This window comes from Pinus tabuliformis, chromosome 6 (genome assembly GCF_031772625.1).
Source record: "Pinus tabuliformis cultivar Carrire ecotype Pingquan chromosome 6, CPIR1, whole genome shotgun sequence".
Taxonomy (NCBI): domain Eukaryota; kingdom Viridiplantae; phylum Streptophyta; class Pinopsida; order Pinales; family Pinaceae; genus Pinus; species Pinus tabuliformis.
Genome location: NC_142292.1, coordinates 2,091,720,659 through 2,091,792,747, shown reverse-complemented (window position 1 = coordinate 2,091,792,747; position 72,089 = coordinate 2,091,720,659).

Genomic DNA, 72,089 nt, shown 5'->3' with positions numbered 1-72,089 from the left:
CTATGGAGGGGCGAGAAAAGTTGAAACTGCTAATGAGGAAGCTTGATCCACTAGTCATCTCAAAGAAGAAAGCTTAAAGCAAGTCTAAAAATATAGCTACAAACAAGAGTACATCCATGAGCAGTAAAATTTAGAACACTCCGTCGAGCAGTACAAACATGAGTCTAACCTCGAACATCTCAGTTATTTTAGTCGCCCTTGATTACAATATTATGGAAGATATGAAGAAAACTTGTTCAAACATCTCTTTGTTCGAGTGAGCTAAGATCCAGGTTCATCGAGACATTCTGATACATGCATTGGGGAAAACATCTGTAGGCAACATAGCCTCTACAAGAAAGTGAGAAATAACGTCTCTCGGTTCATTCAAAACTATGCTCAACACACTCCAGATGGAAGAAGAAAACTTTGTTTGCCCTCCATTCTTGCTTTCATTTGAAATTTGTAACTACAATGTTGATAATTGTTTGGTTGATTCTGGTACATTAGCCAATGTCATGCCACTCTCCATTTCCAAGTAGATCAATGCACAATGAAGCAAGACATCTATGTAGATCATCTAGCTAGATCGAACGTGCATACCAGCAATTGGTGAACTTCGGGACGTGATCGTCTGATTATCTCATGATGGTTGAGTTCACCAATGCATCAACATTATCATTTTGGACATATCGAAAGTGTATGGCTTACTTCTTAGCAGATACTAGTCCAACAAGTTGAATGGGTACTTTTCTATAGACTAGTCACACTTTCGGCTTCCGTACTAGGGAAAAATAAATCAGATCTGGGTGTTATCTGAGAGATACATGAAACACAATGTCACTCCCATTAATGGTGAGAATGAACCATTGGATTTCACGGAACTCATGTTTAGCAACTACCTCTTGGAAACACAGCTGGGTTGTTATCTCGCACAGCGAGCTCTAACCCCACCAGATACACAGTTGGGTCTCCTTCGTTTCCCAACTGATGGATGAAACTTGTACAGTACATTGTAACACTAGTAGTAGTAACAATAGTAGCAATACTAACACGTCAAACGGTTCGTGTATAGATGAGTTGTGGACCATGTATTTTGACAAATCATAGACACAGGATGGCTCTAGAGTTGGGTGTGTCTTGATAGACCCAAAGCACAGGAAAAAATTGATCTCAAGTCACTTGGAGTTTGAGTGCACGAACAACACTGCTGAATATAAAGCACTCATATTGTGCTTGCACAAAGAGATTAGCCTCAATGTTGTTGCGCTCAAAGTGGTAGGTGACTTAGAAATTGTGGTACGATAGGTACGTAACACCATACACTATTTTACAACTCATCTTGAAAGTTATCAGCAAGAGGTATGGAGATTAATCTCAAACTTCCAAGCTTTCAATATCATTTTTGTGCCAAGAATGCGTAATGCAGCTATCAATGCCTTAGCAAACGCAAATGCTAGGATGTCACCTCTTAGGGATAGGTTTACTATTGAAATTTTGTACAAGCCTTCTATCCCTGATAACATAACTAATATACATGTTTTGGATGATGATAAATAGGTATTACACTTCATGGCCAATGTTGATGTCTTTAAGGATGCAACGATTGATGAAGATGAGTACGAGAAGTCTCTGCAAGTTGCAACTAATGACAAGAAACGCAACCTCATCCCCAAGGGTCTAGTATCTCTCAATAAGATTTATGAGTTGCAGAATCACTTCTAAAGTTCAAGGAACAGTAAAACCCACAGATCCACAATGATGTATGAACTGATCAACCTAGGAATAGAGCACAATATGAAGTTAATCAATCTCAATACGTATTGCACACCGCAGGAGAGGCAAGTTTTTGTCCGCTTGTTCAAGCAGTACCAGGATGTGTTCGTGTGGACATATCATGATTAGAAAACATACAAAATGTGAATAATTTAACACGTAATTCCAATAAAAGAAGGGTTCAAGCCATTGTAGCAGAAATTTAGGAAAGTACATCCGTCACTTGAACCCCTTATACAGAAATAACTAACTAAGTTGTTGGATGCTCTGATCACTTATAGAGTTTGGCATTTTACTTCAGTTTCTAATTTAGTTCATGTATGTAAAAAATCGAGGAAATCAACTTATGGATTGGTTTTCAAAGCTTGAACTGTGCCCTAGAAAAAAACAACTACCCTGTGTTGTCAATGGAACCTATGTACACATAGTATCTAGAGCAGGAATGTTGTCTCTGCTCAATGATCTTTCAGGATATAACTAGGTTCCGGTAATGGAACTTGATATTTTGAAATTTTTTCAGGAGAATCTTGGCCTACACATGTGTTTGAAAGCACTTGATGGGAGGATTGACAACCTTCCTGTCAATAGCCAAGACTTAAAGCACTAGTTTTAGTAAGTCCAATGTCCTCCCTGCTGCCCGCACTGCCTCCCTAAAACAATTGCAAAATTCTGCTTCCAACCTAAGCCAGATCCCACAAAATCTCAATGTTGCTCTGGACTACTCATCTCAACTTCCCAGTGACCTCTGTGCAATTTTCTTTGAAAGTGCACCGAAGCCCACATCCCAGCCTGAAACGTGCTCTGCGCAGTTTCAGAGCCTTCTCCTCTCTCCCAGTCTCATGCACCCAAAAACAAAAGATGATGCATCATGGTAGACTAGGAGATTTCTAGATTTAATGTTGTTTGTCATCGGCGATTAATATACAGGTACATGGATGAGATATGGTGCGAAAACAAATGGGATGAACAAGGAGTGCGTGCTAGGAGGCTTGTTCGCAAACAAATGAACATGTGAAGCATGCCATGTACCAATGAAGGGATACATACACATGCAACATCAACTAAAAAACAAAACCATCGAAGACTCCACACATCTTTCCATGTGGAGGTGAAGCTATGATACACCAAGAGCACACTCATCACTCAGCAGCACTGTAGCTCAACATTGATCCAGGAGGATCTTTTTCAGTCCAACATGAGCAGAGTATTCAGTGGTTCAACATTGAAGTGATCATCAAATGATCATTGGTTGATGAGGCCTTGAACTTTTTCAGCTTTGCCAGTTTCGACTCAGAATTCAGTGTTGGTATCGTTAGCTTCGATAGTAATGTTATGGTTGTCCAAGGTTGGTTTTCATGATGATATGGTTTTGTACTTAGTCATTGACATGGATTTGTCATCCATTGTGTAGGGTTTGGTGTCGACATGGGTTTGTTGTCATGTGATGTTTGTCACAAATGTCGCATTGTGGTGAAGATATGTTGTAAAAGGGTTTTTATAACACAGAGTGTAAAATTCTAAGTCCTAAAAACTAATACATCATGTATTAAAATTTCATAACCTTAACCTATACCTAAAACCTTATGCAAATATTGAAACCTAAACCTAAGTCTAAACCTTATCGGAACATTGTATAAACAATAAAATACAAACCTACACCTAAAACCCTAAACACTAAACCCTCTCGGGTCATGAAAAACATTGCAAAACACATAAAACACAGTCCTAAACGTCAGCCTAAACTGAAATGGAGTCTAACTGCAGTGGACAATGTGATTAGATGCAAGGATAAACTGTCGAGGCTTTGGAATCATGGAGTTAACGCACACCATAACCACTACGACTGTAGGATGTAAATATATGTGGTTAACCATCATGGCATGGAGTTGGAGTAGGGAAGCCACACCGTCGGCCGAGATTGTTGGGAAGCAAGTCTTATACAACATCAACAAACAGTTCTAAAACCACAAGATAAAACTACATCTGTGTCCCTTTGTAACTTGACTGCAGCCTATTGATCCAAAATGGATCATGAAACTCTCTAAGTCTTCATGAACTCTCTATAATTTATGCCAAAGATTAAAAATCTTGTGAAGATCAAGCTTATTAGAGGAATCCTCATGACAGTTTCTAACTGCGATCAGTCGCAAATTATCAAATTCAGTGATGGTTTGAGTCAACGGGGGAGGAATCTGATATGCAAACCCCTAGAACAAGGAGAACCACATGCGCCCAGACCCAAGAAATCATGAAATGCAGTAGAAAGTGTTTTGGTTCCATTTGAGTCGAGATTCCACAGAAACCGGCAGGATATCGGAAGGGCTTCGAGTGGTGAGTGGTTTATACCGAGTCATGCCCGATGCCACACAACAAGTGACATGCATCCGACGGAAGAGAGAGAAAACCGCTCACATTGGATGGGTAAAAGTCGAGCAAGTTATTCACCCAATATGTACGATGACCATAGGATCTAGAGGGTCCAGATCAATGGCAGATATGTGACCCCATGAATGACCAGATTTGATGAACTTATAAAGCAGATTGTGCGGTATTTTGAAGTCTGACGTGGACAATGAGTTGGTAGAGATTCGTGTTTCGCAGGCATTCTTCAAGTAAACGAAAATAACAGTCATTTCAAATGATCGAGAGTTTCCATTGAACCTGACACGCTCATCCATTAAAGGAATAGGTGGATACCTCCTTATAAGGTGTTATGTAGTTACTGTAACCACCAAAAGAAGGGATTTGAATGGACAGAAGTAGGGAACCAAAAATCCAAGAAGCGGACACGAACAGTCAAGAAGCAGATTGGCTTTAAAGCCATAGACTGATAGAGAGGAGAGAGAGAGCAGCCCAGGAAGCAATAAGCAGACCTGGAAGTAGAGAAACTAGAGCCAAGCTCATGGTAATAGGTAGAGCCACCAGAGGTTGGAGGCAGAGCCGCAGAGCCAGAGAGCTCTAATAGACTTCTAAACAACCACGAGGCTGCAATGAAGTTACAACATAGCAAGAGATCGAATGATCGAGTTGTGGCTAGTTGTCTGAGGTGTGTCGAAGATAGGAGAAGGAGTTCTAGAGACAAATATAGAATTCTGACATAGTTAGAGAAACCAGAAGCTCGAGAAGCTCAGAGCACTGACTGAAGGAGTCAAGTCCAGAGAAGCCTAGACCTGTCTACAGAACAAGGATAGCCAAGGGTAACATGGCATTCTAAGCCCATTGGTTCAGTTGTAGACCAATGGAGTTAAGTGTAGCACTTGTAAAAGAATTGAAGCCATAATCCCAGAGAGCCTAATCAAGTTGATTAGAGCTCAAGGATACGTAGCCCAAGATATTAGGGTGAACTCCATATTATATTGTTGTCTTATGGATTTTTTGAATTTCTACTTTATTTACTATTATTTGTGTTTCACATCGGCATAAGAAAATGAACATAAGCACTCAACAGTAAAAATAAATACAAGCATCCACCTATATTTTCGAGCATTTCTTAATTCTGCATTAGTTAATCATTAAGACTTGGGAAAATTTAAAGCTTTGGAAGTAGGAGAGGTTCTTGTAAGTTAGACAAGAAGTCTAAGAGCCCCATTTTCATATCACCTATTCACATGGGCGGTCAACTAGGTCCGCACAGTCAACCTGAACTCTAGCAGGTTGTTATAACCTAAAGAAATTGTAAATACACTAGTTTGCTCATGTAGAAGACATTGGTGGTTTTGAAGCTTTATGTGCAGATTCTGGAGGTTATAGGTAGTTTTTGTTTTCAGTGTAACAGGAGCATCCGGAGTTATAGGCATTGGAAATATATTTCAGAGAGATTTCTTGTGACAATGACCATAATTGCCTATGTGCACAATTAGTCTGGTTAATTTGTTGTGTACTCAACCTCCTTGGATTCAATCCTAATAAATTCGATGCCCATCTTGAAAGCAAACCCGGAGATGTAGCCCATCAGGGATGAACTCTGTAATCAATCTTGCTATTTATTATCACTGTGTTTTTCCTGCTTTTCACTTTTGTTTGCATCTTGCTTATGTTTAAATTCTATCGTCAATTCATTCCTTTTCAAGCAATTCTCAAAATTAAAGAACTTTAAGTTAACATTCAATTCATTGTCAGCTTTAATCAATTCTACTTCAGTTAACATATGATCATTTTAGATCAGACATGAACACCACCATTAGCATGAACATACCAGCACTTTCATGTCGATTCATGTCATGAGTCATCTCGACCACATCACTACTCTAGTCCATACTGTTGTAATCAATGTAATGTAATGTGGAAGTCTAAGAGACCCACATGTAAAGCTGACAAGTCATGTCAGTTGAAGAGGGATGTAAGTAAAACAGTCATGATGGAAGTTGAGGAGTCACAAGGATCAAGTTCACCCTTAGCTATATATACCCCTCATTTGTGCATGCAAAGGAATTTTTCACCTTGGCTCCTCCCACATAGCCTTTAGAGTATATAGTCTTTTCTTTGAGGAGCGAGCAGTGGCTCCAATGCCCCACTATCGAGGTTAGTGATGTAATGGTGTATGGATGTGTCTTGGAGCTTTCACTTAATTCAGAAACCTATTAACAGGCGAATGCATTTTCATACATGTTTTTTTTTTGTTTGTAAGACTATTCTTTGGACGCTTGTAATGCATGTTTCTTTAACCTATACTAAGAAAGTTTAACTATTTTGGTTGTTTTAGTACATATGTTGTTGGAAATGTGTTGTATCAATTGTTAACATTGTCTCGCCTGTGTGGACTCTTCCACCGGACATTGGACAGATTCATCCTCGTAAACTTGTTATAATGACCATCACACTTTTGTGGATTATTCCACTGGGTGTTGTACGTGTTATCTGCTCACCTTGTGTTTGTGACTGCTGCATTTGTGTGGACTACTCTATCGAAAGTTGTGCATGTCCTGTTGTGTTGTATTTATCTAACAGAGTTAGGACTATTCCCTTTTGACTTGAGACTTGCTTTCACCCTCTTCGTATGTAGTGAAAGAACCTTGACACAAGCAACACTAAACACTCATCACAAATGTGAACCTCATTGTTTGAAGACTAAGAAAACCAATCTCATGTGCTAAAAAGCAAGATCTAATGAATATATTAATATAATGGAAATTGGGCAATCGTACCAGATGGGACTCCTACACCAAATAGTGTGAGGTCTAGTTGGGACTTCATATCCGAGAGATTCCATAAATGTTGGCGAGTCCAACAACGTCAATAATTGGGTACTTTTTCTTGCTTATCATGGACACATTTGAGCATGGATTAGTGGGGGGATTTGGTGGAAATAATGTGCTTGGTTTGTACTCTTGTCCCCTTATCCAACTTGGTGATTAACCTTGTATCCTAGTCCCATGGGATCTCCTTTATTTCCTACTAGCTTTAGACTTTTCACTACAAGGAAAATCCCAATTTTAGTTGCATGTTTTTTCTTCGTGACACCACATATATCACTCCCTAGCCTCCCCATCGCTTTTTTCAAAGTTTGATTCCATCTTGCAATGATTCCCCAAAGGTGAATGCATGTAAAAATAAATTAAAAAGCATAATTTAGTTATGCTAAATAGGAAAAGTACCATAAAATGAAAAATATGTCTAGGACATAAAAAAGTAGCACATGGGCAAGATCCAATGTGATTTCTACCCGTATAATTATGGCTATCACCCTAGTTCCTAGGGCCCCTCATAATGCCCCCCCTGCCCAATCATTAAGGAACCCATGATTGTATGAACCCCTAGTGGGTGATGAAATTCCCTACCTTAAGGGGGTATTCATCATTGTATCATTCACATCATACTCTCATCCCCTGGAGCCCCAAGAAATCATAAAATAAAAATAAATAAAACTCAAAAGGCATATTAAGAAGCGTGGAAAAGCAAAGGTCAAGGTAACTCATGTACCATGATTTATTCCTCCTACATATATACACCTAAGTGTAAGGTTCCCTCTTCATATCTTCCCTTGTACCATGGCATGTGGCTTGGATCCTTCCCTTGATACCACACTTTGTTTCATCATTATATCACATGACAACTGCCTCCTGACAGGTTTACCATGGACCTACCCCTCCCTTAGAGGTTTAAAACACCTAATAAGGTTCGTGATTAACCTCCTTCTTGAACTTGGAGACACATGTACACTCTAAAGCCCATTATGGAAGTGAATGCCACTATGAAGTGTGTTGGCTTGTTGGGGCCTTACCCAAGTTTGGAGGTGATTTAGCCAAGAAAATCCCAAAGCTACGAGCCCTTTTGGAAATAATCTATGGTGCGCAGACTGAGGTCTCACCTAAGGTAGTATGGAAGGGTGCTGGAACTAGGTTTCTGCACGCTAGGGATGTCTTGATGAGGTCTAGGAAGTTCGCAGTTCGAACCTACATGCACATTGCTTCGCACAACTGACTATCCCTTGCAACCTGTGAAGCTGCCTTCATGCAGCTCTGTAAGGAGCGTGAAGAAAGTACTACCCTGATCCTTTATAGTTACTTCATTATTATTATAATACTTAACTTAACTACATGATCTCAGTATTCTTATTTACCATTCACCATCCATATAAGTGTGCGCAATCATAAATAGTATAAATGCATAAAGGTAAAAGGAAACACAGATACAAAGTATTTAGAATCAAACATATCTTTATTAATTCTCTCTTCAATTACAATCCCAACTCCGCCCTGTGCACTCAGCTGCAAGGGTCCACGCACATAGTTGCGGACTCTACTAGGCCTTTGTGTGCTCAGCTACAAAGCCTCTCCTACTACTACGACCCAAGACTCGGACTTACAAACTCAGATCTATTATTCCATCTCTCACATGACTCTACTTAGCTATTTTACAATTTAGAGCCTCACTCTATTTATACGATCCCATGGTCTGCGAACCTTGTGTAGGCCAAAATTACATCATACTATTTTACATACTTATGGTAGACAACCTTATGACTCAATCATATGTTTCACACTTCGTGCCCATACTTTGTGGAGTATTTACAATATACTTGACGAAAACTCGGGCTTTGAACCCCAAAAACATGTTGCGGGGGATCTGATGCCCAACAAAGTGCCCACTTGGTTCCATGATTTGTAAGCTTATTTTCTCTATTACACAAATGAATTGTTGTACAAGAAGGTGAGGATACACATTGGATATTATACAGGATTGCAAGTGGGTATTAATCATGGGGTTTGGTCTCCCTATACGGGGTCCAAGCCCTCCAAAGGGTCATATTATCATTTGTAGGTTGTGCGTTGAGAGCCATGGGCATTCACTATAACAGAGAGAAGAGTTCCATGCCATGATATCCTTTAGAATCATTCATTGTTCACTCATGTGCCACTTATTTGTTGATGATGATTCACTTGGACCACCTTGCCTACTTGCCTACACAATTGCATCACACACTTGATAGTTGATCTAGGACCTATATGGGGTTGTGTCGAACCATCAGAGACAAATGGAGGGCTTGCACCATTGTTCCAACCCTTGTAAGTGGGATACATGCTTGTTTGATTTAGTTGGAAACCCATGAGGATGTTTTTATGCTCCCACAACTACATAGGAGTTCCATAGGTCATTTGCTTGGAGATTAAGGGGCCACCCCCTTCATCACTATTTTTAGATCCCTTCCACTCATTTTGGCACATGAGTGACTTCACTAGACATTTCAAATGGCCCTCCTATCTATTGTATTAGCTTTTTGGCCCTCTTGAGATGCTTATTGTTCATATTATGGAGCTATTTGGTGGGCTTCTCACCAAAAGGATGTTATTTTGCACATTATTTTATTATAGGGGCATCATTAGGATTAGGAAATCTGTATCACTTAGAGGATCATATATATTGATCAAACACTACAAGGAAAAGACCCTCTAGCGGAGGTTTTTGTGGAAGCCCTTATAAAAATAGTCCAAAAATTCGTTTGTAGCAGAGGTCACTAGTAGAAGTGGGTGGGAAAATTTTTAGCAGATGTTTTTTTTAATGGTGCATCTATAATATAAAAATGCATCTTTTCCTAATAGAACAAGGTGCATTGTGGAAAAAATATTTTTTTAAATAAAAAAAATGATGTGCTAGGTATAGAAGAGCACTAGTGCGTAGACTACTCAATAACACTGGAAAAGGGCATAAAATTATTTTTTCCTAGTCTAGTGCTAGACTATGACAATGACCTAGTGCTAAAGAAGTACACTATCACTCGAGTGTGTGCACAGTATAGCGCATTGTTCGAAGCGTTAGTTAAAACAACGGTGCGCCACCTATATATTAGAAACTAGTGGTTACACTACCTGATGGCACTACACAGAAGTAAAATTTAGAAAAATGTCATTTCTAAAATAATTTTCACTATATCAGTGCTATATCCCCTTAAAGCATTGGTGTTGTTCCTATACTAAAACTCCCCATTGCGTACTTAACAAGAGAACCACTATAGGGTTTTTAATTAAAACAAATGGTGTTATATTTCCACAAAGCATCGGTGTTGCTCATGTATTAAAACGACTCAGTACAACGTATAAAGATTACTGATAACGGGTTTTTAATTTAAAAAAAAATGTGTTATATTCACATGATGCGTCAGTGCATTTTATGTATTAAAATTCCTCTAATGTGTCTTAACAAGAGCATTTCTATACAGTTTTTAATTTTAAAAAAATGCAGTGCTCTTGGAAATAGTACACACCAATGTTGTTATAAAAACACACCAAAATAGGGTTAAATAAAAAAAACCTACCAGTCGTAAATTTTATTTTTACCATTTTCAATGTTGTAGAGATCTGAAGCATCAGTTCCACTATTGCCTCACATAAGTTCCCTACCATCAGTGCTTTTCTTGCTCACCATCCTTCTGTACCATGCTTAGTGTGTGGCTTTAAAATTTTCTCAGTGAGTGGTGAAATTTGTTTTACTCATTTACATGTAAACTATGCCTCCCTGACAACCAAATGTCTAGATAATGTTTATGTTTCTATCTAATTTAATATTTTTGTGGAGTATAATTGCATCAATAGCGGTGCACACTATAAAGTTATAGGTTGCACTGCAATTCAGTGCTTGAACCTAACACATCGTTGTGTTGTTGGTGCATTTCATAAATTACAATGCACTGGGAAAAGATAGAAATTGTATGTCGGTGCATATGTTTTTAGTTTTCTCCTGATGTGTGTATATTAACCAAACACACTGCAAACATAATATTAAAAAATATATCTTGGTTCGTTTCATAACTTGAACATTCCATACCGATGCGAAAAGGTTAAACATGTCTATCTATGCGTATCATTTTCTCAACGCACCGCGTTGAAAATTTATGTATGCAATCCAATAGCGGTGTGTCATATGTATGTACACACTATTGATGGTGCTTTTCTATATCATAGCGCATCAGATCTAGTGCATTACTATTTTTTAGGTGCATCAGATATGATTTTTTTTAATTGAAATTTATATGTCCATATTTATAAATACATTTTTCATTTAATAAAAAAATTATGTTTTATGTATGATCGTGGTGTATTTTATATGTTAATCATGAAGCAAAGACGTCAACAAAGGGAGAAACAATAGGAGAAAGAGAAAATGGCTTACCAATAAAATGTGGCTTGACCATGGGAGTGTTGATGGTGGTGGAAATCCGTCAACCAAGGGGATCTCCCCAATATGAAGTCCCAACTAGACCTCACACCATTTGCTGTTGGAGTCCCATCTGGTATAAAGGCTTGGTTTCCATATAATTTGAGATTTTCCTTGTCTCTAGATGTCAGCACATGAGAGTTTTATGTTGGTATCTTCAAATAGCAAGGTAAGTGTGTCTGGTGAGTGCGTAACATAATTGTTTCAAGGTTATCTTACTACAAAAGGGGGGAGAAAAGTGAGCCTCCAAGTGAGAGGTAATAGTACCACCCAGGAAGAGATGCACGCGTGCCAAGAAGGTTTTCCAGCATCCAGCAGGATAGTCCATATTGGATGTGTCATTCATTAAAACCAAAGTACAAGGGAAGACCCATCCATCATCTAGCAAAGTAGTCCACAACGGATGTGACGGTCATTATAACTAGTAAGTGAGGAAGGTTTGTCTAGTATCCTGTAGAGTAGTCCACAAGGATGAGACAACAGTGATAACCAATACAACACATTCCTAACAAGGTAAGTACTAAAACAACCCAAATAGTTAAAATATCTTAGGACATGTGAAAAAAACATGAATTATAAATGCAAAAAGAATAGTATTACAAACATCCACAAGACATGCATGTAAACATGATGGCCTGAACAAGCTTCTGTATTAAGAAAAAGTCCCAAGACACATATGTATATCATACATCACTTTCCCTAGTAGTGGGACATTGGAGCCACTCCTCACTCCTTAAAGAGCTGATTGAAAAACTCTCTATGCTTTGTGGGAGGAGCCAAGGTGAAAATTCCTTTGCTCATACAATGAGTAGGTTTATATAACCAAGGTTGATGTTGGACCCTTCTTACTCTTCGACTACCCTCATGAATGTTCAACTTCCTATGACTTTTCAACTGACATAATTGTTCATATTCATTTGTTTCCATTGGACTTCCACTTTAAATTACATTCAATTTACAATAGAAATGGATCATAGTATTGATGTGGCCTCATGACATGACTTGACATGATACTGCTGACCTGACTAGCTTGTTGAGGTGGCAATGTCAAGATGTTGTTATTGTTGAGTGATAGATGTGTTCTTTGATGTGATTTCTCTTCTCCTTCGCATAGCTTGATGATGTGGGGTATTCAATGATATTTGTTCTTGAGAGGTGGTTGCATGCATATTTTCCCTTTGATTGTACTCGATAAGCTTCCTTTTTTGTCCCGCTACAAGTGAGTCTTCTAGCATGTTCACTCCTTATTTATCTTCTTCATTGTCTCACCATGATATATCAGTGTACCCGTTCCTCCAACTCACTCATGAAAGGATGACATCAAATCCAAAAACTCCCTAGTCTAAGATGATGCATTGTTATCCATGGATTGATCCTAAGACAGGTGATAGTCTAGGAAAGAGGGCTTATTAACTACACATTGCGCAGTTCCTGATGACAAAGATGTAGACTGGTCACTGAGACTACACAGAGCGAAACTCAGGATTGGCTGAGGAATTCCTGAGCTATCAGGCCAGGGTAACTCCAGAATCAATGAGCGCAAGAAAGAACTGATAATTTTATTCATTAGCCAACTATTATTTATACATACATAAAACGGATCAGTTCATCTTCTAGATGACTGTCCAGTTCACCCATCCGTTTCGGATTAGGTGTCAACATTCCCCCCCTTAATCTGAAGGGATGTTGGTGAGTCCAAGCATCGTTCTGAATCTTTCAAGCTTTTCTCTTCCAAGCGCTTTGGTGAAGATGTCTGCAATTTGCTCGTTTGTGGAACAATGATGGAGATGGATTGTTTTGGCCTCAACATGATGTCGGATCAGATGATATTTAGTATTGATGTGCTTAGTACGATCATGGAACTTTGGGTTCTTGGCCAACTTTATTGCAGAGGTGTTATCAATCATGAGTGGAGTTGATTGTATTTGTTTTACTTGCAAATCTTCAAGAATTTTCTTGAGCCACACAATTTCTTTCGTTGCTTCAGCTGCTGCCACATATTCTGCTTCTGTTGTGGAATCTGCTGGTACTGATTGTTTGCGTGATCTCCAGGAGACAACTCCTGATCCAAGACTCATAGCATATCCTGAAGTAGATACCTCGGTTTCTTTGTCTCCATCGAAGTCTGAATCAGAGTATCCAATCAAGTTGAAGTCGTCCACCTGTGTATACTTGATTCCAAGGTCTTGAGTTCCCTTCAAGTACCTTAGAACTCTTTTTGCAGCAGACCAATGTCCCTCACAAGGCTTTTGCATAAACCTGGAGAGGATTCCAACAGCAAATGAAATGTCTGGTCTGGTAGTAGTGAGGTAGATGAGACTTCCTACAAGTTGTCTATACTTTGTTGCATCCTCAAATTCCTTTCCTTCAATAGATGTGAGCTTCAAGTTTTGTTCCATTGGAGTACAAAGGGGATTGCACTCTTTCATGCCAAATCTGTTTAACAAATCTCCAATGTATTTCTTTTGAGAAAGAAACATGGACTTTGGATGTTGGGTTACTTCAATGCCAAGATAGTAATGAACATAGCCCAAATCAGTCATTTCAAAAAATTTTCCTAATTCTTTCTTTATGGATGCAATATAGCTTTCATTGTTCCTTGTCATTAAAAGATCATCTACATATACCACAAGATATACAACTGTTTTGCCAACTTTCTTGACAAATAAAGTTGCATCATCAAGATCAAAATGATTGAAGTTGAGTTTCAGAAGATGGTCAGTTAGTTTTTCATACCAGGCTCATGGTGCTTGTTTGAGGCCATACAAGGACTTCACAAGTTTGCATACTTTGTGTTCATGTCCTTTCACAGCAAATCCTTCAGGCTGGGACATAAAAACATTCTCTTTTAGATCTCCATTCAAGAATGCAGTTTTTACATCCATTTGATGGACTTTCCAACCGTTCTGAGCAGCTAGTGCAAAGAGTGTCCGGATGGTGGCCCATTTTGCCGTGGGAGCAAAAGTTTCCTCATAATCGACCCCTTCCTTCTGTGCAAAACCTTTTGCCACAAGCCTAGCTTTGTGTTTGTCAAGTGAGCCATCAGCTTTGTACTTGTTCTTGTAGACCCACTTGCAGCCAATTGGTTTGGTTCCAAATGGAGGATCAACCAGCTTCCAAGTGCCATTCTTTATGAGGGCCTCATACTCCTTCTGCATCGCTTCTTTCCATTCATCATGAGAAGCAGCTTCTTTGAAGGAAGTTGGTTCAAAATCTGTAGACAAGTTCAATTCACAATCATAAGTAACATCCATATCAACAGGTGAATTAGAGTTATCTACATCACCTCCATCTTGTCGGTTTGTATTTCTGGTTCCTGTTTTTCCAATTTCATCAGGATGAACACTTTCAAGTGTCTTTGTCAGCCACTTTGGGGGACCTTTCTGAGATGGTCCAGGCTGTTCTGTTGATTGAGTTGGGACTGAATCAAGATTAAGTCTCCCAATTCTATCAATTACATCACTTAAAGCATCATCCGTTGTTGGAGTGTCATGCAGGGGAGATTGTTCTTCAGAAGGAGATTCCACATGTTGATCTAGTATAGGAATCCCCCCTTCAAGATGTGGAATCTGATTATCAAACTCTTGGAATGATTTCAGTTTTGTGAATCTATCCAAGCGATCAAGTTGCCGCTCAACAACACTGTCAGATTTGGATGCTTCAAGAAAAATGACATCTCTAGATAAAACAAACTTTTTATTTACTTCATCATAAAGGCGGTATGCTTTAGATGTGTTTGAATACCCCAGGAAGATACACTTACGACTTCTAGCACCAAGTTTGTTTCTACGTACCTTTGGTATTAAAGCATAACAGGTGGAACCAAATATCCTGAGATGTTTTACCGAAGGAACATGTCCATACCACAATTCATAAGGAGTCTTGTTTCTTATAGCACTAGATGGAGATCTATTCTTTATATATGCAGCACATAGAACAGCATCAGCCCAAAACATTGTCTTTACATTTTTGAAGAAAAGCATGGATCGTACCATATTCAAAATTGTTTTGTTCATTCTTTCAGCTACACCATTCTGTTGAGGATTATAAGGCACAGTTGTTTGATGTTTAATCCCATGTTGGCGAAGATAGTGTTCAAATTCATTTGATGTATATTATTTTCCATTATCAGTGCGAATAGACCCAATATGAGATTGTGCATCATTTTCAATCCATTTATGAAAATTCTTGAATGTTTGAAAAGCATCAGATTTGTTCTTCAAAAAATAAACCCAACACACTCTGGTGTAATCATCAATAAATGTCATGATATATTTATTTCCATTTGCAGAAGGAACAGGCATTGGACCACATAAATCTGAATGAATAAGTTCAAGCTTCCTATGTGCTCTTGAATGTGAATCATGAAAAGACTGTTTGCTATGCTTTCCTAGAATGCAAGCATCACATTGTTTATGTTTTCTAGGAATTGTAGGCAAACCAGCAACACCATTTTTCTTCAACAAGCGGAGACTATCATAGTTTAAATGTCCAAATCTAGCATGCCATAATAAACTTGATGGAAGTGCATCTTCTTCATGATGAGAAATATATGAAAAATGTTGTGCATGAGCAGAGGTTCCTTGCAGTTTAAGAAGTCTTTCTTCTTCTATACCCCTCATGACAAGTGAATTGTCAGATGCCTTTCTTACCTCAAGCTTTCCATCAAACATATGAATGGAGTGACCTTGCTGGCGGATGTGGACCAGGGACAGCAAGTTTCTCTTAAGCTGTGGGAGATATAGAACATGATCCAGAAGAAAGTCTGGAGACCAGGCAGTTTAAGCCTGATTGTGCCAAGCCCTGATGGCTTGATTTTTGACTGATCTGCAAAGTATACTACTCCATCAACATTGTCAGTGAAATATTCAAAGAAATCTTTCCTATGAGTCATATGATAGGTTGCTCCTGAATCAAGCAACCAATCATTTTTTGAAGAAGCAAGTGAAGCATTAAACAAATCTTCATCTACTCCAATGTTACATTGTGCCTCAATATAGTGAGCGGATTCAGGTGCTTTACATTTGTCTGTGTCATCAGTTTTACCTTTCTGCTGGTTTCTTCTCTGCTCAACCTTGTCCCATGGTAGCTTGCATGTAGAAGCATCATGTGATCCATTTCGTTTGCAGCGAATGCAATGTAGATCTGCCTTTTCTGCTTGAGGATGTCTGCCCCCCTGCCTCTGAAGTATCTTCCTCTTCCTCTTCGTCCACCTCTTCCTCTTGTAGAATCTTGAGCAGGATGCTTTTCTTTATGAGCAAGGCAAACAGTCTCTTCAGAAGATTCAGGGACTGTTTTCTTTCCAAAGGCTTTCTCTCTTTCAGCAAACTTTTTCACAAGAGTGTCAAAGGTTATATCTTTAAGATTTCCATTTGCTTGTAAAGACTCAAGATAATTAGAGTAGGTAGGATAGAGTGCTTTGAGAAAGGCAATAAGAGAGATATCCAGCTCAACCTTAGTGGATTTAATATCATGCATTATAGACTTTATTTCATATGCAAGAGCAAGAGGATCATTATTTTTCAGTTCAAGAGTGAAGAGTTTAATCATAAGCTGAACAACTTCAAGTGCAGAATGTGTATCATAGAGTTCTTTCAGCTTTTGTAAAGCTTCAAAGGCATTGGAATAGGATGAAATATGACGCCTTACTTCCTCATTTACAGATGCTGTGATCAATGCATAGGCTTTGCTGTTCTTGTTTTCCCAAATGGCGAGTTCTTTGTCTGATGTAGGCTACACAGGGTCTTTGTCTTCTTCTCCGACACACACTCCCTTCCACAACTCATTGTAGATGAGGGTGTGTTTTACCATTCGAGACCATTCTGAATAGTTCTCCTTGCCAGTGAGAACTATTCCTACCATAGAAATGATTGAATGCATTCTGTCAAAAAAAATCTCTGCTAAAAATACTTTTGTTGATAAAAGACTTCTAGGTTAGTGGAGGTAAAACCAAAATGTACAGTTGTTGTTTGTCGGTGAAATGATATCGTGATATGAATCACAAACCAGAAATATCATCATTCTGCCTTATAAAATCTCAAGCAATCCTCTTTCTTGTCCCTAAATATCATAATGCTCACTTATGAAAAAATCGAACTTCATTTACTGCTGCAATAACATCACTATGACTTCAAACATTCCAAATAATAAAAATCTGGAACTTCATTCCATTTGCTGTTGCAATAATATCACTTTCACTTACAAAAATCTCAAACCATAATCGAAAACCATAATTTGAGGCTCCTTATTACTACACGGGATAGAGGCGCAGCGGTTAGAGCGTGCAACAATAGGAGCAGTTCTTACCACAGTCTTTACAAAAAAAACGCAGCGATACCACAGTCTTTACAAAAAAAAATGCAGCGAATACCACAGTCTTGCAATAAAAACACAGTCATTCTTCAATAAAACGCAGTCATTTTTCAATAAAACGCAGTCATTCTTTCATCGACATTCAATGCAAAGAGAGAGGCCCTTAAACAGCGCTTCAAATGCTGCTCAAATAATTACAGTACACAGCCCAAAGAAATAGCTTCCACAACAAAAAGCCTCTGACCTATACGTTTTAGATAACTATCAATATAAAATACAAAGGGACAGCTTTAAAAATGATTTCTTCGGCAAATGCTGCTCCATAAGACATCAGAAACGCTCCTCCCCTCATTCTCACTTCACACGCTCTCTGCTGCTGATTGTGTTATGATCATGGCAACAGTAGCCCAGCAATTAACCCTTTCAGGAACCTTCTTCACATGCTCTCGCAGTAGCAATAAATGCCGCTCAGGGCCGAGGAAATGGCAGTCACAGTATCGGTCACTGTCTCAGCCTCGCGGGAAGAACCAGAAGAGGAACAAGAGCAGAGGCGTTGTGTGCGCAGTGGCGATTTCGAATGCAAAGACGCGAGAGAGGGAGTCTCTTATGGAGGAAATCGAAGAGAGATTGAGGAAAATACGAGAGAATCCCATGGAAGGAGTCCCCTTTGATATCGAGCAATTTTCCGAATCTCTCACTAAGAACGATGGCGTCGACTGCGAAATTGGTTCTATGGTTAAAGGCTTGGTATTCAAGACTGATGCAAATGGGGTGATGCGTTCGAATATGGACAGATATGTCAGGTCAGAGGCAGCGCTGGTGCGCCAGAGAGTAGAGAATAAAACGCATGACAGAGGCAGAGAATAAAATGCATGACAAAGGCAACGTATTCAGGCCAGAGGCAGCGTATTCAGGCCAGAGGGCACAGAGGCAGGAGTTACAGCTAATTTTAGGGACTGGGACCTGTGCTCTGATACCATGTCAGGTCAGGGTAACTCCAGAATCAATGAGTGCAAGAAAGAACTGATAATTTTATTCATTAGCCAACTATTATTTATACATACATAAAACGGATCAGTTCATCTTCTAGATGATTGTCCAGTTCACCCATCCGTTTCGGATTAGGTGTCAACACTAAGCACAATCTTCACTACTAGGAAAAATTGCGTAGAGAGGCCACTGAGAGGCAGGATTGTGCAGCTGAGATCATTAGTGGGAACTGCAAGGTGAGACCTTGGGAGGCAAGTATGTGCAATTTTCTGACGGAAGGCCAGACTTGGTAGCAAAGGGACCATAAAGGATAGATCTGTGCAGTTTTTGGGATTAGTGAATCCCTGCTGAGGGAGGACACTAGGGGGATGCCTCTGTGTAGTTTTGGGAGGCAATCCAGGCTTGGGTCTCTGTTCATTGCAAGGTTCCAACAGGTAGGGAGGAGGCTTGATGACTAATATTACAAAATGTGCAGTTTAGGTCATGCTTGAGGAAGCTTCTCCACAATTCAGAAAAGGAAGGTAGGTTGCTCAACTCCGGGATTTCTCAGTGCAACTGTATTGGAGGACATTCTTTGCACACTATGCAGTTGTAGACAATAGAGAAGAATCACTAAGGGCTGAGACTGCGCAATGTGTAGCTTATTCGGGGTCCGATGAAAGAGAGTTTTTCGGTCATAAGGATTTTCAGGAAAATGGCTAAGTGTGGGAGGCAAGTGAACTCGTGAAGAACTTGACATTGCGATCACACACTTAGCATACTTTGATGACATGACAACTTAGACCATCGAGATAAAAACACAAAGCATTACCCTCTGTGAGACTATCTAGAATTAAAAGAGACAAGCGGAATACTTAAGATGTACCTTGGGACGACCATGACAACACTTGTGCAACAATGCTTAAAACTTTGTGTATGAGTGTGATAGGTGTTTACATGGTTAGTACAACTTGTATAAACAAATACCAACCTTCAAGGTCACTAGCAAGGTTCACAAACATGACATAACAACCAAACATGTTAAAATATGACAATTTATCCAACAAGAAAAAGGGAGCAAGACACTTAGAGGAAACACATGGAATGACTTTCAGTGCTTGCAACCATGCATCTCATTGAAGACATAATGATATGACAATGTTAATTGGTCCTTCATGCTACACTAAGAGGTGTATTTCAAAAAGATGTGCTTTGTTTTCCATACATATCCTACAAAGGGTTATGCATCAGATGGAGTCTTCATGTGGTCCTAATCTTCTATTATACCTTGGGTTCCTTGGTATCCTTATCATTCTCCTCAGCTCCTTGATATTCCTCTAGCATGCCATCATTCTTCATGTTCACTAAGAGACACAATTGCAAAGCTTCAGTGGGAAGTGATTATTTCACAATGAGGCCTTGGGAGGATACATATGCACAATTTCAGTAGGCAGTGACTATTGCGGGATGAGGCTCTAGGAGGACACGTCTATGTAGTTTCAGGATGCAATGAATACTCGGCAGCTGAGATGCTTGAGGTACAAAACTATGTAGTTTTTGGAGATAGTGGGTTTTGTCTGAGGGGAGGACACTAGAGGAAGCCACTAGTTTAGTTTAGATGTCAAGGGAGGCTGGAATTTTTGTGCATTTCATAGTTTCAGTAGACAAGGGAAAATCTTGAGGGTTACATATGTGAAGTGCGCTGTTTAGGAAAGTTGGATGAGGCTAGGTTACTAGGGAAACTCTAGAATTTGTCTAAATGTGGGATCAGTGGAACCAATGTGAACAGTGATAGAACTTGACTATGATCACACGCTTGAACACTTAGTGATACAACGTAGACCATCTAGAACATGTGAAAACACACTTAGCTTAATGCAACAACCTTTGTGGCAGTTTATGACAAGTTCGGCTTCGAGGATAGACTTTGGGAGGATAAAGGGGGCACTTGTGCAAGAGTGCGTGAAATGAGTGTGAAACATGTCTATGTGATGAGAACAACCCATTCTCACAAAGAGTCTCCCTTGAAGCAAAACAAACTTCCCTTTGCATGATAGGTGATAATCCCCATGCCCAAAGATGACACATACTATATAAAGATAAAAGTGTGAACGACTCTTAAGATCGAAGAGGGGAGCTTGAGATCATCATCTTACCAATAAGTGACTAAGGAACGATCGATCACATGATCCACAGTAAGCTCCAAAATTTAAGTGTAGGCCAAAATTTTGGAGGATGTTGCAGCCACTACAACACTTGGTGACACACTGGTTGAATACCAGCTTCTCCATCCTAGTTCATTTTAGTTCAGGGCCTTGGTCCTTCAGGGAGTATTGATTCATCATGAATATTACTTTTGTTTCCCAACTTACCCCATGGGTAGACATGGTCCCCTTTGTACTTCTGAGTTGAACACAACATAAGATTCAACCTTATCACATTTCTTCGAATTGGGAATCCCTATAAACCATGACTCTTGGGACTGCACTTGATCAAATGTTGATTTGCATTAGATTGAAAGGGGACACTACTGTTGGAGCTAGTGCATGAACTAGGTCAAAGACTGGTATTTGTTGATTAGTGTGTTGGATTTGTGCAAATTTCAGATCTACATTGAAGCTTTTATGGAAATCCATTTGAAGGGTGTAAACATCATAAATATGTTTATATATATTTTATGAAATATGTTGTGGTGAGCATGGATGCATAAGCTATAACACTATCCACACACCACAGTCATGGATACCTTTGGTCACTGTGGTCAGCCTCCTCCCACTGCGCATACCATTCTGTTGGCCTCCCATACATAGTTGGCCCACTGTCTTAGCCCTCCCTCCCTCTGTTGCAAACTTGACCCTCACTCTGCGCACCAATTTTTTAATACCTCCCTTCCCATACCACTGTTTGTTCAATACGTTGAACCTCCTTCATATATACCCTCCCCCAGTAATACCTATACTCTATACATATCAGATTGTAATATTTTTTACACCAGAACTGTATCTTTTACCACTAGAAGTGCAAATTTTATACATTCACAGCAGAAGTATATTTTTACAGTACACAGATTTAAAAAAAAAACAAAAAAAAAACAAAAACAAAACAAAAAATGCATTCATTGATATCTATTGTGGGAGTGGTTATCACCGGCAAGGAGAACTATCCAAAATGGTCACATAAAATCAAACACACTCTCATTTTTAATGAGCTGTGGAAAGGAGTGTGTGTTGGAAATGAAGACAAAGAGCCAGAACAACCTACCTCAGATAGGGAATTCGTCGTTTGGGAAAATAAGAACAGCAAGGCTTATGCATTGATTGCAGCATCAGTAAATGACAAGGTGCGTTGCCATATTTCACCATTTTCAAATGCTTTCAAAGCCTTACAAAAACTGAAGGAACTCTATGACTCACACTCTGCACTTGAATTTGTTCAACTTATGATTAAATTGTTCACACTTCAATTACAAAATGATGATCCTCTTGCTCTTGCATTTCTAGTAAAATCTAGTATGCATGATATCAAAGTCACTAATGTTGAACTAGATATTCCTCTGATAGCTTTTCTCAAGGCACTTTATCCCACTTACATAAATTATCTTGAGTTATTGCAAGCAAATGGAAACCTCAAAGATATTACCTTTGACTCCCTTGTCAAAAAATTTGTTGAAATAGAGAAAGTTTTTGGGAAGAAGACAACTCCTTAGACTTCTGAAGAGGTTGTGTGCCTTTCTCATAGAGAAAATAATATTGCTCAAAATTCTTCGAGAGGAAGAGGTGGTCGAAGAGGAAGAGGAAGAAATTTCAGAGGCAAGGGGGGCAGACACTCTCAAGGAGAAAAGTCAGATTTGCACTGCATATGCTACAAAAGAGATGGATCACATGATGCGTCCACATGAAAGTTGCCTTGGGACAGAATTGAGTAGGAAAGAAACCAACCCAAAGGTAAAACTAATGAAAAAGTGAAAGGTAAAGCACCTAAATCCGCTCACTACGTTGTGGCACACTGTAATATTGGAGTAAGTGATGGCTTATCTAATGCTTCACTTGCTTCTTGGAAAAATGATTGGTTGCTTGATTAAGAAGCAACTTGCCACATGAATTTTAGAAGAGATTTGTTTGAAGAATTTACTGAAAATGTTGATGCAATATTATACTTTGTAGACAAATCAAAACTCAAGCCATCAGGGCTTGGCACAATCAGGATTAAATTTCCTGGTCTTCCAGAGTTTCTTCTGCATCATGTTCTATATTTGTTACACAAAAATATCGTCACCATGATTATTTGCAGTCAGTATGGGTCTATCTTCACTTGTACTGTCCTCCTAAGCAAGCCTCAGACCTCAGCTCTTCAAGTCAAGCTTTGAAAATAAGAGAAAGACATTAAAAATCAATGAAACTCTAATTCCACACTTTCTCTCACTGTTACCTGCGGTCCCGCACCTTCTGTTTACAAAAACTGCGGACCTGCCCACACTGTCCCTAAAGGTGTGGGTGCGGACCCCTGTGAAATTAAAAAAGGTGCAAGTTTATTCTTAAAAACTCACTTTGGGTTAATTCTAGATGATTCTAGAAGGAATTTTGACGTGGATTTGCCACTCTTAGGTGGTTCATGCATCCCGAAAGAGAAAGGGCTAATCCCTTGATGAGAGGAACTATCCCTTTGAAGGAGGACCTAGTAACTTCCCTCCATTGCACTATAAATTCAGGCATTGGGCTGGTTGCTGGGGAGGTTAGAAGCTGAACATTTTTGATGGTAAATGTTGGTGAAATTAATACTTCCTAGTTGATCTTGAGAGGAGAGATCACATACCTTTTTGGCTTCATTGGGAAGTGAGTGAAACTTGTCAAAGTAGAGGAGACTTCTTGCTGGACCCTGGGAGGAGCTTGTACAACGTCAAGGCACAGGTTGTAATCTTCTTGTTTTGAATTAATACAATCAAACTCATTTTTCTCAACAAGTATCTCATGTTATTTGTTTCATGAACTCCTTGACTTTCATGTTAAATATGTTTTATGATATTGGCTTTTCAGGTGCTATTTAATTTTTTTGCTTGTTTGTGTTTGCAGATTCGCGACAAAGGAGATCATTTGGATTGAAGGAGCGAAGGCTTCCAAAAACTTGCGTTGGACCTAAGGTAGGCCCTAAAACACCTGTTTGCCTTTGTTTATAAAAGAATATTTAGAGAAAGATAGTGTTTGGTTGGTTTGTTTTTCATTAGGTCTTCTTTAGATTCTAGGAAGGTCTATCTTGTCCGCAAGATCGACTTATTCCGTGTGACAAAATGGCGACTCCACTGGGGAACTTAATTTTTTCCTTTTTTTTACTTTGACCTGAGAAACTGTGTTTTTGTTTCTGTTTTTGGCTTGTTGTGTAAAATTGGGTATAGTTTGTAGATCTAGGGTTATTTTTCATTTTACATAGCTTTGGGAGAGCACCGCACCCTAGCCTTTTGACACAGTGCGTACCTATCCCACCTTTCCTTTTAGCATAGAGTGGGACCGCACCTGTGTTAACTGTGGGCCTGCGGACCCTGTGAAAATTTTGAAAACCCTAAGATTTCCTCTATTAGTCAGCTTAGTTTTTGTTTAGAAGTTATTATCTACTGCCCAGACCTGCATATAACCTGTGAGAATCTTTCCTTAGGTTGATTTCATTAGTGTTAGGGTTTTAGGTGAAATTCCTAGGAGTTTTTCTTGTTGGGCTTGTTTTTCATTTTGGTCTTGTAGTAGCTCTGAGCTTAGAAGCTGTAGGGACCTCAGATCACCTTGGTGTCTACTAGCCTTCTTAAGAGTCTGACCGTTTATGAAATCTCCCCTTGTTGAGAAATCCGCTTTCTATTTTCTCTTTACAAAACCTCGAAAAGCTTGTGTTTAAGAGTTTGTTTTTTCATTTTTAAAAAAGAAAACAAAATTGGTTGTTCTTGGCTGATTTGTGATTCTGCATAAATTGGTCCTTAGCTTACATCTAGCTAAGTAAAACATCCTTAAAAAAGACATCTTGTAGGCTTTGACTTCAAATAGGTTTTTATAATTTATAGATCTCAAAGTTAGTCATTTCCATAGTTTTGAGTGTTTTATAAAAAATAAAAGAAAACCTCTTTTGGAAAAAGTTTGTTTTTGTAGTGGTTGAGTGCTTTGAAATGAAAAAGGGAAATTTTTGTGAAATAACTAGTTGTCTCATTTTGAGTGCATTGGAAAGGACAAAAGCTCTTCTTTTAATTTGTTTGATTAAGAAAGATTTGTGTTTACAAAGTATTTGCATTCTCAAACTCTTTCTTAGTTTAGAAGTTCATTGAAGAGAAAAGATTGTTTACATCATCTTAGGTGCATTTTTAGTGATTTTGAGTCGAGTCTTCATACCATGAGTTTCATCTCCACACCTTTTGACTTGAACAAAAACCAATAAAAATAACGCTTAAAGTAAAATTCACCTAGCAACATTTTTATTTCTAGGGCTCTGATACACCAACTTAGCTTAGGCTAGTGTCTTGGAGTAGGAGAGTAATTAACTCTCCAAGATAGTAAAATCAAACAAGTAGCTGTATCTTGTAGTAGGGAAGAAATCCAATTGTTGCATTTGTTAGGATATTCCGACACATAGGATATAGTTAAGTTCAACTTGGTCTAGTATAGAGTTAGGTTAGAGTTAGGTAAAGTGTGTTTCTTTACCGTTGTACATTTTGTAACTTACAATCCGACGGTCACGATATGTAGTGATCCGACGGTTCACTCTCACCTCGGTATTACCGACACTTGATCCGTGGCTTGACACCCGATTGGTCCATGAGTTCTATTTAAAGCGCATGGAGGGTCATTGTTCGTGTAATCCGTGCATGAGAGAAGCTTATGTAAATTTTCATTCTTTGATTAATAAATTGTCTGTACCCACGTTGGGACAGGCCGTGGACTGTTTCCCTCCTTGCACTCTGAGGGTTTTAACCACGTCAAAAATACTGGTGTATTGATTTGAGATCTGGTTGTGAGCGGTGTCCTCTTGGTATTCTTTCTGAGGAACTTACCCTGTAAATTCCTACATGGTATCAGAGCTATTTGAGGGCCGCGTCCGTTGGTGATCCAAATCTGAAGCCGGTAGAACTGCATGCGGCTGTCGTTTCCTAGATCTGCTGTTTCTGACTGCTTTCGGGCCGAGAGGACTGCTCTGTTGCGTTCGGAGCATCTGTTTCAGTGAGGAACCCCTTTCGTTTCACGCGAAAAGGTTTCCGGTAGCCCTAGCTGCGTCATTTTTCAGATCGGGAGGGGAAAAGAGTCTTCCCAAGGCAAGCACGCAAATCGAGGCCCCCCCCCCCCCCCCCCCCTCTCTCTCTCTCTCTCTCTCTCTCTCTCTCTCTCTCAAATATTTTGTATAGATCAATTGGTTCAAAGACCTTTTAAGAGAGTAGAGGTCTTGGGTTCAAGTCTCCATTTTGTGGGGGCGGATTTTTTCATTCCCGCACATTCGCGCACTTTGCCGGCAACGTCAACAATTTTTTTTCAAAAAACACATGCACTTCATCCGAAAGCTCATTCATGACCATGTTCTTGAAGTGCAATATTGTCCAACAGATGATCAGGTTGCAGACATCTTCACAAAGGCTCTCACAGAGGCGAAGTTCACTAAACTTCGATATATGCTTGGAGTTCAGGAAGTTGTCACTAAGGGGGGATAGGCTCTAGTGCCTCCTTCCTTCTCCTATTGTGTCATATTTGTAAATCCTTCAATCCTATCCCAAGTTGTTCTTAAGGGGGGATGTTAGGATATTCCGACACATAGGATATAGTTAAGTTCAACTTGGTCTAGTATAGAGTTAGGTTAGAGTTAGGTAAAGTGTGTTTCTTTACCGTTGTACATTTTGTAACTTACAATCCGACGGTCACGATATGTAGTGATCCGACGGTTCACTCTCACCTCGGTATTACCGACACTTGATCCGTGGCTTGACACCCGATTGGTCCATGAGTTCTATTTAAAGCGCATGGAGGGTCATTGTTCGTGTAATCCGTGCATGAGAGAAGCTTATGTAAATTTTCATTCTTTGATTAATAAATTGTCTGTACCCACGTTGGGACAGGCCGTGGACTGTTTCCCTCCTTGCACTCTGAGGGTTTTAACCACGTCAAAAATACTGGTGTATTGATTTGAGATCTGGTTGTGAGCGGTGTCCTCTTGGTATTCTTTCTGAGGAACTTACCCTGTAAATTCCTACAGCATTTATGCTCTGGGAAAGCTCCTCTTAAAGGAGAAGCACGAGATTGTGTCCAAACCAGTGTGGGAATCAATCCTTCCTCATTGGGAACAACACCAGATATTCACGTATTAAAAACGGTAAACCTCGAATTAACCATTGTCGAGGAGCCTAGGGTCACTTGTTGGTAAACCTTGGATTATGTCAAGGAGCCTTCAAGGGGATTGAGCTTGCTACTCTGCCCTTGCGTGCATATCAGACAGTGGTGGGAAGATCCCACTGTACCAGGAGCAGACGTCGGCTAGACTCACTTGGATTTTCTGGGGGGTTCTCTTCACTCGAGACAGTTAAGTGGAGGAACTTGTGCCAGTCTATTCATTAAGTAGGTTGCCGAGGTAACTGTTCCAACCGCCATTTTTGTATTGGACTCTGCGACGCTGGATTTCATCACCAACTAGTGTTTTCAATACGGAAAGTTACTGTTTGTGTGTGTTTGATCTCCTAGATTCTTTAGGCGTGTGATTCAAATTTGTTTGGTTATTTAGAAGCTTTAGGTGGTTTTCATTGAGATTTTACTTTGTTTGCGTGCGAAGTAGTTAAAAGTTTTTAACCGTGGCTGAATTACTGAGGAAGTCCGATAGACTTCGGGGCCAACCTCCTGAGTTTTCACCGAGCCAACTTGAAGGCTTGAAAGTCCTCGTAACTCCTAGAGACAGTAGAGTTGGGTCACCTGAAGAAGGAAAGTCTTCTTTGGTGGCACATATTGATTTTCAAGCGTTAGTAGCAGATTATAATCCACAATCAGTGTCTGTTTCCGAAGTTACTGGTATATTTTCATCTACTAGTGATATAGGTGAGGAACCTGAAATATCCGAACCTAAAAGTGAATTTGCTGCTACTTCGACATCAGGGTTTGCTTCTCCAGCTTCTAGTGGTCCTGGTTCACCTAGGGTAGAAAGAGTAATCACCCAAGATCTTCCTTCTGGACTTATCGCTATTGAAGAACTTGCTACTCTGGAAGAAGAAGTAGGCATCCCTATCCCTGAAAATCAATCTGTTAAAGAACTAAGGGAGTGTGAATCAATTTTTTACAGTCCACCTAGGAGCAGTACTTGGTATCTTTCTTTGACTAATTTCTTAGAAAACCTAGGGTTAAGTTTTTCACCACCTCGTGTTCCTTATCACCCAACACCTAGAGGTTATTATCCTCCGTTAAATATGTCAAGACAGTCGTCCATGTTTACTCAATCTCCTGAAGCCTTTTTGTACAGCGGTCCTTCTGTTCCCTCTGGGTATCAGTCAATTTCTGGTACTTTTTCGGAAGCATCTCCTCAACCCATTGAGCAAGGGTTATTAACTTGAATCAATGGTACTAAGCCGTTGAGCGTAGAAGACATTCTCATGATGTCAGGTTCTATTCCAAATCCTCAACCTCAAGATGGCCAGTTACCGCCTAGGGGGCAGCCTCAATTATCGCCTGGGGGGCAACCTCAAGGTACCCAATTTGCGTCTGTGGGGCAACCTCAAGGACAGTACATACCTACAGGATAGTACATTCCTCAAGGTCAACCCTAGACTCAATATGTACCCCAAGGTCAACCCCAGTATCAATTTATACCTCAAGGTCAACCCCAGTATCTGTACATGCCTCAAGGGTATCAACCCCAAGGTCAGTACTCGAACCAAGGTTTCCAACCACCCTCCAGTCAGTCATTTGTTCAAGGAACGGGAAATGTTCCTTTGAATTATCAATCCTACCCTCAACCGGGTTATGGTCCTAAATATTCTCAACCTGTAATGGGTCCATACCCTTGAATGAATATAGTGTGGGATCCATCGCAAACTCAACAAGTGTTGCAGCCAAATGTACAGTTGTCATCTCAAACTGGACAACCCCTAGTTTCTGGTACACCCTAGCAACCAGTCCAGTCTAACATTCAAACTTTTGTACCTTCGGTAGTTTCTTAGCCTGGGCCTAGTACGCCTCGTACTCTGCCTCAAACGACTGCTACAACTGCCACAACATCTGTTCAATCTACCCCACCTACTTCCGGAGTATCGACAGCTCCGGTTTCTACTATTCCTGTATCTACTCCTCAGACATCTTTACCACCATCTGGATCTAAGATTCAAACTTTGGTTCAGATGCCTGTAGGACAACCTGGTTCAAGTACGGTTGTCACAAGTCAACCACAATTTACTTATCAACCATACCAGAGATAGTACCAATTCAGTCCTGCTGTGCAGCAACCAGTCTATCAGTATCAACCGTACCCTGGGTACACTTATCAACAACCTCAACAACCTCAGTATGGTCCGGTTAATCTTGGTTTTCCCGGAGGATACAATATCCCAAATGCAATTCGTATTCCTAATTATCCCGGATATCCTCCTCCAGGGGCTAGTCTCATGACCCAGAGTTTTAGGGACCCTAATCGTTAGTTACCATTTATCGCAACTTTGGACTTGCGTGACTTGTCGCGCCTAATGAAAGATCCCATTAATTATCTTCCATTTTGGCCACCAATGCCGAATAAGTTGCCTAGTGACATTCCTAAGTTTGAAGGTAAATCAGGAGAGGACTCGTCGAACCATGTGATGACTTACCACCTCTGGTGTGTGTCTAACTCCATTTCCAATGATTCAATCCATCTAAGACTTTTCCAGCGCACTCTAATTGGTCTCGCGGCCAAGTGGTACATTGAGTTACCACGAGGAACTTTTTATAATTTTAGTCAGTTAGCTACCTCGTTTCTAACTCATTTTCAGTTGCCAGTCCAATATGACAATGGCACGGAATTATTAACTTCGTTAAAACAATCGACGTCCACTTACATTTCAGATCATATAAATGAGTGGAAACATCGACGACGTTTAGTGAAGGTTTTTATTCCAGATCAGATTTTGGCTGAGTGATTTGTAAAATATTTGTTGCCAAAGATCATCGAAGATGTAGTTAAAGTCGAAGTTCTTACTGAGGAGCAAGTAATTGCTCAAGCACAGTACCTTGACTTGGTCTATACTCAGTCAGGTACGTTACATGAGAAAATCCCCGATCTTCCCAAGCAAAATCAAATCGTTGTAGCTCCTTCGAGATCTCATGCCGCTGGTATGATTGGTACGGTTAACACTAAAAGTAAGAAGAAGTCTTCCAAGAATTCTTCTCCTATCATAACCTTGCCTGATTCCCCAACATGAGATTCTTCTGCAGATATTTCTGCCGATATTCACGTTGTAGAGTCATCTGCAGCTAAATCATAATCCGGTGGAAAGAAGAAAGGAAAGAAGAAAGGAAAGAAGAAGAATAAAACGGACAAAAATTCAAAGGAGAAACCTGAAAAATCGAAATCCAATGATGAAAAACGCAAACCTCGTTATCCTTGTCTCATTTGTGACGATGAAGATTTTACAAGGGACTACCCTCATCGTGCGGAGGTTGCAAAGATTGTCAAAGGCTCCCAAACGCATGCTGTTTTGAAGGATCCTTTTCCATCTCAAGATAGTAAGATGATAGGTTCTTCCTCGAGTGCTAATGAAGAACCCATACTGATGATGTCCCATGTTAGGATTGCGACTCGATCACAGGATTATGGTAGTAAAAGTCCTGTTGGTGGTAAAGAAGCAGAATCTTCTCATTCTAATCCATCAACCTCAGCTCCCGGCTCCAATCCACTACAGATCGAGAAACCTAATCCAGACTTGGTAATCAAACCGCCCGCCAAGGGTATACTTCGAAAGTCAGCTTTCAATCCACATGCGAGAGCGGCTCAGAACTATAACATTGTTGAGGATTTAGCTGTTTCACCCTCACCAATGTCGGCTTTTGAGGTGCTGCAATCATGTCCAGTACAACGTAAATTACTTTTGTCGTCTATAGCAGTTTTTGACATTCAGGACTCGAACCTAATGAGTTTTGATCTAGAAAATAGTACACCGTGCTTACCTCATCAAATGGCTTTCCAGATTCCAGTGATAGTAAAAAACAAGCCTATTCATCGGACTGTAATTGATGAGGGAGCCTCAACGTGTATTATGTCGATACAGTGTTGGAGATCGCTTGGTTCTCCTTCGCTAAATCAATCCCCGACGATTCTAAAGGCCTTTGATGGCCGTGGGTTTCATCCTTTTGGCATTCTACGGGATTTTCCTATAGGGGTTGAAGGAAAAACCGTTAATCTAGATGTGGAGGTGGTTGATGCCCCTCTAGATTACAACATTCTCTTGGGTCGAAGTTGGTCTTACGCTATGACAGCGGTCGTTTCATCGGTCTTTCAGGTTATAAAGTTTCCTCATAATGGAAAGATCGTAACAATAGACCAGCTAGCTTACTTTTCATCTGACCCAGCCTCTTCTGAAAGTATTCAGCATGTCGGTAAAACGACTATCCCGTATAAGGATGTTGGAGTAGGACTAGTTAAAGATGCCGGTTTACTGGGAACTTTTCCTTTTCCCTCGATCAACGCATCGTCTTCATTTGCAGCAATTCATATGATTACGTCAGACACCATTGTTTATGATGATCCTTGGATCATTCCTTCTGAATCTGAGATAGACTCATTTGGTGATGTCATGCCTTTGAGTACATATGAAATTGCGTATGAGGTCGTGCAATAGTTTACCGACCCATTTTCAACCGAAATTGACCTAATGAATGTGGTCTGTGAAGAATCACTTTTCACATCAACCACGGATTCGATCACATTTTCTGAACTTGTTCACTCTGATGAGAAAATTCGTGAAATCCTATGTGTAGATGATTTACCATGGGAAGGTCTCTATCACAGATCTTCACTTTTACTCGAGAATGATCATTTTGAAAATGGTTTTTCATCAATTTTTACGACTGAATATGTCAAGGAACCTCAGAATCCAATGAAACATCCCGATTCAGAGTTAAATTTGGGAAACATCTCTCGAACTATTCCTATTGACATTTCGGTTAAGCCTAGAATTGTTGAGAACATTCATATAGGTGCCTCGTGTACAGATGATGAAATTCAAATATATAAGGCCCTATTTCAAGAATTCCGTGACGTGTTTGCCTAGTCCTATGAGGAAATGCCAGGAATTGATCCCGCGATTTTTGTTCATGAGATCAAGACTTACCCGGACGCTAAACCCGTCCAGCAACATTTGCATCAGATTCACCCAAGAAAAGTTGTTGCAATTAAAGCAGAAGTTGAAAAATTACTCAAAGTAGGTTTCATTTATCTGATCCCGTTAACGGATTGGGTATCGAATATTGTTCCAGTTAACAAAAAGCAGGGAACAATAAGAATATGTATCGATTATAGGGACATCAATCGAGCCTGTCCAAAGGACAATTACCCAACTCCCTATATCGATCAAATCATTGATGATTGTGCTGGCAACGAAATATTCTCCTTCATGGATGGTTTTTCTGGATACAATCAAATCAACATTCTACCTGTCGATCAACCAAAAACAGCTTTCATTTGTCCATGGGGGACATTTGCTTATTGCACTTTACCTTTTGGGCTCAAGAATGCCGGAGTAACTTTTCAAAGGGCCATGTCTTATGCGTTTCATGACATCAAGCACATTCTGCAACCCTATCTCGATGACTTTCCTGCTCATTCATTACATCGAGCTGATCACCTTGTCCATTTACGAGCAATCTTTATGAGGTGTAGGCATTATCGCATTCGGTTGAACCCACACAAATGTGTCTTCTGTATAGAAATGGGTCGATTGATGGGGTTTGTAGTTTCGAAAGCCGACATTCGCGTTGATCCCTCGAAGGTCGAAGCTATTGCCAAATTGCCTCCTCCTTCGAGTCTTCACCAACTCCAAAGTTTGCAAGGGAAAGCAAACATTTTACGACGATTCATTCCTAACTACACCGAGGTTACAAAGGGTTTTACTCGGTTGTTGAAACAGAATACTCCATTCTATTGGGATGACACAGCTTAGAAATCTTTTGATGCACTCAAACACACGTTGACCCATGCACCGTTATTGCATCCTCCCAACTACAACCAGGACTACTTCTTGTATCTCGCCGCCTCTCATTCCACCATTGGAATGGTCTTAGTTTAGAAATATGAATTCAGAACTGAGCATGTGATATATTACCTTAGTCGAACTTTAAATCCAACTGAGCTAAAATACTCACATGTGGAGAAATTGGCATTGGCAGCTGTTCAAGTTGTCCAACATTTTCGTCACTACATTTTACTACGTAAAACTACAGTAATTTCGGATTGCAACCCTATGATCTACATTTTGACCAAGCTATTGTTAGGGGGCAAGTACTCTAAATGGATTGTTATCGTGCAGGAGTTCGACTTGGAATTTGAGAAATCTAAGTCTAAGAAATCTTTAGTCTTTGCGGAGTTAATGTGTGATTTCTCGCGTGCTAACACGAAAACTGTGGCGGAGGAGTCCATTGCGGATGAATCCTTGTTTCTAATCAGCACTTTAGATCTGTGGTATGGGGATATCATCGTTTATCTCTAGACCCAATCCTTTCGGCCAGAAATTTCAAGGTCAGAACGTCGGAAAATTCGATTCCAGTCCCAACAATATAGGATTATTGGAGATACTCTTTATCGCCGTGGGGCGGACTCTGTTTTTCGACGTTGCATAACTCACGAGGAAGCTGAAAGGGTTCCAAATGACTGTCACTCTGGAGCGCGGCGTTCATATGTCTGGGTATGCCACGGCCCAAAAGATATTGTGCACTAGCTACTTTTGGCCGTCTTTGTTTAAAGATTGTATTACTGCAGTCTGAAAATGCCACAACTGCCAAATTTTTGATCGAAAGATGCGCGCTCCACCTGGTCCTCTCCACCCTATAATTTCCATTGGTCCTTTTGCCAAATGGGGTATCGATTTTATTACATGTAACCCTGACTCGGCCGGGGGACATGCGTATATCATCCTTGCGGTAGATTATTTTACCAAGTGGGCCGAGGCGATGCCTACATTTGAGGCAGACGGCAAGAAAGCTGCAATTTTCATGTTCAATCATATAATTTCTAGGTTTGGTGTCCCACAATCAATAATCACTGATCATGGGCGTCATTTTCGAAACGTTATGATGACCGAACTTACAGGCTAGCTTGGTTTGCGTCACGATAGTTCAACTCCTTATTATCCACAAGCTAATGGTCTAGTTGAATCCATCAACAAAGTTTTAGTCATCATGATCTAATGAATCATTGGGATTCATCAGTCGAATTGGAATAACATGCTATTTTCAGCGCTTTGGGCATACCGAACTTCAGTAAAAACATCAACAGGGTTCACTCCTTTTCAACTAGTCTATGGTTTGGAAGCCGTGTTACCCATTGAATGTGTAATTCCCGTCACTGCAAATGGCCATCGAGTTACTTCCAGCCACTTATGAAGAGGAAAAGCGTTTGTTATACTTGGCGCAATTAGATGAGAATCGACGTGATGCTGCATTGGCAATCGAAACTCACGCAAAACGTATGAAAGCTCAGTATGATCGAAATGTGACCCCTCGAAATTTTTCGGAAGGAGATCTAGTCTTAGTTTACGATCAAGCTAATGATAAATTAGGCACTGGAAAATTCGTTCCTATGTGGCATGGTCCCTATGTTGTCAAGTGAAAGCTAGCAAAAGGGGCCTATGAATTGGTAGACTTTGACGGGAACTCTTTGGGTAAACGCATAATTGGTCTTTACTTGAAGAGGTATTATGCTTAAAGAATGGGTATGGAGATTTTTAGTTAGAATAGCTTTTCTTTCTAGCTAGTGTGTTTTAGTTTAAATAGTGTGCTTAGCTTAGAGAGTGTTGTTTCGTCATTATTCCTGCTTATCTTGGTTTTACTCTTGATATTGCAGATGTCGATGCCTCTCCAAACATACATTGGTTTCGCTGATGGTGCTTGTCGTAATACACGGAACATTTCTTCTACAGCTTGGGTTATCTATTCGCCCTCTGACGAGTTAGTATCTACGCATGGGGTAAGCCTCGGTCAAACAACGAACAACATTGCCGAGTATAGTGCAGTGATTGAGTTATTATCTGAATCTATTTCATTTGGGATTCGGAGTTTGATAGTGAGGTTATATTATGAACTCATTGTATTACAGCTTAATAGAGTGTATGCCATTAGAAATCCAGTATTATTAAGATTATTTTTGAGAGTGCATCTCTTGGAACGTGAATTTGATTATATTGAATATCATCATATTCCAAGATCTTTAAATACATTAGCAGATGCAATTGCTTCTCGAATGTTAAGTAGACATTTGCAATAATCATACATGTAAATTTAAAACCATTCCATAACATGATTTACAAGATAAGCAGGTAATAGTGATATATATATATATATATATATATATATATATATATATATAGATATATATATATATATATATATATATATATATATAGGAGTGTGTCAAAAAATACATCGTCCTCGATCATAGGTTGAAAAACACCTTATGATCGGCAAAAATGATAAGTACAAAAAACAAAAATGTCATATGTGCCCACAATAGGCGATCATCATATCACTAGTGATGATCTCGATAAGAAACCACTGCAGAGGCCACCTTGCAAAGGAACCTCCTAAAAGGTCTTGGGACCCCAATCACATAGCGCTGAAGTCGACGAGCAATGTCATCTATAGTGGTCTCCGGAATATCTCCTATCAAGCGCTCGGGATGACCCTCCAACTCGGCCAAAACCTCTGCTGATTCGTCCTGTGGGGCTGGTGCGGCTGCAACTGGTTGTTTCCTCTTGTAAGGCCAGAGAGCGGCTGGTCGCTATGGACCCACATCTGCATTTGAAACTTTTGCTATCAGTTTTGGGACAATAGAAAAATAATAAAAAAAATTAAAATAAGGAAAATGTTGAAAATGCTTTTACCTGAGTCATCCCACTGCTCTCCTGGTGGAAGAGCCATCTATGGGTCACCACGAAAATATACCCCAGCGTAAGGGAAGTCCTAAATAGAAAAGACCTAGTTTTCCAACCATTGGAAATACTCAGGTTTGAATCGAGCAACCTCTGTCCGCTCGTCCGGGTGACGGGCCATAACTGCGACCCATCGCATCAGTTTGGGCTCTCGAGGAAGCCCAGCTCCAATGGTAAGGTGTTGTGGGATCAACATGGGAACCCTCTCCAGGCCAAAACTCACAACCAAAGCCCCATAACCAAAGGTCTTTAGTTATCCGTTCTTGGCCCTAGTCAGTTGGCCTTTCACATTGGCCAACACAGCATCGTACCAGCTGAAGATGGTGCCTCGAAAGCAATCAACTGCCATACACATTTGGTATCCGGTGGCAATATGTAATTTGGCACTCCCGCAAAGTCTGGTGACAGTAAACATGATCACCATGAGTTCAGGACGGGATATAGTTTTTATGTCTATCACTTTGTCTCTAGCCTGGTTGTTGCAGAACTCTAGTCGGAGGCTATCGACAGACTGGCCACCTAGCCTAGCCCTAAATAGAGTCAAGTATTTGCCTCTCTTAGGAAAACCAGTCAAGAAATATATGTCCGCTGGCTCGATTTCGAGTTGGTGGCCACCAATGAAGAAGCACTGGTCCTGTATGCTCCATTTGTCAACCAGCCACTGTAAGAAATCCACCTCAGCCCTCATGCCAGGAATGGCCCAGAATTTGTACAAGCCGCACACCCTCAAAGCATTAAGCGAAGGTTGATGATTCCATGTGGCAGCATCCACGTCCTCATGCTCTCGTTCATGCCAATCTAGCATGATGTGCTCTCTGCATCAAGTAAAAAGATAAATTAGGATGCTAGAAACTATTTTGTTTGGGTCAATTTTGAGAAATTTTGGGTTAAAAACCCTTGCGGCGGGGACCACACCCTCCGGGTTAGACACAGTGCGTGGGACCACACCTTTTCTACATGGAAGGTGTAGACCCTTGACTTTTTCCTAATGGAGAAAAAGTCGGGGTCCGCAGGCCAGCAGTGGTACATCTGCGGGGCCCTGCGTGCGGGTTTTAAGCCTAAAAACCCTCCAAAAAATGAAATGAACGTCTAAAACAAGAAATGAAACAGTTAAAAATGAAGAGTAGGATAATGTGGATTACCTGGAGAAGACGGCATTTGATTCCGACAGTTGGATTTTCCGCAATCTTCACGGGAAGTTTTCTGAACAAAAGCACTATTTTGTCACCCAAAACTCAAACGGTAAAAATGAATTGACAAAGGCCCTTTTTATAAGTTTTTTGAGTAAATAAATTGCAAATTTGTTTATGTTTCACTTTGGAAAGGTATTTTTGCAACATTTTTATCCATTTCAAACAGGTATGAGTAACGTTTGCATTTGTGTTCAGGATAACGGATTATTCAGGTGAAATCTATCATTTTCGACGAAAAAACATTTAGAGTCATCTTTAAGCTATTTTCTGACTCCTAAAACTTGAAAAGATCACCGAGTTTTTCTTTTAGACTCGTTAAAACAGAATTAGAAGACGATCCACTTACAGCTCTTTTCTAACCGTAAAAACATGAAAAGATTGCCGAATTTTTGTCGTTTCAAATTCGATATTAGTCATAAAACGACGTGTTGTTGATCGCTTTTTTACTTTTTCGGATCAGGGACACTAATTACGAAAAGTAATCCTTGGTCGTAAAGATCAAGCGGTTCTCTCAAGTATTATTTTATACTTTTTCGGGCTTGGGAGACACAAATTTACAAAAAAGGTCAACCCTGGAGTTTTCTTAAGTTTCTTCAGACTCTCTAAAATTGAAAAACGCCGAGTTTCTCCTATACTGGACTCGTTAAAATTTCACAGTAAAGGACCTGTTCAATTACAAATAGGAACGAACCACTCCTTCTTAGGGTTCGAATTTAAACTAAGTTGGACTCATCCAAAGAATGAGCTTATAATCAATCAAATGTTATCCTCCTCAAGCTTGTCAAAAATAAATAGGTACTTGCTAGAAATGGTGGGGGAAAGAGAGAAAAATAAGTTTGTTTGTCATACTTTGTAACCACTCTTGAACACGACACTTTTATTCACCTGGGTTGGGAAATCCTTTGCCTAACAGTTGATCAAACCACATTGAAAGTCTTCAGCCGGTTTCTGGGTATTAACTTTGGGTCAATTGTCACCAAGCCATCTATCGTGTCGTTATGTGTTCAAGAGGTCACTGCCAATAAGCCATTCACCTGCAAAATATCTGTCATCCATCTTGACCATCCCTGAGTCAGTCCTTGCAACTAAATTTCTTCAACTTGATCTATGATTTCGTGTTTTGGGCTTGCCTACGACGGATCGCTTTCTATCGACTTCAGCTCATTATCTAGAAAGATGATCTAGAAATCGTTAGTACCTTGGGATCTGCATGCCTCAATGGCAGGTTTCTTGCCTTTGACGAAAGTTTGCATCATTGACCTTCGATCAAAGGATTCCGTGACATGTTCGACATCAACACATTTATTCACATCTCATGGATTGTACTGGGTACTTTGAGAGCCATTGACATCACTGGTGGTTTCTCTCACACTTGTTAACAGTTTACATCATTGATTGGTAATCAAGTGGTTTCTACCATGTTCGACATCAACACATTCATTCGCATGGATAGAATCGTATTGTTTCGAGAAGTAGAAATGAAGAACCTGGATCTTGTTTCCACAATCCAGGCTACGAGGAATTTCGTATACATTATATATTTGACTATTCATAAACAGATGGCTGTGCCCATACTGTGTCCACATGAGTCTATACTTGTGATGTTTTAAAAGATCATTCTTGTATCAGAGTAGTAGTTAGTTTTCTAAGTCAGTTTTGATCTGAGTATGGGAATGCCTACCTCAGCGATGATATGATCTCATATATATATCTTGCATTGAATGTTCTTACAGGTTCCAATCGGGCTCTCCACAAGATCATCCTCGAGATTATAAAGTACTTCACTCTTCCTAAATGATAAATGAAATCCTCTTCTACTACAGACTTCGCACTTTAGGGGGCAATCTGTTACACAAAAATATCGTCACCATGATTATTTGCAGTCAGTATGGGTCTATCATCACTTGTACTATCCTCCTAAGCAAGTCTCAGACCTCAGCTCTTCAAGTCAAGCTTTGAAAATAAGAGAAAGACATTAAAAATAAATGAAACTCTGGTTCCGCACTTTCTCTCACTGTTACCTGTGGTCCCGCACCTTCTGTTTACAAAAACTGCGGACCTGCCCGCTCTGTCCCTAAAGGTGTGGGTGCAGACCCCTGTGAAAGTAAAAAAGGCGCAAGTTTATTCTAAAAAACTCACTCTGGGTTAATTCTATATTATTCTAGAAGGAATTTTGACGTGGATTTGCCGCTCTTAGGTGGTTCACGCATCCCAAAAGAGAAGGAGCTAATCCCTTGATGAGAGGAGCTATCCCTTTGAAGGAGGACCTAGTAACTTCCCTCCATTGCACTATAAATTCAGGCATTGGGCTGGTTGCTGGGGAGGTTAGAAGCTGAACATTTTTTAGGGTAAATGCTGGTGAAATTAATACTTCCTAGTTGAGCTTGAGAGGAGAGATCACATACCTTTTTGGCTTCATTGGGAAGTGAGTGAAACATGTCAAAGTAGAGGAGACTTCTTGCTGGACCCTGGGAGGAGCTTGTACAGCGTCAAGGCACAGGTTGTAAAGTTCTTATTCTTTTGAATTAATATAATCAAACTCATTTTTCTCAAAAGGTATCTCATGTTATTTGTTTCATGAACTCCTTGACTTTCATGTTAAATATGTTTCATGATATTGGATTTTCAGGTGCTATTTAATTTGTTTGCTTTTTTGTGTTTGCAGATTCGCGACAAAGGAGCTCATTTGGATCGAAGGAGCGAACGCTTCCACAAACTTGTGTTGGACCTAAGGTAGACCCTAAAACACTTGTTTTCCTTTGTTTATAAAAGCATATTTAGAGAAAGATAGTGTCTAGTTGGTTTGCTTGTCATTAGGTCTTCTTTAGATTCTAGGAAGGTCTATCTTATCTGCAAGATCGACTTATTCCGTGTGACAATATCTCCCACAGCTGAGGAGAAACTTTCTTTCCTTGGTCCACATCCGCCAACAAGGGCACTCCATTCATATGTTTGATGGCAAGCTTGAGGTGAGAAAAGCATCAAACCACTCACTTGTCATGTTGGGGATAGAAGAAGAAAGGCTTCTCAAGTTGTAGGGTACCTCTGCTCGTGCACAAAATCTCTCATGCAATTCTCATTATGAAGAAGGTACATTTCCATCAAGTTTATTATGGCATGCTAGATTTGGACACTTGAACTATGACAATTTCCACTTGTTGAAGGAAAATGGTGTTACTAGTTTGCCGACAATTCCTAGGAAACTTAAGCAATGTGATGCTTACAATCGACTCCACTCATGATTGAAAATACCTCGGAAATAAAGTTGGCCAAGAACCCAAAGTTCCATGATTGAACGAAGAACATCAATACAAAATATCATTTGATTCAACATCATGTTGAGGCCAAAACAATCCATCTTCGCCATTGTTCCACTAATGAGAAAATTGCAGACATCTTCACCAAAGCACTTGGAAGAGAAGAGCTATAAAGATTCAGAACGATGCTTGGTCTCACCATCATCCCTTTAGATTAAGGGGGGGAATGTTGACACCTAATCATAGAGATTGGGTGAACAACTGTAATTAGTGTAAATAAATAATAGAGAAAATGGAGAGTCATCAGGACATGAACTAAACTACTCCCTCTTATATATAATAATGAACAACCTGAATGAATAATACAATTACATTTGAGGAGTTACCTCCTGGTATAACAGTTTAGTTCACGATCTTAAGATTTTCAAAGTATATTTTTTCATCTCCGATGTTGCTTTACTACCATCAGGCCTAGACAGTACCCTGGTGAAGTCACACAGGAACACAAGCATTGCTCCACTGCTAGAGAGCCTCGATAGTACCCCAGTGGAGTTTCCTACTTCACCTCTCTACATAGGAAAACATTTCTCTTCTTTCACCTTTATTTATTTTTTAAATAGAACTAAACTAATTTGAGAGATAGGATCATGATGGGAATCTTGTATGGGAAAATGGATCCGATCATTCTCAGCTGTCATACCAAGAAAGTGAGGACCTGCCATAACCATCATCAAAGGCTAACGTACCTCACCTACTTGATGAAAATCTAAAGAGAGAGATGTTAAAAAATGAAGATTAGAGAGTCTGAAGAAATTTTCATTGGATGTGCTAATTTAAAATTGATAAGATGAATGATAGTCACCTAAGACAGAGGATTGGTCAGATGAGTTGATTGAAATGTCAGATTCTCAGTTTACAATGAACAAATAAAAATCAATTTGAAAAATCTTGTGAATGCTCTAAACAATCGAATCAAGTTCCTTGAGAGATAGATGGGATATACCACCTTCCTACAACTGGTGACCAATTGTACAATCATTAAAGTCATCCAAAGAGTTTAAAATGGATGTTAGCACCATGAATCCATGAAACTAGTTGAGGCATGGTGAATGGAGAGGAACTTGATTCATGTGAAAACTTGTGCATTCATCATCACAAAAGGAGACTTCTGGTGTGATGAGCAAACAAATTTGCAATACAAGATTCACAAGAAAACTGAGGAGATGACCATTAAGGGTGAAATTTGATAAGTATGATTCTTGCAGGAAAAGATAGTCCTTGAGATTATCAACTTCACAATTCCATGATTTCATGAGAGATGGAAATTCCCAACCCGAGTTTGATGTGAAAGATTTTTCATGAAGACGAATGAACTACAAAAGATTCATGAATTTGATCATAAGTAAAATCTTGAAAATTCGAGACATCCCACTCAGAATACCAAACATTTTTTACATGGTAATTCACATCGAGTAAAACCATGCAGATGACAGATTGTGTGAGAGAAACCAGATATGACTTAGTTCGGGGGGCTTACCAAAGTCCTGAGATCCTGACATAACCATCAATGGAAGTTGAAGTGTGTCGACTCTTTGGCAGGTCAAAGAACTTCCCAGAACTGTAGAATCACATTTTGAAGCTTGAACGAGATCATGTATGGTTTGAGGGTGGTTGTTGTTGCTAATTTTAAAACTGATTTCTGGATGGCAACCATCTTTGCCACAAGTCTCACTTGATTTTTTAGCTTCAACAACAATTAGATTACTCAGTTGAAGAGGCTCTTCTAATAGTACATTCAAAGATAAAGGAATTGGTGATATCTCATGAGAAAGATGATTTGAAGAGTTATCTTCATGCAAAAGAAGAGATGACGGGGAATGGGAAGGATACTCTATGATTAGACTGTTTTCAACTTCATTATGGACAACCTCCTTATGTAATTCTAGGAGATATCTCATCACATGAAGAAACAAAAGAACATGGACTATATTTGCCACTTGTAGATGCAGTGTGAATGGTAGGACACAAGGAAAAGTGAGGGGAAGAGGAAGTTTTGATATGAACATATTATTTCACCGAAGCATATTCTAGATCTAAATTTGAATCTTCATGAGAAACCAAAATATCACATGATGTGCTTGGGTGTTTGTCACAACATACCGAAATAGAGTCATCATCATTGGGATGACTACTGCCCCAGGCTAGGAGTTGATTGAAAGAATTGATTGTACTGGATTTTCCACCGAAATTAGAATATTGAGAATCGTTCAGGAATAGAAACTCATTATTTTGATGTGGAAAAATTTGAAACATGGAGGAAAATTTGAAAAGTTCCTCACCTTTTTGCTCCTTTACCTACTTGATGTGACTGGTTTGTACCTGATCACAATTTGAGCCAGTAGCTTGAGAATCAAGAGAATGTGAAAAATTAGCTAGTGAGGCATATTGATCAAGCGAGCCATGGTACAAGGAGTAATGATGTGAATAGGATAGAGAATAATAGAAATTTGGATCAATATTGAGATTAGAGTTGTGAACCGTGACATCCTCTTGCGGAATCGAAGAGTGAGTCTTCATCATAGGCTTCGTGAGACACCCTTGAATTTCCTCCATTGAAGCGAGAGACAAATGAGAAGATGAACTAGAGATTTGATTCACATAATTCCTAGTTTCATGATCACTGCAAGGAGGCACCCACATCGGGACCGGAAAAGGAGGAGGACAAGGAACAAATAGGGTAGTGGACTCCTCCTCTGCAATTTGAGGTGCCTCATGATCCACAAGAGTTAGGGAGGAAGAGAAAGCAGGAGGTTCACCGTATTGGGAGACATGAACCAAGAGTCTAAACCCTTGTCTCAAGAAATCCAAGTTCAAATTTTTGTTAGGAAGTTTGCAACAAAGGTGTAGGAGCTGATCAACAAAGTTATCAATTGATCCATCAGACTCCATTCTTAAATGGAATTTATTCTTCATAGACATCTCGGTGGTTGTACTCATCGAAATATTTAACCATTATATTGATAAGTTGTCTGAATGGACCGATAGAAGAAATGGGTAATGTATGACACCCATGCTTAGCACGCCGTTTGAATGTAAGGGTGAGTAGTATAGCCTAGACATCTTCAGAATTCATTTGGTGACATTGGAAAAAAGTCATAACTTGAGGTAGATGTACACGAAATGATGATTCACCCTCACCATTCAACTTCAACTCGGACGCGTCATGAATAACATCCAAAAGGATGGTACAATTAAGATCTTTAGAAAAACATCATGGGATTGTGATTTCAGGAATAGCCATTTGAAAATTAAAGATTCAAACCAGATTCTACGGCCACAACCTATCATATGGCCCTCCTTCTAGTACCATTTTGTTGACGGTGATGGAAATTCATCAATCAAGGGGATCTCCCCAATATGAAGTCCCAAGTAGACCTCACAGCATTTTTTGTAGGAGTCCCATCCAATATAAAGGCTCGATTTCCCTATACTTAGAGATCTGCCTTGGCTCTAGTTGTCAGCACATGAGAGTGTTATGTTGGTATATTCAAACAACAAGGTAAGTGTGCCTGGTGAGTGCATAACGTAACTGGGTCAAGGTTCTCTTACTAAAAAAGGAGGGAGAAAAGTGAGCCTCTAAGTAAGAGGTAATAGTACCACCCAAGAAGAGACACACGCGAGCTAGGAAAGTTTGTCTAGCATCCTATAGAATAGTCCACAGCAGATGCAGAAGTCGTTAAAACCAAAGTAAAAGGGAAAACTCGTCCACCGTCCAGAAAAGTAGTCCACAACATATGTGACGGTCTTTATAACTACTACATGAGGAAGGTTTGTCTAGTATCCTATAGAGTAGTCCACAAGGATGAGACGACAGTGATAACTAATACAACACATTCCCAACAAGGTAAGTATTAAACAAACATGAATTACTAATGCCAAAAGAATAGTCTTACAAACATCCACAACACATGCATGAAAAAATGTTGGCCTAAACATGATTATGTATTAAGACAAAGTTCCAAGACACATATGTACATCAAACATCACTAGCCCTAGTAGTAGGACGTTGGAGCCACTCCTCGCTCCTCAAAGAACTAACTTAAAAACTCTCTATGCTTCGTGGGAGGAGCCAATGTGAAAATTCCTTTTCTCATACCATGAGGGGGTATATATAACCATGGGTGATGCTTGACCCTTGTGACTCTTTGACTACCCTCATGACTATTCAACTTCCTATGACTTTTCAACTGACATGATTCTTCTACATCAAAAATACTTTCTTCTACATGACTCTTTATATTCTTGTGTGTCCATTGGACTTCCACTTTACATTACATTCGATTTACAATAGAAATGGCTCATAGTAGTGATATGGCCTCATGACACGACTTGACATGATACTGATGACATGAATAGCTTGCTGAGGTGCCAATATCAAGTTGTTATTGTTGATGAGTGATAGATGTGTTCTTGGATGTTCTTTCTCTTGTCCTTCACATAGCTTGATGATGTGGGGTCTTCAATGTTATTTGGTCTTGGGAGGTGGTTGCATGCATGTTTTCCCTTTGCTTGTACTTAATAAGCTTATTTCTCCATTTAGCTGCAAGTGAGTCTTCTAGCATGTTCACTCATTCTTCATCTCCTTCAACATCTCACCATGATCTAACAGTGTACATGTTCCTACAAGTCACTCATGATGGGATGAAATCAAATCCAAAAACTCCCTAGTCTAAGTTGATGCACTTTTATCCATGGAATCAACTCAGGACAAGTAACCATCTAGGAAAGAGGGCCCAGTAACTGTGCATTACACAATTCTAGGTGATAGAGAGGGAGACCGAGCAGAGCGCAACTCAAGCTTGGCCAAGGAAATCTCAAGCACAGTCTTCACTATGAGGAAAAATTGCATAGAGGTACTGGTAAGAAGGATTGCATAGTTGAGATCATTAGTGGCAGTTGCAAGGTGAGACCCTGGGTGGTAGGTTTGTGTAGTTTTCTAAGGGAAGGCAAGATTGGGCAACAGAGGGACCATAGAGGACAGATCTGCATAGTTTCTGGGATCGTTGAATCCTGGCTGAGGGAGGACACTAGGGGGGCATCTCTGCATAGTTCTGGGAGGCAAGGTAGGCTTCGGCCTCTAAGGATTGCAGGGTTCTAGTAAGCAGGGAGGAGGCTTGATGACTAATATTTCAAATTGCGCAGTTCAAGTCAGACTTGAGGAATATTCTCCACAATTCTGGGAAGGAAGCAAGCTTGCTCAACTATAGGATTGCATAGTGCAATTATCCTAGAGTACAGTCTCAACACACTGTGCATTTCTAGGCAGTGTAGAAGCATCACTAAGAGCTGAGACTGCGCAGTGCACAACTCAATCGAGGTCCAATGAAAGAGAGTTGTCTAGTCAGAAGGATTTGAAGGAAAATGGCTAAGTGTGGGAGGCAAGTGAACTCCTAGGGAACTTGACATTGTGATCAAACACTCAACATACTTCGATGACAAGACAACATAGACCACTGAGATAGTAATACAAATAATTACCCTTTGTGAAATTGTCTAGAACTAAAAGCGATGAGTGTGATACTTGAGATGGACCTTGGGAAAACCATGACAACACTTGTGTGACAGTGATTAAAACTTTGTGTATGAGTGCGATATGTGTTTAGATGGATATTACAACCTGTATACACAAAGGAAAACCTTCGAGGTCACCAAAAAGGTTCACAAACATGGTATAACAACCAAACATGTCAAAAGATGACAATTGATTGAATAAGCGAAAGGGAGAAAGACACATAGAGAAAACACATAGAATGACTTTCAATTCTTGTAACCATGCATTTCCTTGAAGACATAATGATATGACAATGCTAAGTGGTCCTTCATGCTACACTAAGAGGTGTATTTCAAAATGATTTGCTTTGTTTTCCATACCTACCCTCCAAAGGGTTATGCATTAGATGAAGTCTTCATGCAATCCCGATCTTCTATTATACATTGGGTTCCTTGGTCTCCTTATCTTTCTCCTCAGCTCCTTGAGATTCCTCTATAATTTCATCCTTCTTCGTGATCACTGATAGACACAATTGTGCAGTTTCAATAGGCAGTGATTGTTGCGCAATGAGGCCTTGGGTGGACACATCTGCGTAGTTTTAGCATGCAGTGACTACTATGGGATGGGGCTCTAAGAGGAAACATCTGCGTAGTTTCAAGATGCAAGGAAGACTTGGTAGTTGAGATGCCTGAGGGAAAAAACTGAGTAGTTTTTGGAGATAATGGGTTCTATCTAAGGGGAGGACACTAGAGGAAGCCACTAGCTCAGTTTTGGATGCCAAGGGAAGCTGACATTTTTGTGCATTGCACAGTTCCAATAGGCAAGGAAAACCTTGAGGGTTGCAGATGTGAAGTGCATATTTCAATAAAGTTAGATGAGGCTAGGTTACTAGGGAAAGTTTGAAATTTGGCTAAGTGTGGGATTAGTGGAACCGATGTGAACAGTGATAGAACTTCATTATGATCACACACTTGAACACTTAGCGATACAACATAGACCATCCAGAACATGTGAAAACATACTTCGCTTAATGCAACAACCTTTGTGGTAGATTATGAAAAGTGTGGCTCCAAGGATAGACTTTGGGAGGATAAAGGCAGCACTTGTGCAAGAGTGTTTGAAATGAGTGCGAAACATGTCTCCGTGATGAGAACAACCCATTTTCAAAAATATTTCCCCTTGAAGCAAAAAAAACTTCCCTTTGCATGACAAGCGATAATCCCCATGCCCAAAGATGACAAATACTATATAAAGATAAAGTGTGAATGACTCTTAATATTGAAGAGGGTATCGTGATATCATAAGCTTATGAATAAGTGACTAAAGAATGACCGATCACAGGATCCACATGAGGCTCTGCAATTAAAGTGTAGGCCAAAATTTTGGAGGGTGTTGTAACCACTACAATAGGGAGGCGTGAGAAATGGAGTGAAGTTTATACCCTCGCCCTATTAGTGCAGCAACCTGAGTTCCCTTAAGTTCTATGAGGATGCTACATCCCTAAACGCGGTCTTTGGCTTATTGTCATGGTTTATCCATTGGCAGGATTTCCACCAACAATATTTATGTGTCAATGTCGAGATGTGGTATAGGCCCTCTCAGGAGGACATATATTTTATCACTCGCCTATCCAAAAGAGGGGAGGATTTTCCTGAGTTCCTTGATTTCCCCCATGGTGTTGCAGTAGAGAGTTAGCTTGTGTTCTCTCATAGATATGTTGGGGATCATATAGTCCATCCAAAAAAAATTTGGGTGCATGGTAGATAGCTATGAATTTTTTATTTTGCTACATACGAGGTTAGGTGCCTCTCATTATTAGTAAGGACCATTACATACTATACTAGTTATGGGTAGCACATTAGTTGTCCTCTTTTTTTTATGTCGATTATTTGATGTAGGTGCCATGATGTATCAGATGGCATGCCATTTTTTTGTGAAATCTTTTTAGAGCTTTAGATAGATGTTGTATTATAATACATGGGAGGACAAACTTCCCTTTCACTTAAGAGATTTTTTGTTTATTTTTTTAGATATTTCTCATGCCTACTTTTTACCATTTCCCTCCTATGTTAATGACTAAGCTTTGAATGTGCATGTGAGGCGAAATGATACCAAAGAAGCATGTGTCAGAGTATCTGTCTAGGATTTCCACCCAAGCACTGGCACTACTGGCCAGTGAGGTTGACCACATATTTGTCTTATTGTCATTTTTGTATGCACAGATGGATTAGAGACAATGTCCCAACGTACTCATCACACCGAATTAAGCTACAGATGATAGAGGGAATATTAGTGTTTTATCTATATTAATATAGTTTCATTTTATTGTCTTAATTAATTAGAATAAAATTTATTCTAAAACGTTCTTTAACTTGTTTTATTAAATTGTTTGATGAAATTGTCTAATTATTCTTCTGTACTATATATTTTGTTGACATCGAAACATTCATTGCGGATATTCCTACTCACCCACCAGAGGGAGATGTGGAGATGGGAGAGGCTCCAGAGGTAGAGGTACATCCACATATGGAGAGGGGCATGGGCATGTGGGCCCATAGGGTTAGTCTTAGATTTAGGATGGACTACTGTGACTGACTGTCTATACTTTTGGTTGAGGAGTGATTCAACCCCATGAGGGCTTCAAACATCAGGGTGAATACTAGGAACCTCGAGCTCTTGAGGGATTTTCCACATGATATAATGAGTCTTATGTGTAATATTGTTGGGGATACGAAGCTAATGACATCAAGGAGGGATGAAATGCATACAACACATATGTCAAATGAGTCTTCAACCAATGCTAGCCCATCAGTTCATGATGATGAGGGTGGTGATCATGCTTCTAGCAGTACTACCCCATTGAATCACGGTTAGGTTATCAGTGATCCTTCTGGTAGCACTGCCCATCAGATCATGGTCAAAGTGTCGATTATCCTTCTGGTAGTATACTTCCTCATCATTCGCTTGATGATCACATCCTAGTACTAGACGTTGTGCCTCATGTTTCTCCTGATAGAGAAAACCAACCACCTAATCCTCCACTTCTATATGATTCAATTGTTGAGGCAGTAATTGACAATCCATCATCTTCTGCTACAAACTAGGCTACCACTATTATGTCTGCCGTATCAGATATTTGATAACAATTATTTGACTTGATGTAGTTACTTGACTTGTTTATATATATATATATATATATATATATATATATATATATATATATATATATATATATATATATATATATATATATATATATATATATATATATATATATATATATATATATATATATATATATATATATATATATATCTATATATATATATATATATCTATATCTATATATATATATATATATATATCTATATATCTATATATCTATCTATATATATATATATATATATATATATATATATATATATATATATATATATATATATATATATATATATATATATATAGACACACACACACACACATATATATATGGTGTATTTTTTTGGTTCATGTTGATGTACTTAATTTATATGTTGGTACTGATGTGTATATTGTTAGGTCATGTTAGATATGTTCATTTAATATGCTTGTTGATAGATGTGTATTTGATAGCAGTTATTTGACATGAGATGTATATTTGAGGAGGTGTGTGGTGCTGATGTTAGATTACAATGCTTTTGTTTTGTTAGATGTGATCACGATGATGATGCCCTATTATATTATTAGATTTGTGTGCTAGCTAATGAAGTTTATGTCATAGAGGTGTATCTAATTAGATGACAGTAGTGAATTTGCGAGTGTATCTTAGATGATGTTTATGTTTGTTAGATGGTTATCATCATGGTGTTTATTTTTATGAAATAATATATCTTTAAATATTGTGTATTGGTGAACTTATATCAAAATTATATATATGAAATTACATGCAAAACGACTTACTTTAAAATAAAAATGCAAATATATTTTCATAAATTACAAAGTTTAGTATTGTTGAAACTATAATTGCAAAATTATCATAAATATTTTTCTATTGCTTAGATAGTTCATTCATATTCATTCTAATCTGATTAGTACAAATATTTCAATACTCACAAACAAAAAAATAATTATTTTGTTAGTTCTTAATAAGATGAAAATACATTGATCACATTCCTTTGGATGATTGGATCAGGAAGCCAAATAAGAAGAAAGCGAATGCTTCGGTGATGTGGAAAGCTACCATAGATTCCTTCAATATAATAGAACAAGGCCTCTCCTGGAAAATAGGGAATGGAGAACAAGTCAGGATAGGGAAGGATCCATGAGTGGGGTGTAACGAAGGATTTTCACTAACTCCAGGTCTTATAAACCAACTAGTCTCTAGAGGCATCCAGCATATAAGCCAGATCAGAAAGAATGGTCACTCCACGATATCGAGCCAAGACTGGTTATACGAGACTGACCTAAATATCAATCAACAATGGAGGGAGGAGAGGAAAAACTTCACCAAGGAACTGACCAGGTAAAATGCCCAGCTTAGAGATAGATTAGATCAGCTAGTTTGGGCACATGTCCCCACAGGCTCCTATTCTCCAAAACGAGGCTAAAAATTTCTCATGTCAAGAAAGGGGTGGGGGAACTAGGAATGGTGGGTTAGCCTCATCTAGAAGCTGAAATTCCTAGCCAAAGCTCGAAGGTTCTTCTAGTGCATACTAAAGAATAAAGTGCCAACCTGGGACATATTATAGAGGAGATACAAGTTAGGCATAGGAAGGTGTGCTTTGTGAAAAAATGACATAGAAATGATCCACCGTCTCTTCCTAAAATGCTCGTTCATAAAGGAGGTGTGGATGGTATCAAGGAGATTGATTGAAACCAAGATGACCTGGTAAGGGGAATCACCAGCAGAAGTATGGAACAAATTATGGAAGGATTATCCAAAAGGAAATTTGAGAAATCTACCCCTAATCATAGCCGGGGGTATCTGGTTGGCCTGCAACAATATTATTTTTAAAGACTAGAATCCCACTGCAGATCACATCTCTGTAGGATGCACTACAATTTATTCAAGTATACCTGAGCCAATTCAGGATGCAAACCCAAGAATCGTAAGAGAGGAACAAATAAGGGAAGGAACTCCATGGGCCTATTTTGACGAGGCCTCAGATCAAAATAATAAATGTGGGGCAGGATTGGTGATTCACCTAAATGACCACAGGACCCTAAAATCCTCTGTTGGATTGGGGAATGGAACCAACAATTACGCAGAAATTCTTGCTTTAAAACTACTCCTTTGTTGGCTTACTCACCTGGGCATCCATTTGGTTCAGATCTTCGGGGATTCGATGAATATCATTAAATGGTTCAATGGCATGAACAGATGCTTAAATTACATTTTATATCCTTTGTTTGAAGAAGAAAAATACTTAAAATATTTTTTTAATGATTTTTCACTATGTCATATCTAAAGGAATGCAATAGTACAACATGCCAACTTTCTAAAGCGGGTCTACAATAAGATATGGATAGTTGGAGGATAGAGGAAGTTGAACGGGATGAGATCTGTGTGTCGGATAAGCCACCGTTTTGACAATCTTGTCACATGGACATGGCTTCGTCATATGATACCTTTTTCATTTGGTCTTTTTGTTTTTATTTCAGTGTTCTAGATTTAAGAAGCAAACATACTTATTATCATGTAAATCTGTTACTAGAAAACCACAACAACGACTTGGTTAAAAACATTGTTAAAATATAAGCTAAACTCATTCTTGTTTGGGTTGTTTTCCTCAATGAGGAGGCCCTAGAATGGCTCAAAGAATATTTTTGGTGCTTTGATTTTTATCAGTTATCAGTTTTGTAATGCTCTTTTTTGGAGGACAGTTACTGAAAGCTGACCAATATCCTATTTGGGTTGCTTTCCTCATTGAGGAGGCCCAGGATAATGTTTTCAGCGACCGTGATTTAGCAAAAATGAGATGGTAGAGTTAGAAGACACTCAAAGTTACCATTTCAGAACAACTCTATGCTTTGAACAAAGTCATACAGTTTACTGAATGCTTAAGTGCATATATTGTGTAACTTTTTATTACCTTAATAAAAATTTTGATTTTTTCTTTGGAAAAAAGGATGAAAATGTGTAACTCATTCAATTTTTAATATAAAATGTTAATAATAATAAATTATTCAAAAATACAATTTAAACAATGAAAAATTATACTATGGTCGATTTATATAGAGAGATAGAAAACCACTATACATCCATCTTAATCATAGATTTATCAATCACTTAAAGAGATTAAATATTTTGACATGTACATATTTTTCAAGTTTTTTATTCTAAAAAGATATTTTCGTATAATGAGATTCGATCCCTCTCAGATCTTGGTAGATCCTTGTTAAGAAGTATCTATATTGCTTTATAAAATTCAATCTGTTTTTAAATTTCAAAAACTTGACTCGAATTTGTTTATAATTATTTTAGATTCAATAAAACTTAAAAGATTGTATTTTAATAAAATTTAATTTATCACTATAGTTATGAGACTTTCAAGCAATTTAAATTTAATATTTATAGAAACTCTTACCATTTTAAATTATAAATTTCTCTCTCTAAAGATGAGGATCAAGAAAATGCAAAATAAGGATTGTGAAGTTACTTGTAGTTAGGGATTTGCTCTATTGGAAATTCTCCCTGAAAGAGGCAAGTGAACTTTTTTCTGGTAATAAAGATATAACATTTTGGTGTTATTTTCGTTCATTATTTGCTATTGTGGTTTAAATTTATCTTTTTTTTAATGATAAATATGAGTTAAATAATACAAAAATCATATTATATTAGACTTAACTTTTCGACAAATAATATATTTGATTATTTCTTAATGAAGAACTCAAGAAATATTATTTTTTCCACATACCTACCATGAGACAATGACTAAAATTCATGTTTTCACATTATCCTAGCTAATATTACATCAGGTTCACAATGATAAAGGCATGTCTACTTTAAATAATTTACTTATACATACATACATACATACATACGTACATACGTACATACATACATACATACATACATACATACATACATACATACATACATACATACATACATACATACATACATACATACATACATACATACATACATACATACATACATACATACATACATACATACATATATATATATATATATATATATATATATATATATATATATATTACATAATCTAAATAGGAAAGAAAAATGCATCACCAAGTCTATTAGAGAGTCAAACAAATGCATCTTAATCACCATCACATTACTTATCATTCAATTCTTAGCCATAAAATCTTTATTAATTCAACTTCTGTTTATAATTACTAGTGAAAAGAAAAGTCAAAACTCTTATATTATCCATTAAGAAAGAATCCATGTAAGCCCATTTGTTTCACTTATGATCCATAAAAAAATTATAATTAACATTTTATACATTCATATGACCTCCTTTCAGTTTACATAATGTTGCAAGAAATGGAATTTAAATATAGTAAATGTGACTTTACCTCTCATGTCAAGAACGTAATATTACATATTAATTAAAAAAAATCATTGTTAAAGTCATCATATATTTATCACTATATGATTTATATTGATTTTGAAATAAGCCTAAAGAAAATACATGTGAATTGTTTAATAAACAATTAAGTATTTAAATCTAGAAGGATTATTATATTCTCATTTTGGTTATATTCTTCTCATTTTCCTATTTGAGAAGAATTTCACCTTGAATCTTTATTAAAAATGTTTGCACTGAAAAAAAATGTTTAAAAACATTTGTGAATATTACCATTTATAAAAGCCAACAAGATAAATAAAAGATAATATAGTTAGCGAAATAAGGAAAATGAAAACATACAACAATAGTATAAATGATGAAATAACACAAGTACATATCACTCTCCATTGCCATCACCCTAATTATATTCCTCGCTTGGAATGATAACACTACTGTTCTCAAAAATATGTTTTGATCTAGGGTCATGTCATCATACGAACCACCAATCCCTTTCCGACACATCTATGTAAAATAACACCTGATTTTAGTGTTCGAGAAAAAAATAATGCTCCCTAGCTTCATGCCACATATTTCTATATTTGATAGATATCATCCCACTATCATGATATTTCTTTACATTATTTTGATCAAATTTATCCCACCACTTTCACCTAAAAATAACACATTGGAATGAAGAAAAGTCCACTTGAATGATCTCTTGCATCTTTCCTATGTAACCTAACATCCCTTGTATTAGGTTTTAATTGTGGTGGCTAGCACAACTAGATTGGTCAAACTCGACTTCCACTCCACATTCTTGTGTCATGCATCCATCATCGGTATCCTCCATGCAAACGTTATGTCCATATGCCCACATAGATCGAAACAAATGCACCTATAGAAAAGTGAAAAAATCACAGTGTCATGTGTTTAATAACCTGAGCATAATTAAAAATATAAAATATAGATGTTACAATTAAAAGGTGCATTATGAGGTTTAAAAGTATAGAAATAGATTATGACCAAGTTGTTTCACCCAATCCCTATGTTTAGTGCAGCGTCTTCATCACGTGAGTAACAACCATATGCAACATATTTTTGTCTCACTTTATCAGCAACCCAACTGTTAGGGCACGTTATTGGCATATTCTCTTTTAAATGATCGGGATATGACATGCTTCTACCATTCAACCATTTGAATTATTTCATGTTACTATCCCATTTCCTCCTCTTCTGCCCTTACAGTGCGACACACGGTTGTGTCTCCTTCATATTGTAAAGAATGAATTTATTGATGGCTTCAATTTCTAAATTTTTTGTTGAAATCAAACCAACATATATAGTATCTATGAAATAAAAATATGAATTAATATGATGTTTAGTGTGAATAATTACTATGTAGAAATTTTATAAATGATAATTTACTTTTTATCATGTGCATCTTTCCATTCATTTGGAGGAGCTCCCCTTCTCTTTTGTCTTCATCCCTTTCTTCATCCCAAATCCCTGGACCTGGTGTGTTGTCGATCTTCTTGATGTACTGATCCAGGTGGATGTTGGTGGCCACCCACCTACCCCACTTGGACCCCCACAACTGTCTCTTTCAGTTTTTCAGTTTCCTTATTTGTAGCAAAATTTACTATTTTTAGCAGTTTTTTGGGTCCTGAACTTCCAAAGCCGTTTTGAGGCCCTAAACGACATTTTTTGGGAAAAAATGACAAACATAGGTTCGTGGACCGATGTTTCTCTTCCAAAAGTTGTAGTCCTTGTATAGATCTTTCTAACAAGGTATTGTGTGTGTCGAACATGGATCGTGTGCCAAAGTTACGGCCTTGGGAAGTTGATGTACCAATTTACCCAAAACAGGGCCCACAATTTGGCATTTCATCTCCTAGGGTGAGGTTTTTGGATGTTTAGGGTTTTCCATTGTTTCTCAACGATAAATAGGCCTTCGAGCCTCATTGTAACACAGTTCGGAGGCATATATCCGCCACATCTCTTCTCATAAATAAGCTACCATCGCCCTAGATGGTTTATTTCCATTTTTGTTTGTAAGCATATTTCAGTATTTTACATTAATGAAATGAATTATTATTTCCCTTGAATCTTTGTATTTATGGTTATATCTGTAATTTCTTGCATTCCTGGTTAAATCCGGATTAGTGGTAGCAGAGTGGTCTACTTTTTCTTTGTTTTTCTTTGCATGTCCCCAACAAGGTCGGGATATAAGGAGTTAAGTCTTGAACTAGTCGAACTGTTGCAAGACCAGCCTCGCAAATCCTAACGGCCTCCCATGGCATATGAAAAGAAGGACGAGGGGGTAGGATATCCTATCAAAATCTTGCTTGAATAATTCCTTGAGTGACAAAGGAATGCAATAATGGAAAACTTTGCCCAAATCCTTCAACGACTACCTAGAGGCAATGCATCGACTTCCAACAACTACCCTCGAAACGCCACACCCTTTAAGGTACAATTTAACTTTGAAATTCCCATATTAGAGGGTCAGATAGATACAAATGTTGTAGATAAATGGTTAAGTCTAATAGAAGGGTATTTTTCAGTTCATGATTTTTCCAATCGAGAAAAGATTATTTTTTCTCTTCTCAAAGCAACCCCCCACGTCAAGGACTGGTGGGAAACCTACTGCAAGTAGAAGGATGAAAGTACAGGCTCACTATTTTCAGCCACACCCACTTGGAAATCATTCCGAGATGTCATCAAGGAATAGTACTACCCAGTCAAAATCTATGAGGACAAATACATAAAGTGGACCACATTGTGGTAGGGAATGGACCAAGATGTGCTAGAGCTCACAAACATTTTTCATACCCTTCGCACACAGTTGGGTATCAAGGATTCTGAGCTGCTTTTGGTACTCAAATACTGTGGTTATTTACACATGTACATCCAGGATGAGATGGAGTTCTTGAACATCTACTCGCTCGGCACAGCATACCGATACGCTGTCAAAATCAAGCAGAAGTTTAAACAGAAGAAGTGAGACTTTCGATCCGCGAATTCGAAGCAAGGGAAAGGCTTCCCCAAACTGTAGAACTAAGGACAAAACCAAGACGAGGTGACCCAATACATCCTGTTGAAGCTGCAAGAAAAGAACAACACCAAAAAGTTAAAGAAGGACACAGGAAAGTGGTGTGAGTTCCATGAGAGCGCCACTCACAACACAAGTGAGTGTCGAACCAAGAAGTCGTTGGCAGCTGAGTTGAAGGCTTCAGAATCAGATGCATGTTCCGACTCTGAGTCAAAAACTGACAAGGGGAATGACAAAGGGAAGCAAATCATTAATGCGGAGTCCACCGCCACTATTACTATTGGGCATGGAATCCCCCCAAGGCAGGTTTTGGGGCTTAAAGCCCAATTTTTGACTGGATCCTTTTGTAAAAGCTCCGCGAATTGCAGGTGTAGAGCGTGAAATTATGATAGATTCATAGGGTTGTCCACCCTCATTTTTTAATGTAATTTTGGCTTAATAGACCTACTCATGGTCCACTGACCATGGGATTGTACAAATAGAGCGAGACTCTAAGTGTATAAGATAACTAATGTGAAGAGGAATAGGGAAAGAAAGAGAAGAAGTCTAAGTGATTGAGAAGTAGTGTAAAGTGTTTCTATGGGTCGTAGAGTAGGAAAAGTCTCTGTAGCTAAGTGCATAGAGGCCTAGTAGTCCGTAGCTAAGTGGGCAAGGCAGGTTGAGTCTATAACCATTGGATGAATCATTAAAGAGAAAGTTTACCATATTTTTGTGCACCTCTTTCTATTTTAATATGTGATTGGTTATAATTTGCAAGTATACTATTTAGATGATGCGCGAACTTATTTGAATATTTTGTATAACCAATTATAAAATAAGACATCGAAGTACGTGAAGGTAATTAACTGGTATAGAAAGATAAGTAATATCGTGGATAATATCACAGAGCATGGCTCTAGCAGCACAGAAGCTCCACACTCCCTAGTTAGGGTTGCACGAAGGTAGTGTATCAGGGCGTAAGGGACTGGAAAGTGTGCGAGTGACCTACGCACAAGGACAAATAGTGAGACTAGTCAAACCTCTCAGACATCTCAAGGGTGCAGAAACCTGGTTCTAGCACCCTCCCATACTACTTCGGGTGAGACCTCAATTTGTGCTTCGCAGACTATTGCCGAAAGGGCCATTGGTATGGGGATTTGTTTGGCTACTTAACTCCGAACCTAGTTTAGGCCCCAACAAGCCAACAAATGGTTCTGTTGCTAGGACTGAGATCTACATAGAGATGTTTGATGTCGTATCACTGGAATCCAACAAAGAAAGGAATTGAAGATTGGTTAGATAGAAATATTCATGAATTCGCGACGCAGGAAAATAGGAATCTATGACTATCAAAGGAAGAGTGGTTAGATTTTTATTTATATACAGAGATACAGGAAATTTTCTTTGCATCCTTCCCCACTGAGTTGTATGAGTGGATCGCAAAGCTAGCAGATAGCCAAGGAAGGTGTAAACTCGACAAACATGTGGTGTGGACTCCATAATTGGTGCGCATACTAGAAGCCTCAAAAGATAAGATCGTATACATTATCGATCACTAGCTCGATCAAGTCATAGGAGGATTCATCACCCAATTCGCAGTAGATACTTTAGTCAGTTATAGCGAGGAAGAATGATGCTTCCTCAAAGGACTGCGAGGTAAGTACGTTAAATCTTTGAACACTTGGATTAAAATGATACTGTGTGAAAAATGGGTTATGTGAATAAATTGATGTTTGGGGCTATGCAAAGAGGGAGAATCTACAGAAATGAAGGTAGCACAGAACTAGAAATTAGCCCCTTGATTTCACCTCCGCGAGGGGATGAGGAAGAGCTCACGAAGGTCTCGCCAAGAAGTGTGATCAATCTGATAAGTCAAAGAATTCCACGCATGCCACCCCCACCCACACCACCTCTAGTTTCACCTTCTTCACCCCCGTAATCATCCATACCACCTCTGCCACTATCGCGAAGCAGTATGGCAAGCGCGATAAAGCTACCAATGTTCAAAGGAGTAAGGAATGAAGATTCGGACCAGTTTTGGTTTGTCATAAAAGTTGTATGGGAAGCACAGGGAGTCATAGATGACAATATAAAGAAGGAAACATTGGTCAGTGCTCTACAAGATTGCACGCTCACCTAGTACATTAAGCATTCCAGTGACAATCCAAAGACAGGGATCATGGATATCCAAGTTACTTTAAACAAAGAATTTAGCAAGTGAAAGTTAAAGGCATAGTCAATCATTGGATTCAGGGAAATAACAATGCTACTAGGTGAGACCCCATGGGAGTTGGATCAAAGACTGAAGTGCACAATTTGTGAAGAGAACATTACACTCACAAATCGGCAACACCGTGAATGGTTTGTAGCATCATTAATGCTGCATCTACAGAACACATTGTCCCAACAAAGGCTAACCACTCAGGTTGAGGCCTTGGAAGTTGAGATAAGATTGCACAAGACCTTGATACAAGATCCTAGCCTAGTAGTTTAGCAGATTCATGCGCAGTTGAAAAACGTGTGCCTGGAAATGCAGAGTTTGAAACAAGACATGACAACCCACCCAGAGATGTGCAATGAGGTATGGTGTGTAAAATGCAAGGGCCAGGGGCACGACAAGGACCACTGCTCGATATTCATGAATTAACTTGCATGAGGAGGGCTAATGCCACTAAGACTGGAGGCACAAGCAGGACCAAGCGCAGTGCCTGCACTATGGTGTGTGATCTGTCAAATAGGATGAAATCATGCTGTAAATAATTTCCATCTATTACAAAAGCATACGTAGAATTCACAGCAGTTTTTCTATAATTTATGTAGGTCAGTAGGACATGATGAGTACACCTGTAGAAGTTATGAGCTGATGATGGATCAGACTCCTACCTACAGAGTTCAAGCTGAAACACAACCCCTCGATCCAAATGCAAGAATGGTGCACACAATATTTCAGGGGTACAGATGAGACTGAGGTGGAGGGGGAATAGGAAGAGGTCACAAACAACTGATATGTTACAATTGCAGAGGACCAGGGCATTATGTCCACGATTGTATGAATCCAACATGACCATCATTATTGTACTATACATTGTTTGATCATGATATGGAGGATTATCCCACACTGATAGCAAGGTTACGCGATAAAGGAGCACTCCAACCTCCCCCGACTCAAAAACTACAAATTATGAGGTCAGAGTCGCGTGAGGAAGACCCTAATGTAAATATCGTGCTCTCGAGTGGGATTATGATAGGGGATGACAAGGGCATGCAACCTAAAGAAAGTACGTGGGTTTGCAAGGCTACAACGAAGGAACCATAATTTGATTTGGAGTGTGCTAAGGAGACCTTCATGGAAGCTAAGAGGAGCTTCGTTAATGCCTCCACTTCAAGAAGTAAAGATAGACTAGAGCCAGAAATGGACCCATAGATGCTCACTACATTCTTCGAGACATGCATGAAGCTGTTGTGTGACACCAAGGTTGTAAACGGGCTACAAGAACTCATAACTAGATGCGTTGGTACCACGCTAGGAGAACTACATGTAGTTTGGAAGCTCGGGAAGCACACGATGCAAACAGGAAGGGAGATGAGATTGACCACGCAGATTGGGCAATATGAGATGGACCAAGTGATTCTAGATTTGGGATCAGATGCGAACGTCCTACCAAAGCAAACATGGGAGCGCATGGGAAGGCCTGTGTTGCAATGGTCTCTTATCCAATTGTGAATGGCAACCCAACAAAAGATCCTACCTATGGGGAGATTGCGGGGAACCACAGTAGAAATTAAAGGAGCAAGCACGTTAGCATATTTTGAAGTAATAGAGATTGTTGATGACAGTAATCCCTACCCCGTGCTATTGGGAATAGATTGGGACACTGACATAAATGGAGTGATAAATCTGAAGAAGTGCAAAATTATCTTTGAGAAAAAGTCTCTGCGCGTAGTGGTACCTTTAGACCCTGCAGAAGGATCGTGCTACACGAAGCCAGTGGGTGACTACAATAGCGATGATGATCTAGACTACATCTACAATATAACCCCACAGGAGCAATACTAGGTAAATCCAACCGTAGATGGTCGAATCTCATGGGAGCGCAAAAGCTCCTGCACGTCGGATTCCGACGAGGAGATAGAACGATGGCAGAATCGGTTACACGAGCTAACCATGCTCAATTGTAACATGATGGTGACGTCACTACGCTACATAGAAATAGTGGTAAGAGATCTGCCTATGTATGATGGTTTAAGTGAGGTGGATGACTTCCTAAACAAATTTGAAAGAGAAGTGTCATAACAGTAATGCTTCAATGCTCTGAAATGGGTACTATGCACTACATGCACAAGATGGTGGGATATGCACCAAAGAAGTTTTAAGGACCGATGTGAATGCAGAAAGATGATGCACATGCAGTTTGAGAAGCCTTCAATGAGGTTAATAGACAAGATTGTCAGAAAAAACGGCCTGCACACCCACCCATCCAGGTGGATACAGGCATATGGTTTGAAACTTGCACAAATGCACATAGTCCTCACGGTAGGAGACATGATTAGTAAGCAAGTGCGGGTAAGACAATGGCGTGAATGACCCCTCCAGTTGGGACCACTAAATATGGGAAGACCAAGTGCGCAGAAAGATATCCATGTAGAAGCCTTTAACAAAGTACGCGAAGTGCTAAACAAGGTCCACAATATGAAGTGGACTGACTAGGACCTGTCTGTACCAGTGCTTCTATTGGATTATAGAACTGTGTGCAAGAACCTAACTGCGCAGGCACCGCTAAGGTGGGAGTATAAAGCAGACACTGTAAGACCTATAGTACATGGAAAGCTTAGACCATGCATGATAGAAATGGTGGATACGATGGTTTGGGAAAACTTGGAAGAAGAAATCCAACTAGGTAATTATAGGCTCCAAGAAATTGAAGAAGGGAGGGTACGATTAAGGAAGCAAAGCTCTCTCATGGACACGAAAGTCAAGAAGCTGGAGGACGAGATAAAGGAATATCTTCTTAGTAAAAGGACCAGGGTGATAAGGCAAGATGTGCATGATCATGATGACAGGTTCGAAGCCTATCACCGTGACTTGATCAATCTAATGCCTTGGCTTGGACTGCACATTACTGAGCAAATTGACCAAGGTAGCACATGGCAGATGATAAAGTGCGTGATTCCACCCGTAACAATAAAAGGTGGGTACTTTCTAGAAAACGTGATGGATGATAGGAAGAAACATTACACAGGTGGTGCGACCACCTGACTAGCTGAGGGAAGTACAGTCTTAGCGCTCTAGGTAGTTGAAAGGAAGCGCGAGACTATAAACTACTCTGCCCAGGAGCTGTGTGATGTTGGAGTTGCACACAGAAGAAAAGAGTCACAAGGTCGATAACTACGCACGGGAGGTTGTGCTATCATGCGGGTTGCTCAGAAAGTGACCGTTGAAGTCACTATTCATGATGGGATGCTCGACTTGATACCAAATGGAGCGGGCGGCAGGCATTTAAGATGGTATTTATGGACAAGATTTTGGAAAATCTGCCACCAAGAGAGCATTGATGAACTAGATTTTGGGGGGAACGGTCAAATTCAAATTAAAAAATCATTATAAATTACAAGGGGCTGCCCAGCAAACAACACTTGGTCATTTGCAAATTGAGCTATTAAGCAGAGCCCTATGTGTTTTATGGCGCACGTTGATTGCACCCTTGAGTTTGTGATTGTGATATTTCTGGATGGACACGATGGCAGCAACTGAGGGAGTTACAGAAATAACAGAAATGACCACCGAAGAGGCCGCACAGGCCCTAACTGTGGGGGATGCTCTGGAAGGTGTTGGGATTGTGGCAAAAATCCTAAAATCACCACACACACCAAGACCCAAGAAGGACAAACAAGCGATGATTCTCGTAAGTGTTTCCCCAAGGAACTCGCTACGCACCCAGCTGTCAATGGAGGACAAGGGGAAAGTCGTCGCCATAGAGACCGATGAAGACAAAGAAGATCTATAGGACCTAATTATCGAATAGGATGAGGATGAAGGCATGGAGGAGGAAACTGAACTTACACACCCCCCGAAAAAGCTACCCGCCTATGTCCCTCATGGAAAGGGAAGGCTAAAGTGCCCAAGGACCTTGACAAGACCAAGAGCTTGCTCCAAACCCTGCTTCTCCCAGATAACATTATTTTTGAGGGCATGAACCTGGGACAGGTGGAAAGCTTAATTTTTTTAGATTGGGACCTCGTTGACCACGAGAAGTTCCCTCACCTGGAGACCTTGCACCTCATGAGCCCAAGAAAAACACTGCAGAGGGTGTTACATAATTAAAGCCATGAAAGTGGTTGTGTGGAGTGGAAAGGGTCAGGCTACGTAATCTACTCTGGGTGCCGCATTTCCACAGTGCCCCAATAACCATTTTCATCATCAGGCAACTGCTCTTCCTGGTGCATTATGGGTGTTTGTGGCTGAGTTGATTCAGTGCATTTCCTGGCTTCCATGCAAAGGAGAGGACCCCGCAGACATCTCAAAAGGGAAGAGAAGTGACTTGGCCATTGCGGAGGCCATGAATAAGAAATACAAGATGGAAAAGAAGAAAAGGGGCTACACCATATCCAGTATCAATGATAAAGCAGTGAGAGGACGACCCAAATACTGTTCGGTAAGATTATGTGTAAGTGCCGCATGGATGAGGTACCCGCGCTGGTGGTAGCACTTGATGAATAGTGTGCGGAGTGGGTCCAATTTAACTAGTTCAAGTTCCTCTGCAAGGAATTTTTGGAGAATTGCCGGAAAGCTCAGGAATAGGGAAAAAGGTTCCACTATGCATGGCTTCTGCTGTCCATAGTACTTGTGGCAGGGGAATTGCCTGAAGATAGTCAATTCCCCATAATTAACAGGAATTTGCCGGAGGCCGTGAAGTATGCTTCGCTCTGCGCTAGAAAGGATACCAATAGGATCCGCGATAGCAAAATATTCTGGGTGTTCATGGAGATGAACCTCATAATGGGGATCCACCACAAGCCACAGTTGTCACCCACTCTCTACAATAGCCTGCAGAGTTTTGCATACTTTAAGGTGGACATCCATAACATATATATCATAGCGCAAGGACCCAACCAAACAATGGAGAAAGCTACCCTTTGTAGCCATAGACAATGTCATCTTTAATGTAATGGAGACATGGCAACTAGAGTGGTGCACTCCAGACATCACGGAGATAGAGAAGCTAGCGGCATAGAGAAAGAACAAAGAGGCCAAACTGTGCATCACACAGTTGGCAGAAAAGAGAAGGAAGGAAGAAGTGACAGCAGAACTGCGGGTGGCACGGGATGCTGCATGGACAACAAATAAATAGGAAAAGGGTGCAAAAACAGTAGCAACAGCATAGGAGGCAACCAAAAAGGTGTGGGAGGGCTAAAAAATACCTTCACAAGAGCAGGAAGTAGAGGAAGAAGAGGGAGGCATGGATCCACAAACCACGTCAACATAGTTGAAGCACCAACACCCAACCGAGCAGACAAGGAAGCACAAGAAGGTAAAGGCATCAAAATCGTCTATTGACCCAATCTGCGTGCCGACAGAGTGACTCGAGGATGAGTCACGATGTTTGTGTTCAGGACCTGTTGGGCATGGAATCCCCCCAAGGCGGTGTTTTGGGCTTAAAGCCCAAATTTTGATCGAATCCTTTTGTAAAAGCTCCATGAATTGCGAGCACAGAGCAAGAAATTATGATAGAGCCACAGGGTTGTCCACCGTCGTTTTTTAATGTAATTTCGGCTTAATAGACCTACCCATGGTCCGTAGACCATGGGATTGTATTAACAGAGAAAGGCTCTAAGTGTATAAGATAACTAATAAAAAGAGGAATAGGGAAAGAAATAGAATAAGTCTAAGTGATTAAGAAGCAATGCAAAGTGTGTATTTGGGTCGTAGCGTAGGAGAAGGCTCTGTAGCTGAGTGCACAGAGGCCTAGTAGTTAGAAACTGAGTACATAGACCCCTGCAACTGATTGCACAGGGCAGGTCGAGTTTGTAACTGTTGGATGAATCAATAAAGAGAAAGTTTATCATATTTTTGTGCATCTCTTTTTGTTTTAATATGTGATTGGGTATAATTTGCAAGGATATTGTTTATATGTTGCGCGAACTTATTTGAATATTTTGTATAACCAATTATAACATAAGACATCCAAGTAGGCGAAGGTAATTAACTGGTATAGAAGGATAAGTAAGATCGGAAGTAATAGCACAGAGCATGGATCTAGCAGCACGGAAGCACCACACTCCCTGGTTAGGGTTGCACGAAGGCTTTATATCAGGGTGTAAGGGACTGACAAGTGCGCGGAGTGACCTGTGTGCATGGACAAACAGTGGGACCAGTCGAACCTCTCAGACATCTCAAGGGTGCGGAAACTTGGTTCTAACACCCTCCCATACTACATCGCATGAGACCTCAGTCCCTGCTTTGTGGATTGTTGCCGAAAGCGCCAGTAGTATTAGGATTTGTTTGGATACTTAACTTCGAACCTGGGTCACACCCCACAAAGCCAACAATTTCCACCACCAAGGTCCTAAAGAATTATCCAGAAGATATAGAGGAGTGGGAGCATATTTTCCACTCACAGATGTGGGTGAAGGGTTCGCTGTTGCAATTCATTGTCGACAGTGGCAGCCAAAAGAACCTCATTTCAATAGAGGTCGTGAAGTGGTTGGGCCTATTGTTGGGAATGGAATCCCCCCAAGGAATGTTTTGGGGCTTAAAGCCCAAGTTTTGACTAAATTTTGTTGTAAAGCTCTACGAATTGCGGGTGTGGGGCGCTAAAGTAAGATAGAGTCATAGGGTTGTCCGCCCTAGTCTTGGAATGTAATGTCGACCTAACCATGGTGTGTTGACCATGGGATTGTATAAATAGATTAAGGCCCTAAGTTGTAAAGGACATGGTGGAGACATCGGATGAATAGATGAATCAGTAACGATAAGGTTGAGTCAAAGGGCATAAGTGTGTTTCTGGCTCTTAAAGTAGGAGAAGGCTCTGTAGCTGAGTGCGCAGAGGCCTAGTAGTCTGCAGCTGAGTGGGTGGATCCCTGCAGCTGAGTGCGCAGGGCAGAGTCGAGTCTATAGCTGGGAAAGGAAATAATAAAGAGAAGTTTGATTCTAATTCTGTGTATCTATTCTCAGGTTAATGCTTGATTATTATTATTTGAAATTATATGGTTTATTTACTGTGCACGTTTGTATGAATGATTTATGTTGTTAAATGTAACTTAAGGCACTTAATGAACTAATAGTAGAATATACAAATAAGGTCTTGGGTAATAACATAGAGCGCAGGGTTCAACCCTAAGTAAGGGCTGTGTGAGGGCTGAATATCAGGAAAGTGCATGAGGAAAGTTGAGCTCATACCATCTGACCTCATCAGACATCTCTAGGCTATGGAAAACTAGTTCTAGCACCCTCCCATACTACTTTAGGTGAGACCTCAGTCCGCGCTCTATGTACTATTGCCGAAAGGGCTAGTAGTAATGGTATTTGTTTGGATAATTAACTTTGAACTTGCGTCAGGCCCCAACCAGCCAACAAGTGGTTCCATTGCTGGGACCGATATCTACCTAAGAGATATCTGATGTCGAATCACTGGAATCCAACAAAGAAAGCAATTGAAAATTGGTTGGACTGGAAGATTCACAAGTTCGCGATGCAGGAAAACAAGAATCCATGATTATCAAAAGAAAAGTGGCTATACCATTACTTATATACGGAGGTCCACAAAATTTTCTTTGCATCCTTCCCAACTGAGTTGTATGATTGGATTGCGAAGCTAGCAGACAGTCAAGGAAGGTGTAGACTCGAGAAACCTATTGTGTGGACCCTAGAATTGGTGCGCAAACTGGAAGCATCGGAATATAAGATCGTGCATACTATGGATCACTGGCTCGATCAAATTATGGGAGGATTTATCACTAATTTCGTGGTAGATACTTCGGTCAGCTATAGCGAGGCAGAAAAATGCTTCCTTTAAGAACCGCAAGGTATTAAGTACATTATATCTTTGAACACTTGGATTAAGGTGCTACTCTGTGAAAAATGGGTGATATGAATAAATTGATTATTAGGGCTACGCAAAGCGGGAAAATCTACAGACACGAGGGTAGCACAAAACTAGATACCATCCCCTTGATTTCACCTACATGAGAAAGTGAGGAAGATCTCATGAAGGTCTCACCAAGAAGTGCAATCAATTTGATAAGGCAACAAATCCCGCACACACCACTCCCACCTACACCACCGCTAGTCTCACCATCCTCAACCCCGTGTTCACCTACACCACCTCCACGACCACTGCGAAGAAATATGGCAAGCACAATAAAGCTACCAGTATTCAAGGGAGTAGGGAACAAAGACCCAGACCAATTTTGATTCATGATAAAGGTTGTATGGGAAGCGCAGGGAGTCATGGATGACACCATAAGAAGACAATGCTAGTCAGTGCTCTACAAGATCACACACTAACATGGTACATTAAGCATTCCAATGATCAACCCGAATGCAGGAATTGAAAATATCCAAGTAGCACTAGACAAAGAATTCAACAGGTCGAAGTCTGAGGCATAGTCAGTCATTGGGTTCAAATAAATCACGATGCCGCTAGGCGAAACCCCGTGGGATCTAGATCAGAGACTGAAGTGCAAGATTTGTGAAGCAAACATGACACTAACAGATGGGCAACACCTCGCATGGTTTGTAGCATCGTTAACACCTCACCTACGAAACATGCTGGCACAACAGAAGCTAACCACTCAGGTTGAGGCCCTCGAAGCCGAGATGAGATTGCATGAAACCCTGATGCAAGACACTAACTTGGGAGTTCAATAGATCCACACACATTTGCAGAATTTGTGTCTAGAAATGCAGAGCTTAAGCAAGATAGGGCAGCTCGCCCAGAAGCACACAAGGACGTATGGTGTGTAAAGTGTAATTGCCAGGGACATGACAAGGACCACTTTCCAGTGTTCACGAATTACCTGGTGGGAGGAGGACCAATGCCACTGAGACTAGAGGCACAAGCAGGACCGAGTGCGACACCTGCATTATGGTGCGTGATTTGTCAGATAGGAGGGAAGCATGCCACCAAAAACTACCATCTACTACAGAAGTATACCCAGAGCTCCCAACAATTGTTTTATAATTTTTGCAGATCAATAGGTCACGATGAGCGCACCTGTAGAAGTTATGAACTAATGATGGATCAGACTCCCGCCTACAAAGTTCAGACTAAAACACGAGCCGTTGATCAAAATGCAGGGATGGGACGCACCGGATTTCAAGGGTGCGGATGAAGCTGAGGTGGAATGGGACCAAGAAGAGGTCAAGGACAATTAATATGTTACAATTGCAGAGGGCTGGGACATTATGCCCGAGATTGCACAAATCCAGCGCATCCCTCATGTGTGGATTGTGCGATGTTTGACCATCAGGCGGACGATTATCCCACACTGATATTGAGGCTACATGACAAGGGAACACTTCAACCTCCCCTGGTGCAAAATCTGCAAATGATGAGGTCTGAGCCACGTGAGGAGGACCCAAACATAAACATTGTGCTCCGAAGTAGTATCACGACAAGCAATGACAAAGGGAAGCAGCCCGAGGAAAGTACCTGAGTTCGCAAGGCTCCGACAAAGGGACTAGAATTTGATTTAGAACATGCTAAGGAGACATTCATGGAAGCCAAGAAGAGCTTCGCGAAGGCCTCCACTTCAAGAAGTCAAGACAGACTGGAGCTTGAACTAGACCTGTCCATGCTTACTACATTCTTGGAGACGTGTATGAAGTTGTTGCGCGACAGCAAGGTTGTGAAAGGATTACAAGAACTCATCACTAGATGTATTTGGACCGCGTCAAGAGACCCACGCGTAGTCCAGAAACTTGGGAAGCATGCAATGTGAACAGGAAGGGAAATGAGATTGACTACGAAGATTAGGGAGTATGAAATGGATCAAGTGATTCTAGACCTAGGGTCAGACGCGAATGTCCTACCAAAGCAGACGTGGGAGCGCATGGGTATGCCTCCTCTGCAATGGTCACCTATCCAGCTGAGAATGATGAATCAGCAAAAGATCATACCAATGGGGAGATTACAGGGAATTACAGTCAATATTGAAGGAGCAAGCTCTTTGGTAGATTTTGAGGTTATAGAGATTGTGGATGACAACAATCCATACCCCATGCTTTTGGGGATAGATTGGGCCACTTATATGAAAGGGGTGATAAATCTGAAGAAGCACAAGTTGATCCCTGAGAAGAAGTCACTGTGCGTAGTGGTACCTCTATAGCCTGCAGAAGGATAATGTTACACGAAGCTAGTGCACGATTACGATAGTGATGACGATTTGGACTGCATTTACCAAATAACCGGGCGAGAGCATGATCAGGTAAACCGAACTACGGATGTCCGAGTCTCTTAGGAGCATGAAAGCTCATGCACATTAGACTCTGACGAAGAGATTGAATGATGGAAGAACCAGTTACACATAGTAACCATGCTTAATTGTAATTTGATAACGAGGTCGTTGTGGTGCGTAACGGCGGAGGCCTCAGATCTGCCTACCTATGACAGGTCGAGCGAGGTAGATGGCATCTTGACCCGATTTGAAAGAGAAGTACCCGAGCCATAGCATCTCGGCGCACTGAAATGGGCACTATGCGCTACGCCTGCATGATGGTGGGGTATGCACCGACAAGGTTTCGAGGAATGGCTCGACTGCAGAAGGAAGATGTGCGCATAGTTTGGAAAGCTACCAAGGCTACTCATAGATGGGATTGTAGGGTGAACCGGCCTATGCTCCCACTCATCCAGGTGGTTACCAGCATGTGATGCAATAAGAAGCAAGGTCAATAGGCAGGTGCGAGTAAGGTGAGGGTGCGAACAACTCCTCTGATTGGAACTAGGGAGTATGGAGAGATCTGGTGAGCCGAAGGACATCTACACAGAAGCCACTAGTAAATTATGCGGAGCACAGAACGAAGTCTATGGCACCAATCGAACCAACTGGGAGCTGCACGTACCAATGGTTCTATGGGCTTATAGGACCACGTGCAGAAACCTGACAGTGCGGGCACAACCAAGACTAGAATATGAGGCAAGCGCGAGAAACCCCACGGAGCAGCCAGCACCTAGTCCATGCAGGATAGCGCGAGTAGCTCTAACAACTTGAGGAACTTTCAAGGAAGGGATCATGCAGCTGAAGGAAGCTGAATGCCTATGATTTGAGGAAATAGTTAAGAAGGGAAATATCAGGCTCCAGGAACTTGAGAAGGAAAGGGTGGCCTTAAGGAAGAAGAGTGCGCAGATAGAGGCAGAAGTCAAGAAACTAGAGAGTGAGATAAAAAAGGATTTCCTCAATAAGAAGACCAGGGTGCCAAATCAAGGTGTGCACGATCCTGCTGATCAGTTTGATGACTATTGACGCGAATTGATTAGACTGATTCCTTGTCTTGGACCACAGATTACTAAAAAAATCAACTATAGTAGAGCATTGCCAATGGTAAAGTGCACGCTACCATCTGTAAAACTGGAAGGTGGGTATTTCCCTGGTAAAGTAAAAGATTTCAGGGCAAATGTTTACACAAGCGGTGCATCCACCTGACTAGTGGAAGGGAGTAAAGTCTTAGTGCTCCAGGTAGTTGAAAGTGAGCGCGGTACTATAAATGATTCTGCTCAGAGACTGCGCGACATGGTAGTTTCACATAGAAGCATAGAGTCACAAGGTCTATGACCACGCACGGGGAACTACACTACTGCACGGGTTGGCTAGAAACTGACCGTTGAAGTCACTGGTCACGATGGGATTCTCAACTTGAGGCAAAATGGAGCGGGTGACATGCATTTAAGACACAAGTTATGGACAATATTTGGGAAAATCGGCTACCAAGGGAGCATTAATGAATAGGATTTTGGGGGAACGGTCGAATTCAAATTCAAAAGGTGCTATAAATTGAAAAGGGCTGCCCAGCAAACAACATTTGGTCATTTGCGAATTGAGCTATTGAGCAGAGCCTTGGTTGATTTGTATCAAGAATTGATTGAGCTCATAGATTCACGTGTGCTATATTTTCAGATAGACATCATGGCCGCCTCCGAAGAAATTCTGATAACCCCAGCACTCACCGCCAGAGAAGCCGCACAAACCTTAACTATGGGGGATGCACCAGAGGGCACCGGAACCCTGGTAGAAATCCCAAAATCACCGTGTACGTCAAGGCCCAAGAAGGACAAGAAAGCAATGGTTCCCGTCCCCATGACCCCATGGAACCTATTGCACACTAAGTTAACCATGGAAGAGAAGGGAAAAGCGGTTACCGTGGAAACCGATGAGGAAGATATAGACCTAGAAGAGCTCATGATGGTAGAAGAAGAGGATGAAGGCATGGGGGAGGAAGCTGAGCCCGCACCCATTTCTACAAAACTATCTACCTATGTCCCCCTGAAAAAGGCAAGGCGAAAGTACCCAAGGACCTGGACGAGACCAAGAGCTTGCTCCAGACTCCGCTCCTCATGGATGGCATTATGTTTGAGGGTACGCACCTGGGCAGCGTGTCGAGCCTGAAATTCAAAGATTGGGACCTCGCTGACCACAAGAAGTTCCCTCATCTTGCGACCGGAAACCTGATGAAGGAGAACACCATGGGAGGGGTGACAACATTAGAGCCGTGGAAATGGTTGCATGGAGTGGAAAAGGTCGGGTCGCTGAACCTACTGTGGGTGCCACATTTCCACTGTGCTCCAATAACCATTTTCGTCATCAGATAGTTATTATGCTTGGTGCATGATGGGGGCATATCGCTAGAGGAGCCCATCCCTATCATGGAAGAATTGATCCATCGCGTCTCCTAGCTTCTGTACAAGGCTGAGGACCTCGCAGTGATATCGAAAGGAAAAGGCAATGATTTGGCCATAGAAAAATCCATGAAGAAAAAGTATAAGATGGAAAAGAAGAAAAGGGGCTATGCAATTTCTAGTATCAAGGACAAAGCAGTACGAGTAGAAACCCAAACCTTGACCAGGAAAATTATGCGCAAATGGTGCACAGATGAAGTACCTGTGCCGTTGGTTGCACTAGCCAAGCAGTGCACGGAGGGGGTCCAGTTTAACTGGTCTGAATTCCTCTACGAGGAATTTTTAGAGAATTTTTGCAAAGCCCAGGAACAAGGTAAAATGTTCCACTATGCATGGTTGTTGTTGTCCATAGTGCTCGTAGTGATGGAATTACTAGAGGATAGTCAATTCCTGGTAGTTAAAAGAGATTTATCGGAGGCCGCAAAGTACGCTTCACTCTGGGCCACGAAGAATGCGGAAAGGGTTCGCAACTGCAAGATCTTTTGGGTGCTCATGGAGATGGACCTTAGGACATGGATCAACCGTAAGCCACGGTTGTCACCCACGGTCTACAACAGTTTACAGAGCTTCGTAGAATTGAAGGAAGACATTCATATATATATATATATATATATATATATATCTATATCAGGGCGCAGAAGGACCCGACGAAGCAGTGGACAAAGTTACCCTTTGTAGCCATGAATGATGAAATTTTCAATGTCGTGGAGACATGGCCACTGGAGTGACATGCCCTTGACCTCGCAGAAATAGAAAAGTTGACAGCCCAGAGGTAGAAAAAGGAGACCAAGCTGTGTGTCGCGCAATTGGCAGAAAAGTGAAGGCAGGAGGCAGCAATAGTGGAAGTACAGGTAGCAC